General features: G+C 43.0%; 2 protein-coding genes across 3 annotated transcripts; both read right to left on the bottom strand.

Annotated features, from left to right (window-relative positions):
• Positions 1–12288: 12288 nt before the first annotated feature.
• Positions 12289–36086, bottom strand: LOC121299279 (choline transporter-like protein 4). Of its 2 annotated transcripts, none has more exons than XM_041226952.1 (22): positions 35862–36086; positions 28875–28923; positions 28276–28349; positions 27976–28054; positions 26993–27092; positions 26569–26700; positions 25097–25157; positions 24576–24690; positions 22908–22991; positions 22555–22667; positions 20223–20345; positions 19865–19964; positions 19594–19686; positions 18973–19075; positions 18593–18849; positions 18006–18100; positions 17404–17507; positions 16508–16581; positions 15925–15995; positions 15421–15557; positions 13927–14011; positions 12289–13437 (listed from the first exon to the last, which is right to left on the bottom strand). In XM_041226952.1, exons 1-22 carry the CDS (start codon positions 35899–35901, stop codon positions 13316–13318), a joined length of 2211 nt encoding a protein of 736 aa, XP_041082886.1. In that variant the 5' UTR covers positions 35902–36086; the 3' UTR covers positions 12289–13315. The 2 variants fall into 2 exon arrangements, with proteins under 2 accessions (XP_041082886.1, XP_041082887.1); XM_041226953.1 differs by having other exon boundaries at positions 15463–15557; positions 35862–36084.
• A 1004-nt stretch (positions 36087–37090) lies between these two features.
• LOC121299246 (histone-lysine N-methyltransferase EHMT2-like) lies at positions 37091–70657 on the bottom strand. The gene is given in 29 exon segments (XM_041226909.1): positions 37091–37602; positions 38734–38753; positions 38756–38866; positions 39865–39943; positions 40406–40492; positions 40750–40865; positions 41278–41355; positions 46786–46930; positions 47457–47624; positions 47771–47925; positions 48170–48274; positions 49598–49699; positions 49794–49916; positions 51226–51332; positions 51739–51821; positions 52728–52913; positions 53049–53269; positions 53728–53871; positions 53981–54126; positions 54383–54481; positions 55170–55278; positions 57758–57826; positions 58257–58499; positions 62093–62238; positions 63628–63712; positions 64103–64356; positions 65103–65348; positions 69806–69889; positions 70580–70657. Coding segments are annotated over 27 exon segments (3561 nt in total). The 5' UTR covers positions 65302–65348; positions 69806–69889; positions 70580–70657; the 3' UTR covers positions 37091–37421.
• Between the last annotated feature and the right edge of the window lie 1432 nt (positions 70658–72089).

Raw genomic sequence — 72089 nt, 5'->3', positions numbered from 1 at the left:
ATGACATTTTTTCAGATTGCACTGTCCGCATTCTCCCTGTCTCTGTCTTTATTACAGATTACACAGATGAGGGTCCATGGTGTGGATTGGGCTCATTTAACGTTCCAGCGGAACAAGCAAATGTAACCAGGCGACCTCCATGCAAATTAATCTGTAACGACAGTGTATCGCACAACGCTGTCCGTCACACAGAGAAACAGCTGCCTGGGTTTGGGATGATTGCTGCTTTTCTGAAAGTCTGTGGAGGACTGCAATCCACACAAATCCAAGTAGATGTTTCTTCACTTGTTTTACTTTGAAATGAAATCAGCCCAATTGACACCACTGACCCCCGCCCAATTGTCAGCACCTGATTTTTGTGGAGAGCTGTGAATAATGAGATGATTGGTTTGTGCAGAGCTAATGCTGAGAATCAGAAGGCAACTTCTTATTATAATCAGCTCTGGGACAAATATCTGGATATTAGTACAGATCCTAAAAATTAATTCAGTGGCAAAATTACCACGTGTGTATTTATAAGAGACTATATGAAAAAGATGCCAAACCAACATAACGATGAGGTCTGGAAGATGTAACACCCATTCCACATTATAGCAGAGTGTTTAACTCTCTTTCATAGGTGATCAGGGAGAGATGGCTTTTTATGCAATGTGGTACGAATTATACTGTTTGTTTTCCCAGCTAATTTAAAGTGAAGGAATATCTGAAAAACACATTTTCGTCCCAGCCACCAAATCACAAACTATTGCACTGAACTTCCAAGAGGGGATGGGAATGTAACCAAATTGGACAGTGCACTTTGAAGGCATGTTTAATATTTTTAGTATAATGCTGTTTACTATCATGTTTTGGGATTTCAACAGGGGCAGTCTTATCAGTGACAAAGCCCCCCTGTTATTGTTTGGGAAGGGTCATTTCATGTAAGGTGCTTTGCCAAAATTCAGTCCATCTGTATTACTCACAAACTCAGTCTTTTTCTGCATATAAGCTGAATGAATGGATTGGTAATCTTTTGTCTATAGGTGTTAAAATAATTAATAGAAAATACAGTGAAACCTTTTATTAGCACATGCGATCACAAAAACAGCGGCTATATCAGGAGTGCACCAATAACCTGACAAAGCAAGCCTTTAATAACTAGCATTGATACAGGAAATGTTCCTGTTTTGTTGTGGGACTTAAGTACAGTACAAAGGAACTGCATGGAGTACAACAGTATTTTTTATAAGATTTTCATTCAGTTCCTTTTGCTGTACTGTATGACTTCTAATTTGAAAACCATGTGAAAGCTGTAAACTTTTCATTGTGTTATGTATTCTAGATTTATTGTATATAACATTTCAATACCTTGCACCGCAACTTACTGAGAGCTACGCTTTTGAATGCATTTATTTCCCAAAGTGATTGTAAGTGGGGTGGAAATCAGTTGTGAATGACTGATATATAAATGTGATTGCTTTTATAACTGGAGTGTGACTGTAATAATGTTATTATAGCAGGAGCTTGTCCCCATTATACTGTGGAGTGCGGAACATTTCAATGTGGTAATAGTTGGGAAAGGGAGGGTGACAATAACAGCAGTGCTTTTGAATCACTTCCATCCGCTTTTATTAGCACAGCAACATTATCACTGGCTCTCCTGTAAATAAAGCTCTAGCCAAGGCTTTACAATCCACTCTCTTCCCTCATATTAGCACAGCACCACTATCACTAGTGCTTATCCAATTACTAAAGAATTAAAACGCGGTACAGAAAGCAAAAATCTTGAATTGAAGCTGAACTTTTATTCAAAACCAATCTGTATCAAATCTTAATCCAACATTCAAGAATCCCAAACTGAGTTTTTCTTCCAAATCAACCCAACATCAAATCAGATCCTCAATTAAATTTTTTAAATCAATTTTTGCTATGCCGCATGGTTGCTGTACAAGCTAAAAAAAACTGCTTTTTGACACCCTATATTCCAATACGGGTTCCAGCTGCTTTGCAACATAAAATTATTTTATTTTCAGAGTTAGTTACACAGTGTGTATTATTTATTAAGACAAAAGAGTTGACTGGACTGTGGAGGTGGCATCCTGTGCTTACAGACTGGGCTGCTGACAGTGTGTATGGTTATATTATTATTATTTTAATTTTTTTATTTGGGGTCCAGGGGCCATACTGACCACAGGTGTCATGGTTATTAGTATTATTTAATTTTTATTTGGGGTCCAGGGGCCCAAACAAGGGTGTTATAAGCGAGGGTGGACTTATTATGGAAATGAAAACATAGTGACCAAATCCACAGGTTCTCTTCCTGAACTGGGAAAAAAAAAAAAAAAAAAAAAAAAGTAACTTGGGAGATTATTGCCAAAAAAAATATTACTGCAAAAAAACATTTGAAAGGAGAAAAAAAAACATGTCAATTTACAAAATGAGAAGACAACACGTTGAGAGTGTTGCAGAGAACTCTGATCACATCAGTCAGCTGTGGTACTAATTCAGTTGAGTGCCGTGGAATTAAACTGGGCATCGGAGCACTAGCTGAACTTGAAGTACTGGGGCTTCATTATAAAAATCCAACAGTAGGAGCTGAAGATAGGGTGGGGGAGAGAGAGACAGACTGAGGAGAAAGTCCCAATTAATGAGTTGACATGACTTGCAGCAAGGTGCTAGTTATTATCATTGTAACAGGACTAATGTTAGTAAAACAACAACTTGGTAGGGTTCTGAAATATCACAACTACTTTTCTGCTTCACGCATCACATTCAGGTGACCAGTTTCTTTTAAAGCAAATCCTGTGACCTCTAGAGCTCTCAGAATCATATCTAACCATTGGAGTCTAACCATTAACCTGCCCCACACTGCAACACTCAGACAATGTTGATATAAAACAAATACACACACTTAACCCTTTGCGGTCCTGTGTCGGACCAGTAAAAAAATGGCAAGCACAGGTCTCTAGTCGTTATTTCTTTGGAAAAAGCTGGGAAAACCTTTCAATGGCCGAGTGAGACTGACAGGAACTGAATGAAACCTGAAAACAGCATGTGAAAATAATTTGGACCTGACGCACCTGACGAGTGATGAATAAATGGACCGCAAAGGGTTAATTGGACACAACTTTATGTATGGATCATTTATTTCTTGAATTTGATAACAAAACAACATTTTTATTTTCATAAATTCAGTTTTACAATACATTGGGATTATGTTGTTTGTTAGGACAAGCAGTGCTGCATGTGTTGTACTGCTATGTGAAACAGCTGTGTGATGGTAACACAATATTGGTGTATTTAATTGTAGTTTTAAAATGTAATAAATACAAAATAATATTCCGTTAGTACATACTTTCCCAAAACCATTTAAAATAAATAAATACATTTCAACTGTGTGTTCTGTATGTGTGTGTATCCATTTGTGCTACTCCATCCATCTGTCTGTCCATCTGTTTTGTTCTTTCTGTCCACATATCCATCCATCTCAATCTTTCTACCAAAAAATTTCCAAAAAATCCAGTCTATCGCGTACCCCCATCTGAGATAGGGTCATAATATACCTATGAATACAAAACAAAAATTGTATTTCTAATTCCTAGGCTAAAATACTTAGTGACCTTTTATTCCATGCATCCATATATCAATTTCTATCTATTCCTCCATGTCTCCTTCCTAAGAAGTGCTATACAGTGTTGATCAAACAGGCTCCCCCTGGTCTGTTACTCGATCACAGTGGACCTGGAAATGCACAAAGAAAAGCCTTGTGCACTCTATATTGCAAGATCCATTCTCACTGCTGGGCCTGAACTGATTCCAGAAGGATCGTTGCACTCCACTCCCTCTCTCCCTATTCCCTCCTCTCCCTTTCACCTCCCTCCTCTATTCCCTCCTGCCTTTCCCTCCTCTCCCTTTCACCTTCCTCCTTATTCCCTCCTCTGCCTTTCACCTACCTCATCCTCCCTATTCCCTCCTCTCCCTCCCAAGCTGACACCCTGGGATCTTCAAGAAGCTGCTTGATGAGATTTTGTGATCAATAAGATAGCAACAACCAAACGAACAAGATGGGCTGAATGGCCTCCTCTTGTTTGTAAACTTTGTTATGTTTTTATGTTCTTATAAGAAGGAGAGGGAGAGATATTGAGGAGAGAGTTGTGGTGGGAGATAAACTGTAGTTTTGTAGTACTAACTTCTAGAATGGCAGTATTGTCTATGAAGACAATAGTGTGACAGAGCTGAAGTTCTCTACAGTAAGTTAGTGTTCCTTACTGAATGCTGTGGGCTGTGTGCTGGCGTTGTATTCCACCCCATGGAGCTGTGCAGTGCAGTAATAGAGACCTCCGTCACACCAGTGCACAGGAGACAAAACCAATGCTACAGCATTCAACTGGTTAACTCTGCCAGCGTAGTTCTCATTCAAGTCCTCTCCCATGTCTGTGGTCAAAGGCTGGAGGCCATGAATACCCAATGTGACAAAACTGATATATCAAAACAGAGAGAATTTGAGGTTTATTTCTTTCACTACTAATGATGGTTTGAATTAACAATGTATGATTACTAAAAAAATATAGTTAAGCTTAACAGTTAATATGAGTATGAATGTTACATTAAGAAAATACTGTAGCAAAACAAGGGTGTAGCAACTTGTGCATTTTTATTGCTGCTGCTGCTTTTTCTGTAAATCCATGCTGCCTGTAAGCAGAAGTTGCCTGGGGTTGATAAACAGCTCAAAACAGATGTCTCAAGAGAGAACAGGCTGCAAGAAGGGAGGGTGGAGGCTAATAGATAACGGGACGGTACTGAGACGAACAGTTTGTGAAGGTTGACGTGACAAAAGGATACTGACGTTGTTTTGCATGCATGTATATAAAGGTTGCGTGAACTCTGCTGCTTCTCTCCAGCGCTGTCACCGCTCTCTTGTGTGATTACAATAAAGCAACCTCTGGTTTTGAAACTGGAACTTGGTGTGTGACATATCTATTTTCTTACAATGGGTTCATGTTAATGGTGTAGACTAGCCTATCACTGTTCTCTGGGGGTTTCGGTTTCAATCTGGGGGGCTAGGTGGCGCTGGTGAGTTCATGTTAATCATGCTTGTATCATTCTGTGTGTATTTTATAAATCTATGTTGAGGTGGTTTGACTGAGTTCAGGAGCTGCTCTTCAGTTCTAAGTCTCTGCCGTAGATGTCTGTAATGTAGGCTAGATCAACCAAAGAGTCTTTACAGAAGTAACAGCCAGCGCCATCTAGTGACCTGCCACTTTTGCTGGTAAAAAGTCTACATTAAACATGTCTATGAGCTGGAACTGAAGAACAGCTCCTGAACTCACAATCAAAGCAGCACAGATGAAATTGCAACTTGTCATTGGAAGCCGCAGTGTATAGCACTGGGCTGGCCTTTCACCTTCTCTCTCGTGGCGTCTGTCTGTCTGAATACGCACACACACACACACACACACACACACTGAGACACACATTAACACTCACATGGACGCATTGAGACACACACACACGTTTGCATTCCTATATTTGTGGGGACTTCTCATTGACTCTCACTATATTTTTACAGTTAGACAAAACTCCACACAGGGTGAAAGTCGACAACAAACTAAATATTTTAGCCCCCCCCTTTTTTTTTTTTAAAGGCTTATTTAGTTCTTAAAAAGGTACTTTACAAACGTCGTTTTTTCAGGAGTTATTTTCTTTGCGGGGACATTTTCTCAAATTTTGTCCACACATTGATAGTAATACCTGCCCACACTGACACACACACACACACTCACACACACACACACACACACACACACACACACTTTTGAAAACTTTTACATTCCTCAAAGGAACTGGAATTATGTTTGTTTTTTTGTTTTTAAAGTGAGGTTGGTAATTAACAGCGTATTGGTCTCATTGAGAGGTCATTGAAGAGGAATTGCAGGCGTTGGCTTCAATACCAAATACAGGGGTTGCCTTTTCATTGCCGTCAATAGGAGCCTGTGACGGGGTACGTCAGCCCCACGTATTCTAACCATGTTTTATGATTATATGATTAATACTAATAAGATTATTATTAATAATAATAATAATAATAATAATAATATAATAATAATAATAATAAGTTTACAATAAATATTGATTTGCCTAATGATTGGTTTGTTTATTAAAAGAACAATGTTTTTAGAATTGCTTTTTTGCAGCGTGGATAGGGTTAAATTCCCATTCCTCTAAACTCGTGTGTAATGTGATCATCTCCAAACTGATTAAGTGAGTACCAATTTGAAGATGGTCACATATATAATAGCATTGCAGACTCTCATAGGGAGGGAGATAAGAGGACCGAGAGGGAGTGGAAGAGAAATCAATGTCCAAGTGAAACGCTGCTACCTGGCTGGCTGACTGATATTTTGTTTAAATGTTTGTGTTGGGTGTGTGAACTATGCATCAGCTGCACAGTCACTTACAACATTGCCTGAAAGACCGAGCACAAGGAGGTTAAGTGACTTGCTCAGTCACACAGCGAGTCAATGAGTGAGCCGGGATTTGAAACAGGGACCTCCTGGTTACAAGCCCTTTTCTTAGTAGCTTTTAAAATGATCACTGCCCCCCCATTAAAGGAATGTTAACCAAGGTTTTAGAATGTATTTCACTGGTAGCTTGGAGGTGAAGGAATAGATTTTAAAGGGAAACGTGATTCTTGCATTGCTAAAACATGAGAGGAGATTGGAGGGCTTTGGGGAACACTCTTTTAAGGGGGTCAGTGATAAGCTTGTTTGCAATAAGAGGGAACATCAGTTAAACAGAGTCACAGAAGAATGTAACGAGTCTTGATTAGCTGCCGATGGTATCTGGTTATGCTTGTTTATCTTGAAGTAAAATCACTGATAATGTAACACAGAAAAGCTTCTGGAACACCTGTGTGCTAAATAATTCCTTTTGATAAAACAAGGTTCTCTTCAAAGAAAATTGACACTACAGAAAATAAACATTTCAAACAAAACTGTGGAAGCATTCTTCTTGATAACACAAAGGGATATTCTTCAGAGAGGGAGAGAGAGAGATATTGATTGTATTGTAATGAAGTTGGGGGTCCCTTTATGAACTCTAATTATAACTAATGGGATCAAAGCCCAGCAGAACATTTCCATTTAGAATTCTGAAAAAACCTCCTACAGGTTCACAGGAGAGCAGCCAGCAGCACCTGTAGGGCTCAACTGGGCCAGGTCCCCTTACTCCACTCCATACAGAAATGAGCGCTGAATTACTGGTCCATCTACAACAGCAGGCTGACCCACAGTCCCACCGCCATACAGCACCGAGGAGCTCCACACTGTCCCACCACCACACAGCACCGAGGAGCTCCATACTGTCCCACCACCACACAGCACCGAGGAGCTCCACACTGTCCCACCACCACACAGCACCGAAGAGATCCACACTGTCCAACCTCCACACAGCACCGAGGAGCTCCACACTGTCCCACCACACAGCACAGCACACTGTCCCACCAGGAGCTCCACACTGTCCAACCTCCACACAGCACTGCAGAGCTCCACACTGTCCAACCACCACACAGCACAGAGGAGCTCCACACTGTCCCACCTCCACACAGCACTGAGGAGCTCCACACATTCCCACCTCCACACAGCACCGAGGAGCTCAACACTGTCCCACCACCACACAGCACTGCAGAGCTCCACACTGTCCCACCTCCACACAGCACCGAGGAGCTCCACACTGTCCCACCACCACACAGCACCGAGGAGCTCCATTCTGTCCCACCACCACACAGCACTGAGGAGCTCCACACTGTCCCACCACCACACAGCACCGAGGAGCTCCACACAGCACTGCAGAGCTCCACACTGTCCCACCACCACACAGCACTACAGAGCTCCACACTGTCCCACCACCACACAGCACTGAGGAGCTCCACACTGTCCCACCACCACACAGCACCGAGGAGCTCCACACAGCACTGCAGAGCTCCACACTGTCCCACCACCACACAGCACTGCAGAGCTCCACACTGTCCCACCTCCACACAGCACCGAGGAGCTCCACACAGCCCACCACCATACAGCCTGAGGAGCTCCACACTGTCCCACCACCACACAGCACTGAGGAGCTCCACACTGTCCCACCTCCATACAGCACCGAGGAGCTCCACACTGTCCCACCTCCACACAGCACCGAGGAGCTCCACACTGTCCCACCACCACACAGCACCGAGGAGCTCCACACTGTCCCACCACCACACAGCACCAAGGAGCTCCACACTGTCCCACCACCACACAGCACCAAGGAGCTCCACACTGTCCCACCTCCACACAGCACCGAGGAGCTCCACACTGTCCCACCTCCACACAGCACCGAGGAGCTCCACACTGTCCCACCACCACACAGCACCAAGGAGCTCCACACTGTCCCACCACCACACAGCACCAAGGAGCTCCACACTGTCCCACCTCCACACAGCACCGAGGAGCTCCACACTGTCCCACCACCACACAGCACCAAGGAGCTCCACACTGTCCCACCTCCACACAGCACCGAGGAGCTCCACACTGTCCCACCACCACACAGCACTGAGGAGCTCCACACTGTCCCACCACCACACAGCACTGAGGAGCTCCACACTGTCCCACCACCACACAGCACCAAGGAGCTCCACACTGTCCCACCACCACACAGCACCAAGGAGCTCCACACTGTCCCACCACCACACAGCACCAAGGAGCTCCACACTGTCCCACCACCACACAGCACCGAGGAGCTCCACACTGTCCCACCACCACACAGCACAGAGGAGCTCCACACTGTCCCACCTCCACACAGCACCGAGGAGCTCCACACTGTCCCACCACCACACAGCACTGAGGAGCTCCACACTGTCCCACCACCACACAGCACCGAGGAGCTCCACACTGTCCCACCACCACACAGCACCGAGGAGCTCCACACTGTCCCACCACCACACAGCACTGAGGAGCTCCACACTGTCCCACCACCACACAGCACTGAGGAGCTCCACACTGTCCCACCACCACACAGCACCGAGGAGCTCCACACAGCACTGAGGAGCTCCACACTGTCCCACCACCACACAGCACTGAGGAGCTCCACACTGTCCCACCACCACACAGCACTGAGGAGCTCCACACTGTCCCACCACCACACAGCACCGAGGAGCTCCACACTGTCCCACCACCACACAGCACCAAGGAGCTCCACACTGTCCCACCACCACACAGCACCACACAGCACCGAGGAGCTCCACACTGTCCCACCTCCACACAGCACCGAGGAGCTCCACACTGTCCCACCACCACACAGCACTGCACAGCTCCACACTGTCCCACCACCACACAGCACTGAAGAGCTCCACACTGTCCCACCACCACACAGCACCGAGGAGCTCCACACTGTCCCACCTCCACACAGCACCGAGGAGCTCCACACTGTCCCACCTCCACACAGCACCGAGGAGCTCCACACTGTCCCACCTCCACACAGCACCGAAGAGCTCCACACTGTCCCACCTCCACACAGCACCGAGGAGCTCCACACTGTCCCCATAAGAGAATCCCCTCAGCCAACTGGTACTGAAGCCAGTTGAGCTACATTAACACCGGAGAGCTTCAGAACAACTACAAAAGAAAACTCCCAGCCTCAAAAATGAGAAAAATCTATTTAAACTTGTTAAACAAATATAAACTCCATTGAAAAAAAATGAAATCACATGAGACTAGAATGCTATTTGGCCCTAAATAAAAAGTTTACCCTGACAGAATATCTTGCCAGGGTCAAAAATACAAAACAAAATCAGATCTTGACCAAGTACAGACTCAGCGACCACAGCCTGGCCATTTAAACTGTCCAGCACAAAACAATTCTGGATAACAATAGAAAGAGGCTGTGCTGTCACTGTGATCTGGGAGAGGTCGAGACAAAGAGGCACTTCCTGTTACGCTGCCCCCAATACAAACAAACCAGGGACGCGTTCTTCCCCTAATTGGCCAATGAGGCTACAGAATACCCTTTACTCTCTGACACAGAGAAAATAGTGAGTCCTGTTGGGAGAAGAGCAGCAGACAGCAGAGCTCGCTACCTAGTGTGTAGCCTCTTGCCAGTCATTAAGAGCTTGCTGTCCAGTGTGGAGCCTCTCGCCAGTCATTAAGAGCTTGCTGTCCAGTGTGGAGCTTCTCGCCAGTCATTAAGAGCTCGCTGCCCAGTGTGGAGCCTCTTGCCAGTCATTAAGAGCTTGCTGCCCAGTGTGGAGCCTCTTGCCAGTCATTAAGAGCTTGCTGTCCAGTGTGGAGCCTCTTGTCAGTCATTAAGAGCTCGCTGTCCAGTGTGGAGCCTCTTGTCAGTCATTAAGAGCTCGCTGCCCAGTGTGGAGTCTCTCACCAGTCATTAAGAGCTTGCTGTCCAGTGTGGAGCCTCTTGCCAGTCATTAAGAGCTTGCTGCCCAGTGTGGAGCCTCTTGCCAGTCATTAAGAGCTTGCTGTCCAGTGTGGCGCCTCTTGCCAGTCATTAAGAGCTCGCTGTCCAGTGTGGAGTCTCTCACCAGTCATTAAGAGCTTGCTGTCCAGTGTGGAGCCTCTTGCCAGTCATTAAGAGTTCGCTGTCCAGTGTGGAGCCTCTTGTCAGTCATTAAGAGCTTGCTGTCCAGTGTGGAGCCTCTTACCAGTCAATAAGAGCTTGCTGTCCAGTGTGGAGTCTCTCGCCAGTCATTAAGAGCTTGCTGTCCAGTGTGGAGCCTCTTGTCAGTCATTAAGAGCTCGCTGTCCAGTGTGGAGCCTCTTGTCAGTCATTAAGAGCTTGCTGTCCAGTGTGGAGCCTCTTACCAGTCATTAAGAGCTTGCTGTCCAGTGTGGAGCCTCTCGCCAGTCATTAAGAGCTTGCTGTCCAGTGTGGAGCCTCTTGTCAGTCATTAAGAGCTTGCTGTCCAGTGTGGAGCCTCTTGTCAGTCAATAAGAGCTTGCTGTCCAGTGTGGAGCCTCTTACCAGTCATTAAGAGCTTGCTGTCCAGTGTGGAGCCTCTCGCCAGTCATTAAGAGCTTGCTGTCCAGTGTGGAGCCTCTCGCCAGTCATTAAGAGCTCGCTGCCCAGTGTGGAGCCTCTTGCCAGTCATTAAGAGCTCGCTGTCCAGTGTGGAGCCTCTTGTCAGTCATTAAGAGCTTGCTGTCCAGTGTGGAGCCTCTTACCAGTCATTATTGCTCAGGGTTAAAACTTAATTTTACTTTGTCATGCCAATAAAGCCTTTTGTGAATTTGAATTTGAGATGCAGACAGTTAGAAAGAACTCCCCATTACAGGAAAACTTTACTTTGTGCACTTAATTCTGAGTCCATAAAACAACATATTAGGAAGAACATAATGCACACAAAACACTGTTTGGTTTAAATTAAATATTTTAATCTTAGACTTTCTTACATTAATTGTGTTTACATTTTTTACAGCAAGCTTCCACTTTTATGATGTATTAGTCACAACAAACATTCTAAAAAGGTGCTTTTGGTATAAAATTAAAATTATTGTGAGAGTGGGCTATCAATTCAATCTCAGCAAGCATGCTTCTCTATTGGGATTTGTGTTGAATCTGGTAATGTTGCATGGTCTGATAAGTTTTTAAAATCAGTTTTCTTAAGCACTAATATTATCCCTTCCCGCCCTAAAAGAGTACGATCCACACTTGAAAAGAAATCTCTTCTCTCTGATTATTAGCATTGGCACCATTACCACCCTTCACATCACTGCTAACTCAGGGGTTGGTGTTTCAGGGGGCAGTGATAATGTTGCTCTTACTAATCAGAGATGAGAGAATGGATCTGAAGAAGCCTGGGCTAGCACTTCTTTGAAAGGGGGGCAGCGATAATGTTGCTATTACTATCATCAGGTGTTTAGTTTTGTAACAGTTTAAGGATTTTGTTTGAATTAAAAAAAAATGGTGCAAATAATTGTTATTTTTATGTGTTCTGCCATTAAAAAAGGTACAGATATAACAAACTTCATGGAAAAAATAAGTATTACAAATCAGGCACTTTTTTGTCATTACTTATTAAAAATAGAAAGACAAAATATACACATATTTCATTTCTCAAACCTTTTTTTTAAAAAAACAATTCTAACATTATGACAAAGCATTGGGCTTGTGCATTCGTGATCTCCCAAGGTACAGAAACTGCCTCCCGTGTTCAGCATGGATCTCGATTCCTACATCGTCAACACTGACAGCAGAGTCTGTCCAGCTTTGTTTTTCTCTAGCCATAAAGTGCGTTACTTCTTCATTAATCCCCTTTTGTATTTAAAAAAATAAAAAATTCTTAAATGTATTTCTAAAACGTAGCCCCCGTCACTATCCTTACTTCCCTGCATGCTCTGTTTTGTAATTTGTAAAAATTGTAGTTAAACACTAAGAAGAAATGTGGTCAAAACTTTTTGTCTATTAACTGTGTTTTTGCAACAAACTATAATTCCCTGAATCTTACTGGCAGGGTTTACAGCAAGCATGGAATTCATTTAAAAACATCTGGTGCACAGCAGTGTTAGAGGAATATGTTTGCATGAGCCCAGCTACTTTCAGTGTCTCGGAATTCCTTGGCCACTTGGAGAGTGAATTGGCTCCACCCCCTTTGCAACGCCAAAGACACTTTTAAGTTGACCCAGGAAATAAACCAGTAACAGCCTACCTGAAACTAAGGCATGCAAATCGAGAACTTGGCGTAGCACTGCCTGTTTTAAAATGACGTTCCGTGTTTGCTATAGCTTCATTTTTGTATATTAGGACTGTGTCGTACAAGTTTTGTTAAAATAAAAAATTTAAATAAATACTGGATATTTCAGCCACAGTTTTTTAGCAATAAAAATCTGACAAAAAGAGAGATTGAGGAAATGCTTGAAATTTTCTGAAAGAAATTAGACCATTGTTTCTATAAAAAGACTCTTTGGCTGATCTAGCCTACATTACAGATTTCCATAACTGAACAGCAGCGCCTACACTCAGTCAGAGCAACACAGACTTAGACAAAAAATAAAGATGGTCTCTGATTACTATAAGAAACACGCGGAAAGATAAAAACTAAGAAAATGAAATGTGAAGCTACATACTCTTTTGATCAGGATAAAGAAATCCCTGTAGTTAGCCAACTAAAGCTTGGCAATAACTATAAAACTACTCCGTACCAAAGGAGAAATTCCTATCTCTTAAAATGTGCCTAATTTTTCTGAAAGCGATTTCCCCCTCTGAAGATTGGTCTGTGTGTTTAAAAGGCTTTTGGTGTGTTTGCTGGTGTTTAGGGCTAAGCGAGGACTCGGGAGGCGAGTGTGTGAGTGTGTCCTCACTCCTTGTTTTTTTGGGGCTTTTTGGGTTGCTTGTTCTTCTTGTTGAGGATCTTCATGAGAGATTTGGGCATGTAGTAGGGCTTCTCCTGAGAACCATCGTTACGCTCCAAATCCTCCACTGCACAGCAAGAGAGAGAAGGGAGGGAGGAATTAGAATATGGTTTGGTTGCAGCTGCAATAACTTTATGCTAAAGCTTGTTGAGATTTGCTCTATGAAGCAGCAATGCCAGCATAAAACATTAAATTAAAACTTGACCCAGCTGCACGCTGGGCAGCTGCTGTAGTTCTACAAGGATAATTGCCACCAACTATCCTTGTCTCTATAAAGTTGTAATCTAGTGTGCCAGCACTGCCTGATGTGTGCTGGTCAGAGCCTCGCTGTGCTGTATTGTACACAGAGCAATGCTGGCAGGACCACACTATATAACACTATAAAACCCTGTACAGAACTACAGCAGCTACCCAGCATGGCGTCTATAGAAAGTTGTAATCTAGTGTGCTGGCATTGCCTGCTATGTGCTGGGCAGATCCTTGCTGTGCAATGCTGGCAGGACCACACTATGTAACTCTATTAAACTGTTGTGTTGTATTGCAGTGTGATACTCACAGAAGCACAGGAACAGGGTGTCCACACACATGCTGTACACGCTGAAGAAACCCTTAGCAATCATGTAGGATCCCACAACCACTGTCTACAATGGAACAAAACACACAGCTTCAATGCATTACACTGTGTAACAATTTTTTTTTTTTTTTTTGTTCCTGGGTAGTAAGTGTTATTTCCTAATTGCTTATGCCTCAAAAGTATAGAACATGGCTATTATTCCACACAAACTTTGCTTTTGTGACCAGGACAGTGATATTTCAAAATATCACTATTTCCAATAGGAAAATGGGCAAATGTGTGTCTTTTCGTTCACATAAAGTCAGAAAAAAACAACATATGAATCCAAATTAACATGTATTTATACTAAAGTAATACTAAAGTAATACAAAAATGACTACAAAAGATTTAGAAGTGAGTAGTTTTTCAAGATTTACAATTATACTGTAAATTTACAGTATAATTGTAAATCTCGAAAAACTACTCACTTCTAAATCTTTTGTAGTCATCTTTGTATTACTTTAGTATAAATACATGTTAATTTGGATTCATATGTTGTTTTTTTCTGACTTTATGTGAACGAAAAGACACACATTTGCCCGTTTTCCCATTGGAAATAGTGATATTTTGAAATATCACTGTCCTGGTCACAAAAGCAAAGTTTGTGGGGAATAATAGCCATGTTCTATACTTTTGAGGCATAAGCAATTAGGAAATAACACTTACTACCCAGGAACAAAAATTGTGTTACATAGTGTTATCATCCAAAGATACACACTTTATCTGTAGGTACTTGAATGTACACACTGCTGTATGCATCTGTTTGCAGTCTAGTAATCTTAAACTGCAGTCACAGTGTAATTCTAGTCCAGATCTTAAACTGCAGTTACAGTGTAATTCTAGTCCAGATCTTAAACTGCAGTTACAGTGTAATTCTAGTCCAGATCTTAAACTGCAGTTACAGTGTAATTCTAGTCCAGATCTTAAACTGCAGTTACAGTGTAATTCTAGTCCAGTCTAGTGATCTTAAACTGCAGTTACAGTGTAATTCTAGTCCAGTCTAGTGATCTTAAACTGCAGTTACAGTGTAATTCTAGTCCAGTCTAGTGATCTTAAACTGCAGTTACAGTGTAATTCTAGTCCAGTCTGGTGATCTTGAACTATAGTTCCAATGTTATTCTAGTCCAGTCTGGTCTGGTGATCTCAAACTGCAGTTCCAATCATAACTAGAGCTGATATTCTACCGAAGTCAGTCTTAGGTTTCAAGCTATAACTGGCAGTATTTATATGACTGTTTGATATTTACTATTCAACATCCATATCTATGTTAAACGCAAAACCAACAGTGCTTGTACTTTACCAGAATTTGTACAAAAAACAACAACCAAGGACATGACCTGTGTGTCCTCATAGCTAGTTGAGGGCGTGATTCCAATGTAATTCTAGTCCAGTTTAGTCTAGTGATCTTGAACTACAGTTCAAATGTAATTCCAGTACCGCGGTCTGAGTAGGAGCCTGGGTTTGATTGGCAGAACTCACTATAATAGGCACCCAATAGTAGTTCAGCGAGCTGGCACTGAATGTTTCTCCCGGCATCACAATTCTACCAGAGAAGAAAAAGAACGCCAGGACTCCTGAAAATAAATAAACAATATAGACATATTTCTAAAGTGCTCAATTTCATGGAGTTTCATTAACACACAAGCTGTCACTTTAGGCTGGCGTGTCAGTCAGTATTATGCAAGTCCCCTCTGCTCTCTCTACAGTCCTCTTCCTCTCCCTCCTCTTTTCTAGCCCTAACCTTTAAACACGTATCCTCCATAACTCTTCATTCTCCTCCCCCCCGCCTTACCTTCTAGCTCATTAACCCCACTCCCCTATTACCCTACCCTCTCCTCTCAACACCCCCTCTTAGCTTCCCGTTTCTACTGCTATGTCTGTTTCGACTTCCCCCTCTCATCTCTTCCCTCTTCTCTCTCTCCTCTCGCCCCTTTCTCTTACCCACTCCCCCGACCACCATTAATTTTCCAAACAGCAGCAACAGGTCCGTCACTTTATCCAGCACCACCACCCTGCAAGACAAATAAAGTGCATCAGGGAAACAACTCCCCAACTTCTACTCAACTGATGTTCCTTTCAAGACTGCCATCTCACTAATATCTGTCCAACAGATACAATAGAATACAAACTAAATGAGGAACCTCGAGCTGCAGTTCCAATGTAATTCTTGTACAGTTTAGACTAGTGATCTCAAACTGCATCTAAACTTAAATTCTCTTACAAATTACAAACAAATTCAAACGCATAATAATTCTCAGATGAGCCATTGCAGTTAACTTGCACATCTGTGGCTACAACATCGTGCAAGATTTTAAATTAGCAACGAGATCGAAACTGGCCCCCAGGTGGTCAGATCGAGGTAGTGTGTGTTTCTAAAGAGATCACATGCATCGTTGTGCAGGTTTTACACATCTACTGCCTGCTCAGCAACACACTGACCCCGAAGCCCCTCACTCAGGAGAGCCAGTGAAGGCGCTGGGAGGGGAGAATGTGCTCCGTGTTTAAATCGAGGCCCCTTCCTCACCTGACAATGTTCCTCATTAACAGGCAGAAAGCGTTTTTAGCAGAGGTGCAGAAATTCTTCCCGTAAATGGCAATCTAAGAAAGACAAATTGAGAGAAAACCTGAAAATCTGCTCGGAACTTTGGGGAATAAAAAACAAAAAGAAAAAAGAAAAAAGCATTAACCTGAATTTTTTTTTTTTTTTTTTTTTTAAAAGAGAAATTAGCATCTAATTTCTTCTGGCCCTTACCTGTTTACAATCATTCTGACAGGTCCTCATTGCATCACTGAAATACTGTGGGTTTCTTTTAAAAACCTTTCAGTAAGTCTGTGTTGCTCTGACTGAGTTCAGTTCTAGTTGTCTGACTTAGATGTCTGCAATATAGGCTAAATCAGTCAAACTGTCTTTATATTAGTAAGCACCAGAGCCGTCAAGTGCACAGCTAGTGCATTACCTGTAAAATGAAAGGAAACTTGACCAAAAATGGCAGACCACTAGATAGCGCTTCTGTAGAGACACTTTGGCTGAGCTAGCCTGCATTACATAAGTCTATGACAGGCAACTAGAACTGAACAGCAGCTCCTGAACACCATCAAACCGACTCGTCAAAAAATAACACAATGAGTTGAGTCACGTCAATAAGAACCGTTCGGAACGCTGGCAACGTGATTGAGTCACGTCAATAAGAACCGTTCGGAACGCTGGCAACGTGATTGAGTCACGTCAATAAGAACCGTTCGGAACGCTGGTGACGTGATTGAGTCACGTCAATAAGAACCGTTCGGAACGTTTGCAATATAAGGGAATGGTGTGTTTGATGGATTAAAATGACCCTAATGTGAAGCCTGTTTAAACAGTTTTGCCCTCCCCTCCCTTGTCTTTTGAAGGATGTTTGCAATGGCTGCGCACTCTCTCACCATGATGTAGGCGTTTCTGTTGAGGAACTTGATGAATTTCTCCAGACACCAGAAGCAGCACTTCAGACAGCACATGATGAAGCGAGTGCAGGGGTTCTGGGCAGCTGTGAGCCGGGACGAGGAGAGGAGAGGAGCGAAGAAAGAGAAGAGAATGACAAATTGAGAACAAAATAAAAGAATCGGAAAAAATGAAAAGACAAAGCACAAAAAGAAAGAAACAAAAGAGCAACGACAAAGAAATGTTAACCATGGGTTTAAAATCCGCCATGTTATCTCTTATCAGCTTCATTACTATTATCAGTGCTCCTTAAATGGGTCCTTAACAAGGCTTTAAAAATCTGTTAATACACCGTCAATACCCATAAAACACTCAACATGATATCATTGTACTGCTAATAGTGGTTCTTATCTCTTAATAGCTTTAATACCATAATAGCTTTAATTCCCATTCAAAGGAGTGTGAAAATCAATTTCCTTACCTCGTATGAGCACTAGAAACATTATCACAGTCTCTCTTTAAAGGAGTGTTAACCAGAGTTTTAAAACCCCTTCAATTTCCTCTTACTAGCTTTATTAACATCGTCACTGGCCCCTAGCCTTACCTTTGAACTTGTGGTCGAGATATTCCAGAATGATGCGGATGAACTGGACAATGGTCAAAATGAGTGAGCCAAATGCCAGAGAACCAACGTGATACCTGGAGAGAGCGACAGAGCGAGAGTGAGTGAGAGAGAGAGAGAGAGAGAGAGAGTCAGTACAGTGGTTTGCTTATGTTTATTAAATTAACTTCAATGGTGCATCTTGAAAGCACAGGAGTGAGAAAACCCCACACCACCCATAACTCAGCTGCATCCAGGTTCGGTTTTTAGCACAGAGACTGAGATAAGGGGGGCAGGTAGCATGCAATGCTAAGGGGAGCAGTGGAAATCGTAAATTTTGGAGTCGTAAATGAGTCAGCAACAATTGTTGGAAATTTCCAGCAAACAATCATCAGGATAACCATGAAAATCTGCTGTTGAATGCTTTAATTAAAAGTGATTTTAAAACACATTTTGCTAGCTCATTAGCGTAGCCAGAGTTTTAGCATGTGACTATCTGACTAACAGACTAGCTGACTAGCCTATTAGCAGAGTACTGGACTAGCTGACTACATGCACTAGCAGATTAGCTGGCCAGTGGATTAGCTCACCGCAAAGTGCGGATGAAGCTGCTGGCCACGGGGAAGTAGGGCATATCCCCGGGCTTGTTGAAGGCCCAGTAGTAGGAGGCAAATGCCCCAGCCATGGTGCACTGGCCCAGGGCGAGGACGAAGTTCATGCACCACAGGAAGCCCAGCACGTTGTAGATCTGCAGGTTGAAGAGGTTCTGCTGGAACAGGCCCTCCTCGTTGTACTTGAAGAACATGCAGCGCGCCGACTCGCAGGGGAACGAGGATGCATTGAAGTTCTGACAACACAAGACACGGGGGTCAGCCAACAACTCCACATAGACAAGAGAGAAATGTGTGGGGGAACACAATGACTCCACTTATTGTCACACACACACACACACACACACAGACAGTATTACCAATGGATCACAGGACTCAGTTCCGTTGACGCTTGCACAGTTTGGTAGAGACTGATTAAGTGCCATCACCCGGTACAGAGGCATCCCTGACGTTGCCAGGTATCTGCAGTGGGTCTGTCAAGGACTGAACCTGACCGACAGAGAGACTAACACATGAAACCTTCCCTGGTGTGAACATCCAGCCATTCTCAATGATGCAACTTTGATAGGAACAAAGTCACAGCAAAACATGGATTTAAAAACCAACAAGCGGCACTGCACAAGGCATCTAGCACCCGATGTACAGTGGTGTAGCGGTAAACCAACCATGGTGATGTTCATGGTCAGCACTAAGGGTGTGCAGAGATGCCCTTGCATTACATGCATGTGAGTTGTGGAGGCCATGCAGAACTGTGGGTTAAATGTTAATCTGAACTAGTAGTACGAGTGAGTGAACTTTATTATTTAAATAAGAAGTGTGAAAACTGGGTTTACCTGCTTCTACCCTCAACTACACTACTGCAGAGGGAGCTTAGACACGATTCTAAAGCACTAAGGGGATGGCTGAAACAGACACTGAAATACAAAGAGATGGTAAAAGGCCAGTTTGGATCCCAGTTGCTGTGGTTAGTGAAAGGATACAGCGCAGTGATGCCCCAGTAAGCCACACAGATAACCAGCAGGACGAAGGTGACCAGGGGATACAGCAGCGCGCTCATAATGTGACCAATTGCTCTGAAAAACAAAACATTAAATAGCATGTAGTATCAAATCACATTTTCAGTGTTTATTTTTTACTTTACGTTTACCTTTTAATAGTGTTTGCAATCATTCCGAGTGCTTCTTATTGCAATCACTCAGACAGACAGATACACACACAAAGACAGACAGACAGACACACACAGAAACTAACTTGCTGGCTTCCTTGATTAGTGCGATAGCGATGAGAATCCGTTTCCTCAGAAAGATCAGACTCAGGAGCAGAATCACTTCCAACACAACCAGGATGATCACTGTGAGAGAGAGAGAGAGAGAGAGAGAGAGAGAGAGAGAGAGAGAGAGAGAGAGAGAGAGAGAGAGAGAGAGAGAGAGAGAGAGAGAGAGAGACAGCGAGCGAGTGAGAGAGAGAGAGAACCAAGTCATGTTGTGTCATCCTCCTGAAATAAAATATGCTTGCAATGAATACACTGTCATTAAATACACTGATGAGACAAGCCGAAATGCCTGTGTGCTTCATTGCTTCCAGCCTCTCCTGAGCTTCTCATACTTACAGAAAGCCAGCCAGGTCTCTTGAACCCGCAGTAAGACAGAGAGGTCCGAGGTGAAGCCGACGGACGATATGGAGGCATTACTCGCTTTGTAATTGGAATACTCCCAGTAACAGTGCCAGATACCTGAAACGAACACACAGGTCACTAACAAAATAATTCCCTGCTTTGCACTTTCATTAGCTGCATACAAGGACGGAAGTAAGACTCGTATTGCATAGCAGTTCATCCATTCCGGGTTTTACTAGGAGGTTGATTAGCTACAGTGTTCAGCTAACAAGCTGTGATGGGGTGTTCTAATCCCTATAAAATGTATTGAAAAGTGCGCTGTGTTATTGTTGTTTTTTTGTATGCATGATCTGTTTGTGTTTATTATAAAGAATATCTGTATTATTATTATTATTATTATTATTATTATTATTATTATTATTATGTCCGTGGCCATCGAAAAGCGGCAATAAACCGTTCCCCCCACAATCTGGTGTTAATTCCCTATCCTTAAATAATCATGTGAGAATGTGGCTTGTTTGATCAATGGGTAGTTAAGATTCCATCCACAGGATACATTAAGGGGGATGAGCGCTAAGAGGAGGATTGTGGAAAGATACTGTAAGAGAAAGTCAAGCGATTGCTACTAACTGTAGGACCTTGTAGGTACTCATTCTGGTTTTGAAGCTCAATTGTATACTTTGGCCTGTGCGCTGGTTTATTTTCTGTTTCTGAAAGTATTCGGTTTGTGTGGCTTGAATTTATTAATAGATATACCGAGCTGCCACGCAGTTTCAGCCCTGCAGCTCTGTCTGCCGTGTGCTGCTTCCTGCTCTGTGACGTCACCACACCTGCTGCGCAAGCTTGCCCTGTCAAACAAGCTCAGGTGTGTTATTACTCGGAGTACAACCAGAAAGGGATCAAACTGCTATGCAATGGGAGTTTGAAAGAAATACACAATATAGAACACATTTGTATTTTAAAAACACCCGCTACTACATTAGGCTCAATTAGATTTCTATGCCGTTTTCTAGATATCTGTTACTTATGCCCTTCCTAGGTCACTTCAGGACATGTCATTACATATGGCAAGCAGCAGCTGGCTAGTTAAATACAAGGAAAGACAAGGGTGGTGAACTAACCAAGGATGTGCACGGTAAGCAAGCAAGCAAACAAACAAACAAACAAACATGTTTGTTTTTTCAATGGCTGAACTTGAATGTATTTACTGCATTTATACAGCGCTTTTTAAACAAAAGTATCGTAAAGCACTGCACAATACATAGCAGAAAAAAAGAACAAACCACAATACATTTGTATAGCATGTCACACATACAACTGCCACAGTCAGACCATTTAAAAAACACTAAACACATAATAATAGAAAAAGCAGCAATTTTAAAGTTACATTAAAACCCACTAAGATAAGAAAACCATTTTATAAAAGCAAGTTTTTAATCTTGACTTGAAAACTGTAAAGGTTCCAGCTTCCTCGACTAACGAAGTCAGAATTTAGAAGCTCTATAAGAAAAAGCCCTCCCTCCTCCCGTGTTGCTTTTGTTGACCCGAGGAATAACCAGCAGCCCCATATCCTGTGATCTCAGAGTACAGTTTGGAAGATACGGGGTCAGTAACTCCTGCAAATAACTGGGTGCTAATCCATTCAGGGCCTTGTAAGTTAACAGCAAACTCTTAAAATCAATTCTATACTGCACAGGGAGCCAGTGTAAAGAGGCCAAAACAGGGGTAATATGTTCACTTTTCCTGGTTTTAGTCAGAATTCTAGTGCCGGTATTCTGAACAAGCTGCAAGCGACATACCACACGTTTTGGGACACCAGAAAAAATTGCATTACAATAATTAATTCTAGATGAAACAAAGGAATGCATTAGTCTCTCGGCATCAGACACGGAAATAACTGGTCTAAGTTTGGCTATATTTCTCAAATGGTAAGAAGATACTTTAGTAAATTCCCTAATGAGAGTCTCAAATGATAGATCAGGAGCCAAGCTGACCCCCAAACTCAGTAGAAGGTAATTCCAGAGGGGGGTTCAGTGATTAAACAGCAACAAGGTGCTAAGGCTTTACCACAACTCCTCAATATTAAAGCCTTCCTTTGGTTTTTCTTCATATGCCGGGTTTACTTTTGCTCTTCCATTGTTTTCAGTGGAGGTTTGCCCTTTTGTCATTACACCCTGGGATCCTTCCAGAAGCTGTTTGATAAGATTCTGGACCAATTAGCTACTAACACCCAAAAGAATGGCCTCCTCTCGTTTGTAAACTTGATGTCCTTAATAACAGAATGCCAAATAAAGCACTAATTAATGTCACTTCTTCCGTTACCTACCATAGCCGATGACTCCAATCACCCCAACAATGAGAACCCAGACCATGACTCCAGCAACAAAGCGCAGCAGCAAGAGGAACAGCAGACTGGCCAGCATAGCAATCAGCAGACCACTGAGAGAGAGGAGAGAGGCACAGCATTACAATCATCATTCAGACAGAGAGAGAGGGAGAGGATTACAAAATACAGAGGCACCAAACAATTATACAGCAATAGAGAGAGAAGGAGGAGCAGGAGGAGAGGATAAAGGGGAATAAGGACCTCCTGACACCCCCACACTGCAGATTCTCTCCTAGAAGGTGGCGCTATCAAAATTGTTAATTTGATTTCGTTTCTTCTGTGTGAACACTTACATTAGAATCCAATACCAGGATTTGGCGAAGTCTTGGAAAATCTTCACCCCCAAGGCTTTAGCATTGAACCCCATAAAGAGATCACTAGAAATAACCAACACAAACAAAGATAGATTGGAGACTTTATAATATTACACTTTCATTTCCTGAAGTGCTATTAGAAGGGGTGAAAATCAGCTGTATGATTACTATATAAATACAGTGTATATTTGTAAGTGTTTGGTGGATAATCTACTTGAGAGGAAGTACAGTCAGCGTGATTAGAGGGATCCACCAAACATTTAAAAACATTCCATTCATAAATCTAAATAAACAGGATTTGTCATTGACATCAAGTGTGATGTATACACTCAGCAACGTTATAAGTAGACTTGTTACTATTTGATTCACATTTTACTGCCAAATTGAGGTCTACTGAGAGGATTTAATGGGTTTTTTTTTTAATCTTTGTTTTTCAATTCAAGCAGAGAATGGGTGAAATCGATATTACTGGCTTTACAAAAACGCAAACAAAAACAGACTGTGCGTCTTCCTCTTGCGTCCCATTTTGAAATCAAAGTAACATTCAGCAAACACGTTAACCTGCTAATTTCACAGGAGCTTTGCATGACAGGCGCTGTAGCTGGCCAATGAAAGTGCAGTCGGTGCAGGTCATGATAATTGACAGTCATTTCAACGAATGAGAGAGTTCTAGCATTGGTTCAAACAATGAGATCTGTGGGACCAGGGTGAAGGAGTGACAGTGAAACTACAGACTAAGGGACCACTAGCCATTCACAGCACAGAGGAACAGTGTCAAAACTATACAAACTAGAGATCATTTCAGAATAATTTTTTTTTGTAAGAAACAAAAAAAATAATAAATAGAGAGTTGTTTTACTGATGTTTATCCAAGACGGTTGAATTCAAATCTAGACAAGTTATATTAATTATATAATACGACCACACCTAGAATATTGTGTCCAGTTCCGGTCCCCATATCATGAGAAAGACATTGAGGTATTTGAGAGAGTACGGAGGAGAGCAACACAATTAATTCCAAGATTGAAGAGCAAATGAAGATAGACTGAAAGAGCTGAATCTAGAAAGAAGGAGAGCCAGAGGCAACTTAATAGAGGTATTTCAAATTGTCAAGAGGTTTAAGAAAGTAACTGCTGAGAATTATTTAGCACAGGTCACAGAGAACAGAACCAGGGACCCGGGTGGAAGCTGAAGAAGGGCATATTCAGAACCGAGAGGAGAAGGAGCTTTTTCACAGAAAGGGTGGTGAACCATTCGAACAGGCTGCCGGACAGAGTTGTTAAAGCAGAGATTACTGGATCCTTCAAGAATAGACTGGATGCTGTCATGAACAATACTGTATAACCCTCTCTGTGGATGTAAGACCTTTAGCTAGCAGCCCTGAGGAAGGACGGTCCGTTTAGCTACAGATTCCCAGAGGTTTCATTTCCCCAACTAACCTGGTTTGGGTTTTTTTGTTTTTCCTCTCCCGAGTGTTAACGGGGGACGTGACCTATTCCTGATATTAAAGTATGACAAGAATTGGACACCAAATAACATGAAGGATAGGAGTGGATGAGAAAATGATCCATGTTCTTCAATCTCTGTCAATTTGAAGTGATAGAGCAGCACTGATCTCTCACACAGCTCTGTGCAGCACAGACTCACCCGGTGGCATTTACAATGGAGCTGGCAGTGTCGTTGGCAGTCGCAGACCCAGGTAAGGTGAAATTAGAAGGGATGCTCGGCAAGTCAGCGATTTTGGGGACGCACCGATTAAAAACTGAGAAACAATACAGGGACAAAAAAGAGCAAGTTAACATTTAAATAACTGTTTTCTTACTGCCCGCTTACCCTTTCACGATGTTTGCAATCATTCTGAGGTTTTCTTATTGCAATCACTCAGATATCGGTACTGTGGGGTTTTTCTAAGTCTGTGTTGCTTTGACTGCCAGGTCAAGAGCTGCTCTTCAGTTCTAGTGGCCTGCCAGACCAGCCAATATGTCTGTGTATTAGTAAGCGCCAGCCCCATCTAGTGCACAGCTAATGTATTGCCAGCAAAATAAAAATAAAAGCTTGATTGTACTGCTCTTGCTTCTAAAAAGACATCTATGGCAGGTAAAGTAATCAAAAAGGGCCAGCAACTAGGATTCTACAGGATCTGTTAATGCCTTGGGTGAACGTCTTACCTGAAGTGGATGGGATATAAAATCCAGCACACAGTTCTTTGCTTAGAATTTGATTCACAGACTAAAAGGGAAAGATAAAAGGGAAATACAGCAACACATATATACATATTCAAGCAAGTGTTCAGAGATCAGACATCAACTAACTTATTCATATTAAAATATATATATATGCCATTTAGAATCTATTTTTATATTTGGAATCTATTTTGCAGCAGAGTGAGCTGGCGAATATTTTTAAGTGGAACTATCTTTATTAAGGAATCCTAACAAAGAAAGAGCAATACAAATCTTTCTACTACTGCAGGATCTGAAAACACCCTATGAATACACAGGGCTAAGTGCTGTAAAACCAGTTTGTATAACCTGTGGGAGGGAAGGTGGTGGAGGTGAAAGTGGTGGAGGTGAAATAATGCGTTTCTACATAAATATGGGACACGCCAAGCTGCAGGGAGAGAGTCTAACCTTCAGTGCTGATGGGCAGAACCTGCAGACTCCACGACAACATGGCTCCCAATGGAGAGGGGAACATACTGGTCTGACCATCGTTTACAAGCTACTGTCACTACTTCGATTTGTCTACAATTCAAGTCTCAAAGTGTATGTTCACCTGTATTTGAAACCAATGAACTATCTGAACCCTGGTGAATATTCTGTCTAAATTCTTTGTAATAAAGTGTCTGTCAATCACTATTCTTACAAAGATTAAGCAGATGATAAAACCTACCACGTGTGATTCTAAGTGTGTGGGGTCTCCCTCTAATGAAGTTGAAAGTGGATTTCGTTCTCTTGCACTCTTTGCTATGTTAGGGAATTTGTGTGCCCAAGAAACACACTCAGCTTGATTAGAGATGGCCACCGAACACTTAGAAACACATTAGAAGTAATTAAAGTGATATTTAACTTCATCTGTTTTTACAAACCCTGAGTGTGAGATCTAAATGTTTCGAATGCTTTGTCATTGACACGCTGAGTGCGAGATCCACACTCTCAATGTAGCTGCTGCTTATGGTTCCAGTGGGGACATAGACATGCATGGCAATATTATAATAGAAGAAGAAGTAATGCAATTGCATCTCAGACTCCCATAGCAGTTTAATTAAGAACTGTGCCAACGCGTCACCTGTTTATAAACTTTCCCAAATCGTGTTTTGGAGTTCTCCACATCTTTTAAACTGCTGACTGCTGTCAGGCAGTGACAAGGTCAGCCCATTTTGAAATTCCTGCACTAGGTGCCAGAGAATCGTTCATCTGAGCTCAAGGAAAAAAAAACACAATGAAGGAAACCGCTTCGATATAACCCTTGAAAGTGCTGGGATCCATATATTATAAAAAAATATATACAAATGGGGCTGAAGTGAATTACTTTAGGTTATAATTGCATTTCAGAGTTTGAGAACCCCTCGAAGCAATCATAGCCTTGTACTTCACTGGAGCCCCTCCCTCTACTGTTGTGTGTGTCTCGGGTGACTGACCAGTGTGGTGTTCTGCAGGTCGATGGCTGGGTTGCAGTACTTCTCATTGAACACGTCTTTGGGCTTCGCATCCTTAAAATATCCACTCAGAGGAACCATCCAGTAGCTGTTGGGGCAACTGTTCACACACACCTGGGAAGGGAAGGAGCACACAGTCAACCCTTTCTCTTTGACTTGCTGTTTTTTTGCTGTGCTTACTAACAATTCCAGCTAACTGCTTCTGAAAAGACTTGCGAAAGCTGGTTGTGAGGAAGCATATCAGTGTTGCATTAGCGCTACGCTGATAATTTTCCCTCACTAATAGAAGTGTCCAGTTGACCCCTTTTCCCTGTCTCTCCTGGTACTGATATAACATTCAACTTGAACCAAAAACAACTGCTTCTGAAAAGCCTGCCCAGGTCCGGCTCGGAGGTGAGGCACTGACCTGGGTAGTTGGGCACTGCAGTCCGTTCAGAGCAGCTGCCATGATGTTGGTACCAGTGGCACATTTCAGGATATCAAAGTAAAACACGTAGGGCTTCCCTCTGAAAATAAAACAAAACACAGCGCAAGTCACAGGCGGGTCTCAGTTTGTGTTGTAAAAAAAACACATTTAAGGGATTGAAATAAGACTCCAATGCATAGCAGTTTGATCCATTCCTGGTTTTATTACGAGTTTAATAAGACACATTGAGATTGTTATCATACACTGTGGCTAACCAAGCTTGAATTAAAACCTGGAATGGACTGCTATGCAATGCGAGTCTAATTTCCATCCCTGAAATTAACTCAGAAAAAGAAAAAATATGGTCACTAATTTAGCCATACGAGCGGTAATCACATAATTGATTTTGTATTATTATTAGAGTTTTGTTTAAAACAGCACTTTAAAAAAAAAAACTTTCTGCTGAACTGCAGACTGCTGAAGTTTTCTAAGTGGGCTGTGAGTGTGCAGCTCTGTGGACAGGGCCGTCTCATACAGGGTTTGATGAGCTGTGAGTGTGCAGCTCTGTGGACAGGGCTGTCTCACACAGGGTTTGATGAGCTGTGAGTGTGCAGCTCTGTGGACAGGGCCGTCTCATACAGGGTTTGATGAGCTGTGAGTGTGCAGCTCTGTGGACAGGGCTGTCTCACACAGGGTTTGATGAGCTGTGAGTGTGCAGCTCTGTGGACAGGGCCGTCTCATACAGGGTTTGATGAGCTGTGAGTGTGCAGCTCTGTGGACAGGGCCGTCTCATACAGGGTTTGATGAGCTGTGAGTGTGCAGCTCTGTGGACAGGGCCGTCTCACACAGGGTTTGATGAGCTGTGAGTGTGCAGCTCTGTGGACAGGGCTGTCTCATACAGGGTTTGACAGGCTGTGAGTGTGCAGCTCTGTGGACAGGGCTGTCTCTTATACAGGGTTTGAGGAGACAGATGCAGATCTTACTCATTGGGTCCGAATCCACAGAAAACTCCGGTCGAGTTTCGAGGGTAAATCACCTGCCTGGGGTCCCCGTACAGCCAGGCTGTGGGGAGGGAGGGAGGGGGAGAGAGAGAGAGAGAGAGAGAGAGAGAGAGAGAGAGAGAGAGAGAAAAAATACAGTGGCATGAAAATGATATTCAGACAGTTTTACCAAGTTTCAATATTTAGGTTTCAATATTATACAGCACCAAATATGATTCAGACAGGTCTCCCCCCCACCCCACCAAGATTCAGGAGCTAGTTTAATATATCACAGTTTCTTACCCAAAATTCCCACCACCAGGTATCCAGCAATGAAAACCATGAAAAAGATGCAGCAAATAACATCAGTGCAACCCCTGAAAGACACACAAACAATGCAGTCAGCATGACGAAGCCCCGCACTACTGAAAACCCACATATGAAAGCACTTCAAACATTTCGAAGTTAATCCGTAGTGTGCAGGGCGTCTCTTATATTAAATAATCCTAAATAATGCTAATAAGCTTAAAAAACATGAAGAGCTGCTTCTCTGTGCCCTGTGTTGTAAGCACTGGATGACATCATATGGAATTTTGACAGTGGATTTCTAAAATACGATCACTAATTAATGGCATAAAACTACTATGAAAGTAAGGAACTCATTTCTAGTAATGTAACAGACCGGTAATCATGGACAGACAGACAGACATACACAGAGAGGCTGGAGGACAGAGACAGAAAGACAGTCAGTGGGAAGACAGATACACAAACAGACACATTTCATAGTCAGACAGACAGAAATGGGCAGGAATAGACAGAAAGACATTACAGTCAGACAGACATATGAGGACAGACACACATACAGTGACAGAGTCTCACAAGATAGAGATAGGCAGACAGACCTGTTGTGGATCGGCCCATTGAAAGTTGGGTCATACTTAGCAGGTTCTCCTGAAAATGAAAAATAAATAACAGAATATTAGTTTGATTAGACACACGTTTAATTGTATCCAATATGTACAGTATAGTTTTGCATTTTCATTTTTTTAATGTTTATACAGTAGCGGCAATATGACTCACATTGCACAGCAGTTTGATCCATTCCTGATTTTAATAAGACACAGCTGAGCTTTGTACTTCTATACACTGTGGCTAATCAAGCTCATATTAAAATCTGGAATGGGTGAAACTGCTATGCAATAGGAGTCTTATTACCAGCCCCGGTATACGGTATATATATAACTATGGATATCTTTCAGTAATCTTCTCCTTTGTACAGAGACTCACTGCTGCACTGTCAAATTAGTGAATTTCATTTATGATTCTAGATAAAGAATATATACAGCCGCAGATAAAGGTACTGGCAGCCTACACCAACACCATACTTCAAGGTAACAGCATTCAGTAAACCTGAACCACTTTTTAATAAAACTAAAAGCAAAATACACAGTTATTTAACAAATAATCTTTACCAAAAAACAAATACACTTATTTCATTTAAACTATTTGTTCATGACAAAAGTATTGGAACCTGTTTTACTATTTCGCGTGTCCTCCTTTTGCTTTCATTACGGCTTTCAGACGTTTATGATCATTCTTAAACCAGGATGTTGCACCATGTTGGTGAAATCTGGGCCCATTTTGTCTTGCAGATTTCCTTCAGCTCAAACAGATTGGATACGCAGTGCATGGCTGCAGCTTTTTTCAGATCAATTCAAAGCGTTTCTATTGGATCGAGATCTGGTAAATGTGAAGGACATTACAGAACCTTTATCTTCGATTCCAGAGTTGACTTAGCTGTATGCTTTGTGTCGTTGTCATGTTAGAAGTTGTCAAGCAGCATTGTAGCAGATGGTATCATTATACTTTGCATGATTTTTTGATACATGGCTGCATTCATTTGATCTTTAATGACATCAATGCTTCCAGTCCCTGACCTGCTAAAACACCCCCATATCAGGATTGAACCACCTCCGTGTATAACTGGAGGTTCAAGGTTTCCTTCATCAAAGGTTTTCCCTTTTTTCCTCCAAACATACTGTGGTCCGTTTATGGGGAAAAGTTAAATTTATGTCTCATCAGACCAGAGAATGTTGTTGAGAATGCTTCAGATTCCTGTTCCTATTTAAGACGGTTTGTTTACGAATTTGCTTAAAAAGATGCTTCGAAATCTTTCTTTAAGTCCTTGGCTGTTAATCTTGGATTTTTTTATTTTTAATTTGTTTTAAAGATCCTCCAAAATGCTGTACCAGTAATTTTATTTGAACACCCACTTCTTTCAAGTGTTTCAGTTGAATCTGTTTCGTGATTCTTCTTGATATTGCCCTGATTGTGGATTTTGGTATTTCAGATTTCGTTGATATTGCTCTGAAGCCATTTCCTTTTCGCAGTTTGCCACGACTGCTTTTCTCAATATGAATTCAACTGCTCTGTCTTGACCATCACCTGCTGTGTTGCCAAAACTTTCAACAGATGTTGGAATTAATTACCACTTTTCTGGCTATTGACTTTATAAAGCAGCTTAATTACCGTCTAATGGTTTTATAATCAACAAATGCATATTTGAATTATTTCTACTACATATTTACAGACCTTTAATGTAAAGGTGCCAATAGTGAACAAACATATGAAATTGCTTGAGTGCTTTTGTTTTTAGTAATGGTGTATTTGGTCTTCGTCAAGTGAATGAGTGGCAAATATTCACTAAATGTATTGAACGTGTTTTCTTGAAATATCTTATATTAAGTGTACGCTGCCTATACTTTTATCTGCGACTGTGTTTCCATAAATCTGTCTTCCGTTCTCTATTCAGCGCTCAGATGTTTCGGCTAGCGCTTTCATCATTTCCTTTTAGTCTGTCCCTGCGCAGTTTCTGATAGAGTGTTTGATCTAGTTGTGCATCAGAGACTAAGTGCAAGTTATTTATGGATAACCTATTAGCTTAGCAAGCATGTGAGTTACTACTGAGACAACACAATCCAGGTAACACCCAATCTGCACACAGAGGGAACCAGGAACAAGGAAGTACTCTGAACATGAAACACTAAACTGAACCAGTCAGCAGTGCACCAAATATGTACACAGCGTTATCTGGAAATGAATTAACATGTTGAAATTGAAAGATAAGAAAAAGAGAAGGTCAACTGTTCCTCAGAAATACCTTCTCCCTCCCAGCTCCCCCTAACCAACAAACTACCCTTTATTCTAGTGCCGCTGCAAATCAATTCCTACTTCATTTATGAATTTATTTACTTTCTTTTTTTAAACTTAAATGTTCAAGGCCTGCATTTGGTTTTGAGCTCATGTTGCTGAACTGCGTTACAGGAAACTCAAGCTACAACATTACAGTATAAAACTAATTACATTCTGGGACTTCCTGCTTTGCGGCCTGGCTTTAGAACTCAGCAGCAGTGTAAGCAGACTGCTGTATCTGTGTGCCTCTATATTCACTCTGTTCTTGGCAATGCTTACCTACTCTACCATGCGTTCACTGTGCTGTATCACACTTCGCTGTGCCAGATTCAGAATTTCCAGCCCCGGTGCTGGGGGGTGAATTCCTGTCACCGATTTGCTTGGCAGTGTTCACTGAGTTACGCGCTCTGTAACTAATTAACCTCAATTTACGAAAAAAAACAAAAAGTAAACTCATAAAGTTAAACTAGTTAGCCCATTGGCTCAGAGTTCACTATGTTGAATAAAACCTAAACACACAACTCAAGCTAATTGCTTCTGTCTAAAGTTCAGTGACTGAAAGAATGGTGACCAACAATTTCAAATCAACTGTCCAGTACACGTATATTATCAAACTGACCAAATTCTGGGGATGGGCTTCACTCAATACCCCCCCCCTAGTGGTCATTTCTTGAATTCCTTCAGAAATTCAGTATTTTAGAAGTAGCCAAATGCTCTCAGAATCTTATCTAAAATTACATGGATGGAAAAAAAGACCCTTATTGCACAGCAGTTTCACCTGTTCCAGGTTTTATACAAGCTTGATTAGCCACAGTGTATACGAATATGTAACATACTCAATTGTGTGTCTTCCTAAAGTCATGGTAAACCAGGCATGGATCACACTGCTATGCAATGGGTGTCTTACTCCCTGAAATAACATCAGGTACACCAAAGTGCAATCAGCATTAACCTGCCCCCCTCCCCCTCTCCCCCTGTTTGTTAGTAACCCACAACTGCTTGGTAATACATTGCTTTGGAAACGGCATATCAGGCAATCACAGTCAAATTTCTTCACACAGTGAAATGGTTTACGAGACCACGCACAGACAGGGCTATTACAAGCTTATCTCTTTATAGCTTTTACCTTGATGCTGAGCAAACAGCATTCACGGAAATAACACCAGCGACCTTCGAAATCAATTCGCCTGAATGACTGAGCATGGGGCAATTACCTGGACGTCATTTCACAGCAACCCACAGAAGAGATTATAAAGACGCATTGCTAAGTCATAACATCAACGATGGGAAAAACCAAACACAACGGGGGTCACAGAGCTTCATTGCAACAGAGCTGCTGCCAAAACAAAGCCATGGGAGGGTTATATTCCAATGCAATCCATTGGGATATTTTGCTAGCATTCCAGATGTGGAAATAAGTCTCCAGTTGCATAGCAGTGCGATCCATTCCTGGTTTCACTTTAAAACGACACACCTGAGCTTGTTACCTCTATACTGGAGCTAATCAAGCTGGTATTAAAAGCTGGAATGGGTGAAACTGCTACGCAATGGGAGTTTTATTGCTCGCTTGCTCATTAAAATATTTGACATTTAGTTAAAAGGAGGGATGTTGTTTATTCCAGGGATGGAAATAACGATTCCTATTGCACAGCAGTTTCACCTGTTCCAGGTTTTAAAAAGAGCTTCATTAGCCCCTGTGTACAGGTACTAAGCTCAGGTGTGTTTTATTTAAAACTCATAGTAAAACCAGGAAAAGATGAAACTGCTGTGCAATGGGAATCTTATTTCATTGCAGGGATATTTAGTGAGAAACACCCAATGCATTCATCTGTAACAATGCCATCCTATACATTCGAATCACACTTATCATGGTATAGCCTACAGCTTTAACCTAGGTTATTTCCATAATGGCACATTGTAGAAACTTGCAGGCACATTATTTGCATACTGTGCACCAGGTACTGGGAAAACACATCAACATGCAAATATAGCGATACTAGAAATACATCCCTTAGATAGAAAGAAAAAAGAATAATTAGGCCTATATCTCAAGGCTGCGCCCCACAATCCTGTTCAGTTTGGCAACAGAATTCCTTCTTGGTGACTGAAAGTTTCCTACATTCTTTCAGAGTTTCCTTAAATCTTCAGACAGTGCCCTACAATTCTGTTCAGTTTGACACTGCAATACAGTTACAAGTAAACAATGTGCAAATTTATGAGGAACAAACTTAAGAGACAGCCTCTCAGTCTCTGTGTGCCCTCCAGCCTTGTTCTATAAAAGAACAGACACACAAAGGCATCCTGCAAAACCAACAGTGCAGGCACAGTGCATACAACCCACTAGCTCTCTGTCGCTACACAATTACACAGAACACACCACAGGCCTCCAGAGAGAGGTGGAAGGTGAGTCTAGTGCATTTAATACATCTTTACAATGTGACAGCTGGTTCTGCTGTATTGCCTGACGACGCAACTGTAGGGAAGGACAGATCAGGTTCCTAACTGTGTGTATAAGGCAGTGCCCTAGAAGTCTAAAAAAGGGACAATGGAAATATGCACACGCACACACACAGGCCATCCATTCAAGCCACATATTAATACTAACCACACCCCTGTTTGGTAATTCAAAATCAGAGCCATCAGTGACAACAGAGGTACACAGCAGTTTGGTAGATTCCTGGTTTTAATACAAGGCTAATAAGATACACCTGAGCTTCTATAGCTGTTGTAGGCGTTCCAGTCAGACAGCCTCCACACTCCCCCAGATTACTCAATAACTCGAGCTGAAGAAAGTTCTAAGCAAAGTTTCCTCGATCTCTGTGTTGGTCTTTCCTATTGTGATGACAAAGACCTCCAATTGTTGAAATATAAGCATGGTTTCTCTCTCTCTCTCACACACACACAGAGCCGCGATCTGCTATCTTTCTGAGGACACTGGTTTCACTCCCACTTGTGTGATTATTTATTTATTTTTTAATAACAGCACTGCTTTTTTCTATTGTTTTTTAAAAACACTTAGGGCTAGATCACCATGTGTGATTACGTCACCTACCAGACCTGCTGCTGCTTCCCCTGTGCACGCTATCATATATATATATATATATATATATATATATATATATATATATATATATATAAACACACACACATACACACACACACACGCACACGCACACGCACACGCACACACACACATAGTACATACATGTCAGTCTCTTCAAATGGCCACAATGTTAGCGAAATAAAGATTTAGAAATCTTGTAACTCCATAGAAACTTTTTTTTTTTTTTTTTTTTAAACTTTATCCACATCTATCTCCACAACGTGTCACAGGTAAGGGAAGAAGATCGAGAGATTTCAAAGTTCAGAAGTAAAATTTTAGTATCTATATATATTATTATTATATTATTATTATTATAATGTTGTGTAATAGTTACAACATGTTTGTAATTTAAGTTAGATTTTAACAGCCTATTAAACTATATATTATGTGTAGCTATAAACAAGAACACGATGGAGATGAAATTTCTGTGGTACCTTACGTTGTCGTGTATTTATTGTATGTTTAGGTGTTCACTAACATACAAATCAATAAGTTTGCACAAATGTTATAGAATTGTATTACAAATCTATAATAAAACAAAATACTGGATTTTGTTTAACTTAAATATTAAAATTTACTTTAAAAATGAAATAGCTTATATAACACCCATTATATTATTATTATTATTATTATATTTATTATTATTATATTCAACATATAATAATAATAAAAGGTGTGTAGCCAATTAAAACAGAGGTTTTAACAAAATAATACATGTGTATTAAAACTGTATGTACCCGACTGGTTTAAAAGTTAAAAAAAAATAGTCACACAGCATTTGCAGCATGACAGATAGATAGATAGATAGATAGATAGATAGATAGATAGATAGATAGATAGATACAAAACTGAAATGGCAGTACGGTCCGGACAAGTAACAAGAAGAACAGACCATTGCTGGACCAAGGAGATACTGGACTGGATCCCAAGAGATATAAAGCAACCAAGAAGAAGACCTCCAGAAAGATGGAAAGATGATAGCAGGAAACACAGCAGATAGACTTTTGTGGCCAGGCCTTCATCCAGCAGTGGATTGAAAAAGACTGAAGGCTATGATGATAGTTAGCCTTTTAAGTTAGTCCCTATTGTGATCTGATTAACGCAACCATTTTACAACTAATTTTTTTATATATATATATCGTTTTCTAAAGGACGATCACAGAATGCTATTCAGATGTTCACATCATAATAATGTAGCTCTTGCAATAAGATTGTTCCCTGCTGTCAAATCTGACCATAAATGACAGAGTTAAAAAACAAGAGTACAACTCTTTTAAAATCAGAAACGCCTCTCCCCAACACCTTTTGCTTTTGTTTGATCAATTTTTTACTTGATTGTCAACAACAAAATAGCCGTAATTTGCGCCAGCTCCACAAGACGGGGGGAGTAGTTTAAACATCTTAATTTAATTCAGGAACGTGTGTTTTTAAAAGAAATACGCACACTATCCTGACGTCAAAAGATAACGATGGTCACTAGCCGCACTGCAAATATCAAAGGCTTACCACGCCAAACACAAGCCGTGTCTAATTGAATAGCACACAGGTGTATTTTGGTTAAAATCTTTGCAGTAAAAACCTCGAGTTTTCTTACCGTAAGGGTCGGAACTGTCGTTTTCTTTCTTTTTCCCCATTTTAGATAGAGTTAGGGGGTCTTCAGTCTGCTAAGTCAATCACAAGTCGGGGTTTTACACGTAATTTTCTGCTTGTGTTGATAAATCTCTCTCCCTCTATATCGTTTACCTGTCAGTTTGATCTGCCTACTGACGTTACCTTGCACCAGCCGTGGAACTCTCACCTGAGCCACGCCTACAACAGTCCACACCTTGAATTGACTGCAATGGTGTTTCCAGTACGCGGCAGTCAGCTGTACTGTGCTCAACACGTGATGATCGCTGGACAGTATGCTACACCTAGCGTCCTGTATGTTTAGGATTAAAACATGGATTGTCTCGGGTTTGCACGGAAACGTCCTATTGCCAATTTAAAAAAATAAAATAATAAAAATAAAGTATCTTCTACGTAGTCCTACCTAGGAGATTTACTCTCTTTCTTTCTTTATTTTAATTGGCACTGGGACGCTTCAGTAGGCTTGCTATTCTGTAGTCACATATACAAAATGATAGCAGTGTGGCAGGTTTATAGCACAGTCATTTATGAAATAGAAATGCATAGCTTACTTGCTTAATAATTCTGATTGTGTTGGATAACACTATGTAACACAATTTTTGTTCCTGGGTAGTAAGTGTTATTTCCTAATTGCTTATGCCTCAAAAGTATATACAGTATAATCGTAAATCTCGAAAAACTACTCACTTCTAAATCTTTTGTAGTCATTTTTGTATTACTTTAGTATAAATACATGTTAATTTGGATTCATATGTTGTTTTTTTCTGACTTTATGTAAACGAAAAGACACACATTTGCCCGTTTTCCCATTGGAAATAGTGATATTTTGAAATATCACTGTCCTGGTCACAAAAGCAAAGTTTGTGGGGAATAATAGTCATTTTCTATACTTTTGAGGCATAAGCAATTAGGAAATAACTACCCAGGAACAAAAAATTGTTACACGGTGTAATTCATATTCTGTTTAACTTCGTGGACTATTGATGGTTTTCTTTTGTTTTCTTGGCAGTACCTCTAGCCAAGTCAGTCCATATTGTGGTTTGATTAACACAGCCATTTTTATTATTTATATATTATTTGTTTTTCTATATTTATTTTTAACTGCTGCAGAGTTGCTGCAGCTTCATGGTACAGGTCACTGTATTCTGTATCCTCTCCAACTTTTCAGCACAATAAAGACTAAAGAAATTCAAATTGATCTGAACTTTTTATTTTATTTTTTTTATTACCACACAATTCATAATAAAAGTAATTTTGGCCGTGATTCCATTTTTAACTGTGGTTTCATTTAGTTTTTAAGGTCAAAAAAACCCAACACGTTAAAACAGTCATAGTGAAATTTAAAAGCGTTTTATAAAAAAAAAAAAATTAATGCAAAATTAATGCATTAATTAATGCAAAGTCAAACAATGGAAAGGCGTAGTGAAGTGGACAGCGCACACATAGAAGAAAATACAAAAAAAAACAAACAAAAAAAAAAAAACAGGTCGCACAAGGCCTAGCTGTTAGGCCGAAATCTGAAGCTTCAAGGGTTTCCTAAGAGAGGCATCCCAGAATCAGGCACTGGGTCCTGCAGGATCTCTAGGCGAGCCAGTCTGCTCTGCTCCAGGGCGATGGCCTCAGCGGAGTGCTTGCACTTCTCAGATCCACACTGGCAGGTGAAGTATTTGCTCTTAATGTCCCAGAATCGATCTCCGTAATCGAACCTTCAGACAAAAACAAGAGCGACGTAAGCATTAAAGATTTTTTTTTTCTGGATGTCATTTTGGAATTTCCATCTCCCCAGTGTGTGTGTCCCCTCTCCTCACCCCAGCTCCTGCCCTGTGTGTGTGTGCCCCCTCTCCTCACCCCAGCTCCTGCCCTGTGTGTGTGTGTGCCCCCTCTCCTCACCCCAGCTCCTGCCCTGTGTGTGTGTGTAACCCCTCTCCTCACCCCAGCTCCTGCCCTGTGTGTGTGTGTGCCCCCTCTCCTCACCCCAGCTCCTGCCCTGTGTGTGTGTGTGCCCCCTCTCCTCACCCCAGCTCCTGCCCTGTGTGTGTGTGTAACCCCTCTCCTCACCCCAGCTCCTGCCCTGTGTGTGTGTGCCCCCTCTCCTCACCCCAGCTCCTGCCCTGTGTGTGTGTGTGCCCCCTCTCCTCACCCCAGCTCCTGCCCTGTGTGTGTGTGCCCCCTCTCCTCACCCCAGCTCCTGCCCTGTGTGTGTGTGCCCCCTCTCCTCACCCCAGCTCCTGCCCTGTGTGTGTGTGTGTGTGCCCCCTCTCCTCACCCCAGCTCCTGCCCTGTGTGTGTGTGCCCCCTCTCCTCACCCCAGCTCCTGCCCTGTGTGTGTGTGTGTGTGCCCCCTCTCCTCACCCCAGCTCCTGCCCTGTGTGTGTGTGCCCCCTCTCCTCACCCCAGCTCCTGCCCTGTGTGTGTGTGTGTGACCCTCTCCTCACCCCAGCTCCTGCCCTGTGTGTGTGCGCCCCCTCTCCTCACCCCAGCTCCTGCCCTGTGTGTGTGTGTCCCCTCTCCTCAACCCAGCTCCTGCTCTGTGTGTGTGTGTCCCCTCTCCTCACCCCAGCTCCTGCCGTGTGTGTGTGTATGTCCTCTCCTCAACTCCTGACCCGTGTGTGTGCGTGCTCACCCCAGCTCCCGCCCTGTGTGTGTCCTCACCCCAGCTCCTGCCCTGTGTGTGTGTGTGTTCTCACCCCAGCTCCTGCCCTGTGTGTGTGTGTGTTCTCACCCCAGCTCCTGCCCTGTGTATGTGTCCTCACCCCTACTCCCCCTGTGTACGTGTGTGTGTGTGTCCCCTCACCCCAGCTCCTGCCCCGTGCGTGTGTGTGTGTGTGTCCCCTCACCCCAGCTCCTGCCCCGTGTATGTGTGTGCAGCATGAACACTCGCACTGGGATGATGTTCGGGTCACACAGGTGGTTGATGAAGCGACTGATGTTTCCATAGTAACGGGCGTCAATACAGTACACCTCCCCATCCTCGAGTCAGACAAACAAACATTACATTACAACTTCCTTCAGATATCATGCGAGTCCCGCCAGCATTGCCCTGGTGCAGCATGAACACTCGCACTGGGATGATGTTCGGGTCACACAGGTGGTTGATGAAGCGACTGATGTTTCCATAGTAACGGGCGTCAATACAGTACACCTCCCCATCCTCGAGTCAGACAAACAAACATTACATTACAACTTCCTTCAGATATCACAGCACAGCGAGGCACTGCCCAGGACACAGCACAGCGAGGCACTGCCCAGCACACAGCACAGCGAGGCACTGCCCAGCACACAGCACAGCGAGGCACTGCCCAGGACACAGCACAGCGAGGCACTGCCCAGCACACAGCACAGCGAGGCACTGCCCAGCACACAGCACAGCGAGGCACTGCCCAGCACACAGCACAGCGAGGCACTGCCCAGCACACAGCACAGCGAGGCACTGCCCAGCACACAGCACAGCGAGGCACTGCCCAGCACACAGCACAGCGAGGCACTGCCCAGCACACAGCACAGCGAGGCACTGCCCAGCACACAGCACAGCGAGGCACTGCCCAGCACACAGCACAGCGAGGCACTGCCCAGCACACAGCACAGCGAGGCACTGCCCAGCACACAGCACAGCGAGGCACTGCCCAGCACACAGCACAGCGAGGCACTGCCCAACACACAGCACAGCGAGGCACTGCCCAGCACACAGCACAGAGAGGCACTGCCCAACACACAGCACAGCGAGGCACTGCCCAGCACACAGCACAGCGAGGCACTGCCCAGCACACAGCACAGCGAGGCACTGCCCAGCACACAGCACAGCGAGGCACTGCCCAGCACACAGCAGGCAATGCCAGTGCGCTATACTTTACACAGACACCTTGTTGGGTAGCAGCTGTAGTTGAATATAGGATTTTATTCTACAGCAGTGTCCTAAACCAAGCTGACAGCAGTGGAAATGGAAGTGGAAATGTTTTAGCTTTTGCTACCTTGTTGTCGAGGTCAAACAGGTAGGAATCGTCTTCTCTTACATCGGCCTCTGCGTCTGAAATCAGCTCCCCGACGTACCTGTCAGACAGATCAGAGTGGAGCACTGAGAGGAGCAGTCACACAACCCTCCCGTCATACAGCAGAGCACACATCATTCAGATCATACAGCCCTCCCCTCAGAGCAGAGCACACATCATTCAGATCACAAAGCCCCGCTGTCACAGAGCAGAGCACACATCATTCAGATTACACAGCCCTCCCTTCAGAGCAGAGCACACATCATTCAGATCACACAGCCCTCCTGTCATAGAGCAGAGCACACATCATTCAGATCACACAGCCCTCCCTTCAGAGCAGAGCACACATCATTCAGATCACACAGTCCTCCTGTCATAGAGCAGAGCACACATCATTCAGATCACACAGCCCTCCTGTCATAGAGCACAGCACACATCATTCAGATCACACAGCCCTCCCCTCAGAGCCCAATGCATTACTTGGGTTTTTTAAAATAAGACCAACGCTCTGGGTGTGACTCACTCGCAGATGAAGGTGCCTTGTGGGATATCCTGGAGAGCCCTCACTCCCCAGCCCATCTTCGCAGTGCGGTACAGCTGCAATCGAACCCTGGACAGACAGACAGACAGAGAGCAGTATAATCATCACTACAACTACATAGTTATATAGTTACAGCAAAGTTTGGAAAAAACTAATGATTTACAGTAAGATTATAATGCCGATTTTTCCTCGCTCAGACCCCTTACTTACTAAACACCTTGGTATCTCTGAATAGATAATTATCACCTATTTAGAGTCATTGACACACACACACACACAGAGATACATCGCCACCCACCCAGACAGAGACCCAGGCAGAGACTCACTTGATGCCCCCCTGCACCACTCTGTTCTTGCAGGACCTCCAGCATGAGCAGGCCTGATTGCACTCAAAAATCAGCGGGGGCTCGATCTTATTGAACTCCTGCAGCAAACGCCGGTCCTGGAGAGACAGACAGAGAGAGAAGAGGAAACAATTAGAAAAATACAGTGGCACCAAACATGACATTTCCTCAAAGTTTCAATAGCCATAGTTTTATATAGTATACAGTAAAACCAAACACGATTCAGACAGCTCCCCTGTTTCAATAGCCATAGAGATAATTATCCTAGTCCCTATTTCACCACATGCAGTAAACCCACATCCCTATTAAACCAGGATTAAAACCTGGCTACCCTTTCCCAACTGCACTTCACTAGTTTGACACACTGAGCTTGTTACCTATGTTCGTAATCAAGCTCATAGTAAAATCTGGAAGAGGTGAAACTGCTATGTAATCTTATTTCCATCCCTGTGGTTGTCTTGTGATCCCCAGTTTGATCCCCGGTTCAGACAGACACTCCAAGCTCCTCACCTTGTCGTACCAGCAGCGAATACTCAGCTGTCCACATAGGCAGTTACTAGAGGAGCAATCATCAGTGCAGCCACAGTGCTGAGAGAGAGAAAGAGAGAGAGAATCAGGGTGGTACAGGGTGGGCATGTGAGTTTCCGCTTAGACTGATCTGCAGAAAAACACCTTTAAACTGTTTAACATGTCTCTAACCAACGAGAAGCGCCATCCTGAGAACCCCTCAGTCGCGCTGTGCGAGTAACTGCAGCGTGTTCAGTATCTGTGTGAGTGACTGCAGCGTGGACCTGCGTGACTGTAGCGTGGATCTGCGCGAGTGACCGCAGCGTGGACCAGAGTGAGTGACTGCAGCGTGGATCTGTGCGAGTGACTGCAGCGTGGACCAGAGTGAGTGACTGCAGCGTGGATCTGCGCGAGTGACTGCAGCGTGGATCTGCGTGAGTGACCGTAGTGTGGATCTGCGCGAGTGACTGCAGCGTGGATCTGCGCGAGTGACTGCAGCGTGGATCTGCGCGAGTGACTGCAGCGTGGACCTGCGTGAGCGACTGCAGCGTGGATCTGTGTGGAAGACTGCATGTGCACACCACTCAATCAATATGCATGTGAAAGTGGTCAATGATCACTTTGTCTGAAACTCCTGGGGAACAACCAATCTTTTGGCCCGGTGCTCGCCAAAGCTCTGGGTTTGTACATGCTCTCAGATGCATTGAGCCATTTCAGACCACTTTCAGAAGCAATTTTTGAACTTGACTTCATAAATTACTTCACTACAACTTGTCATTTTATCAGACGGGCCAACCTGATAAATCACACAAGGCTAGTTAACAAACTCAGTTTTTTAAATGCTACTCAAACTTTTTACATGTATGCTCATTTCACATGTTCATTTTATAAAACATCAACTGTGCTTAACTCAATCAGATGTTGTAAATACAGGGTTCATACAGTTTTTCTCATACAATTTTTAAAGGATACAATTTAAGGAGTCTGACAATTTTCAATGTTGATAACTAATAACCAACAGTAAAAATATAGTTACGGTTTTAGTAATTGCAAGCCGACAAAACTGGGCAGGTGTTTCAGCATAAAATGTTCAATATGTACTTACTGAGCACGCATTAATTACAAATACCAATGGCACCTCTGCACAGTGCCGCACCTAAAACTCCCACGTGTAGTTTATTAAAGGAACATGTTCTTTTGAAGGGAAGTATTCCCTAAGCAAGTCAGTTACAAATACTTGCCATGTCAGAAGCATTTACTATATAAAAAAAAAGACTTAATTCTGAAGCAAATGCAAATAATGTTTTGGCTGAATAAAACAATTTCAACAGTATATATTTAACAATATATAGTTATTTATTTTATATCATTAAAATGGTTTTATTCCTGTAAAGCCTCTTTCACACCAGCATGCTCGGAACCTACCCGGGTCTGGACCCGGTGTCATACAGGTCGGCTACCCGATTTTCACACTGCTTTTGATAAGCAGGGTCGACCTGGGTGACAGAAGTAAATACACAACGCGCGCATCAATGCCCCGGAAGCAGCTTCTTACAGACGCTTCCATTCAAGCTTCCCTGGATTGCAAAATTGGCACAAATATTGATTAGAGCAAATGTTCTTCATCCCTGCCTCAATCTGGCTGACAGTGTCTGAATCTACAAAAATATGGCTAAACAGAATAAACAGAAACGTTCCACGCGGCAGTGAAACCTGCACGCAGGCCTGGCTGTTTGTTACTGCGTCGATTTCCGAACGGCCGGCGTGCGTTTTGTCTCGCTCAACCCGGGTCAAAGCGTGCTGACACACGTCCTGGGGTGGGTTGCTGCGACCTGGGTCACCCCGAGTACAAGCCAGGTCATTTACTTTTTTATTTGAATTATTATCACTGCTTAAAGTATCAATAGATGCACATTAATAAAGGGATCTGCCAGTTTAATAAGTACATTTACTTATCGCCATTTTCGGTTGAAATTGGGTTTAACCTGAATTAAAAAAAAAATACATTTGGGGAGAGTGTACAATAAGATCAGAATCCCTACTTCTATTTCTCAGCTAGCAGATTCTTCACTGAAACTATAAGGTTCAGTCCTGAATTTCTCAGCGCAAGAGCACCACCAACTTGACTTGCATTATGCTTCCTTAACAACATTCTCTGTCTCCACGGCAACACATAACCAACCCCCAGCAGCTCTTTCTCACTGTCACATTACGGTTCATCATCACATCCGTTTTTTATCTGCTACTCTTATATTGTTTGCTCAGTTTGTTTGATATCCTGCGCTCTCAGATTCTTATTAATACTGTGTGCTTTTGAGAGTGCTGCCAGAATACTGAAAATAAAATTGTATTTGACTGCAAGAGGAGAATGATTATTTAAACAGAAAAGAACCCAAGAACACCTAATCTACAATGGTGGGTTGAAAGCCACACAGACAAATACTATTCCCCATCTATTATGAATAATATAATCAGTGAAAACAAGTAAAATAACTAGTTTAAATTATTATAAGCAATGACGAGTTGCCAATACATTTGGCACCTCAACTATAGAAAATGTAATGCTGCAAAAAAAGGCTGGTTACCTCTTAGCTATGCTCATACAAACTGTAGCCTGCAGTGTGTGTATTAATATACAATATTTGCATTCTCATGATATTCAGCAGCTAAGTTCAATGTCCACACACACTTTAATAGAATGGTTTATTTTTAACCTATCAAGGCGGACAATGTTATGCATACAGAATCATTATTACTGTATCATGGGTGAAAGTGGCCAGTGATCATTTTGACAAACTCGTGGGTCAAAGCCAATCTTCTGGCTGGGGTCTGGGGTTGCACATGCACCTGAGCCATTTTGGAGCACTTTCAGAAGCAAATCTGAACTAGAAAAAGAAATTCAGAAATTACTTCTTACAACTTGTCATTTTGCCAGAAGTATCAAATCACAGGAGGCTAGTTAGTAAACATCGTTTTTGAAATGTTACTCACCTGTCCTTTTACATGTATGCCCGTTTCACATATTAGTTTTATAAAAACTCATCTGCAAATATAATATACAATCTCTGCTTAAAATGAAAAAAAAATTGCATTACAGTTTATTTAACTGTATTGTTGGAAAACATGGATTGAGAATTGATTAGGGGTTTGCTACGCATGTGGACTAGCAGAGCTATACTGGTGTTCTTTTCTGAAAAAAGACTAATATTGCAGATAGCAGACTGTTTGGTTCAAATTGCATGTACTGCTAACCACTGACAGAGACGATGCGTCTACAAACTGCCCAACAATGACTGAAAGCTAATGAGATAACAATGCTGTGGACTAGAAGGGAACAGGCTCTAGACTTCAGAGAGATCAAAAGAGATAATGCCACTAGGATCAAAGGGGGTCGCAAGGAGATAACAAAAGGCAGATGTATGGACCTTTTGTCTCCAGGAGTGTGAAGAATGCACTGAGTTCAGAGGTTGTCACATTAGACTACACACACACACACACATACAAACAGACACACACACACACAATAAATTAACAGAATAAAGTGTTGTACCTTGACCATTGGTTAATGTCAGAGAAAGGGGAGGTGGACCATCTATACAGAAGGGTATTTAATGTCACGCAAACATTGTAATTTTGAGTGTTGCTTGTCCTGTACCTGGGACCAGACTCCCTGCATATTTCAATAAACCTGGCAACTGATTGAAGAAAAGGACTCTGTGCATTTTCTTGAATCTACTTACTCACCATCTATTTTTTGTAAGTTACTTCATGTATAATATCACAAATCTAAATTATACTCGCTTTGAGTACAGATAAGCTCTGGACCAGTCTTATTCAGTCACTTTTTTGTCAGTTTTTGGTAATTTGGTGCAATGTCAGATGCAATAGTCCAAGAACTGTGTGTCTCAGTCATAGGTTCCTAACTTTGTTAAAAAGTGGGGGACAAACGAAAGGACTAACTGCCGAGTGTAGAGAGGCACATTAATTATTATCATTATTATTTTACAATTGAGAAGCTCTAAGAAACCAGCAAATCTTGCTGCTGACAAAATTTGGCAGATGTATTAGCATAAAATGTTCACTATGTACTTACTGAGCACGCATTAATTACAAATACATGCCAGCTGCACCGCATGGCACAACCAGTACCAATGGCATCTCTGCACAGTGCTGCACCTAGAATTCCCACATGTACTGTAGTTTATCAAAGGAATTCCCACGGTAGTTTATTAAAGGAAGGTGTTAAACAAACAAAGAAAAGCAGGTGCAGCACTGCTGTTTTGTAGGTAAGCATTCCCCAATTAAGGCAGCTAAAAATACTTGTCATGTCAGAAGCGCTGATTTACTCTATAAAAAAAAAAAACTGACTTGATTAAATAAAACAATTTCAACAGTATAAACTTCAGGAAGGACCAGTCAAGAGTTGTTTCTTGTTTTATACCACTTAAATGGGTCTTATTGCTCTGAGAAGTTGTGTTTCCATTTGTGCTTGCTTCTAAATATGGTCCATTGAGTTACAGGGCAAGGTTTGCCCATAATAAACTTAAAACAACAATGGTAATCATTTTTTGCTAGTTTTAAAATATTTATTTTTTACTTAAGTTTTGCATTTGCTTCGGATCAGGTAGATTATTTTATATCTCTAACAAGAGACAGGGAGAGTATAGTATAAGCAACAATACTTTAATTACTTTACGATTTCAGGTGCGAGCTTTTACAGAAAGATGATGCTGGTTGAAAAAGGAGGACTAGTGTCGTTTGATACACAGACAAGCTTACTTGACTTGAAAAACATTTTGAACGATGCAAGCAAATTCCTACTATGTTTGATCGAAGCTGGAAATTTATTTCATTAAAGAACATGTTTTTAATTTAAAAAAATAAACATTCTTCACTAAAGTAAAAAACACGCTTTTGTTATTTTGAAATCGCACTGCTTCAGATTATCAGTGACCATAAAACAACATTGTATTTAGCGATGGTGTTAAACTTAAACCTATTCATGACCTCCCCGCAGCAACACAGTCCTGCTGACTTCCATATGTAAAAAGAAATAAATGCATAATCATAATAATAATAATAATAATAATAAAAAACCTTCTGGTTCTCTCCCCCCCAGAAAATAAAAACAAAACTAGACTAACAACTACCTAGCCTATAGTTAATAAATTATTTTTTGTAGTCTCCAAACTGGCCCGATGTTGTAAATAGTGCAGTGGCATAGTGTACAGCGAAAAAATGTACACTGTACACTTACTACTGTGTAAAGCTGAGGCTGACACCTAGAATTGACCTGCATATTTTAGAATGTTTCAGTTAAACAGTTAGGAAAAAATCTAATATCTTAAAACTTAGCTTATGTTTAGTCTGCAGTTTGAAGGTCTCGTTTACCTGTAGGAGAGGGGTCTCGTTTACCTGTAGGAGAGGGGTCTCGTTTACCTGTAGGACGGGGGTCTCGTTTACCTGTAGGACGGGGGTCTCGTTTACCTGTAGGACGGGGGTCTCGTTTACCTGTAGGTGTGTGATGTTCCTGTCTATGTTCATGGTGGAGGTCTCACAGTTCTCAGAGATGTACTTATAGTCTGCAGGGCAGGGCTCCTCGTCCACTCCATTCACACAGGGGATCGGCACGTTCTCATAGCCCTGAGCGACATCCCTGAGAGAGAGAGTGAGAGGGAGGCACAGAGTTAAGGGCTGGCTCACTCCACTCTACAATGGGAGTCTTGTTAACAGTCCAAACGCAATCTATACTGAGCGGGAGGAAGGGCTTTTAATCAGAATAAAAGAATGAATTAAAGAAAGAAGAGTCCAAGTTTAATTGGATAAAATAGAAGGACTATAAATTCAAATAAAGGTTCAGAGATCAAGAATCATTGGACAGATGGGATGGGCGGGATACAATCCAGGTTTAAAAGGGCATTTGGTCTGCTGGGTAGAGACTGTAATCCAGGTTTAATAAGGATCAAAGAGGAATCTAGTTCTTAAGTTCACTATGTGTGTGTGTGTGTGTGCACTGTTCTGCACCTCATGACAAGCTCTCAGAATGTTGGTGTGTGTGCAAGCCTGTACTCTGTGTAAAGGGGGGGTGTGAGTGACTGTAGTGTGGGGATAAGCTCTCACACTGAATGACAGTGTGTGTGCAAGCCTGTACTGCATGCAGGGAAGGAGGGTGTCTCTCTTACCTGCTGATGATTTTCTCTGTCCTGGTCACCCTGTTCTGCACCCCCTGCCTCAGCTTCTTGTTGAGCTGCAGGGTGAACCACACCGGGGAGTGTGGCACGGTCAGGTCCAGGGGCGTGTCCCCCTCTTTATTGCGCATCTCGATATCCGCCCCACGGGACAGGAACAGGCTGAGAAAGAAGAATTATTTTGGTCAGTCATTTATTATGTGCTTGTACCAGTGTTTGTCTGTGTGTGTGTGATAGCAAGCGAGTGTGTGTGTGTGTGTGTGTAGTGAGTATGTGATTGTGTGTGTGTGTAGTGCGTGTGTACTCACATGACGCAGTCGTGGTAGCTCTCCCGTGCTGCTATGTGCAGAGGCGTGTCTCCATGCATGTTCACAGCGTGCAGATCACACTGAGCGTTCAGCAGGACCTCTGCGATGTCAGCACAGCCAGCGAAGGAGGCCCAGTGCAGGACCACATTCATCTCCTAGAAAGAACCAAGAAAACATAAAACACAGAGAGATAGAGACACATGCAGAGAGGCACACATAGAAGTACGCGCAATGCATGCACACATTCTGGAGAAACACACTACGAGATAAGAGACACACAGACAGACCGAGACGCTCCGAGATATACGCCCAGAGACACAGACACTGAGATACACAGCCAGCGAAGGAGACCCCATCACCTTCTCCTAGAGGAGAGACCCAGGAAGACATGCAACTGACCTTATCCTGCACAGAGACATTGGCCCCTCTGGCCAACAGAGCTCTGATGATGTCAATGTGCTTGTGCTCTGCAGCCCAGATTATAGGAGTCCATCCACCACTGTCCTGGAAACAGAGAGACACAGAGATATTAATACAGGGCATTACAGACAGACAGACAGAGAAAAAGGCTTAGTGACCACCACCGGGCAATCAAAACTGGACGACAAAGACAGTCCTAGCTACCCAGTGACAGGAGGCTATGTGGTCACTTTGAACTGGAAGAGGCCGAGACAGATGCACTTTCTATTACACTGCACTAAATACACAGAAATAAGAGTCTGTGGCAAGATGCCCCACCCCTGTGCGTATTTTGTTTTATGTTGCATATGGGATGTTTATATGTGTGTTGTGCTGTGTTGTGGTGCACGGAGTATGGGTTATGTAACATGGGTGATGTAAAATGTGTATTTGTATTTAGGCACAGGGATTGCACAATCACTTCATGTGCAGATTAAAGTGGGCGTTTGTATGGGGGCGTGGGAGTGCACAAAGTAGTTCACATGCAGACTGTGCGGAGACCCAATTGAATGATTGATTAGCAATCGAGTCTCACTACAGCTGCATAAAAGAGGCAGTGTTTCACGCACACAGGGTTGGATGTTCAGGGTGAAAGAACGGGAGCGAAAAGGAGAGTAAAACGAAAAAGCAATTGCTACTCGTGCGGACACAGATCAGCACGACACTTTGTGTGTTTAGTGTTCACTGTGTTTTGGCCAGCATGCCATTTTGTTTTGTGTGCAGTGTTTTGTTTTGTTCAACTGTTTTATTTGTTTATTTATTAAAAGGCGCAAGAAGCGCATTCACTTTGTTTTTTCCGGGTCCGACGTCACCGTTCGAGCCAGCTTGCCACAGGGACACATTCTTTAAAAACAACAGCAATTTCTCTCCCGCAATTCCCACACATGAGAAGTCCAGAGAGAGTGGCAGTCAGTGCTGATGAGGGAGGGACACAGTACACAGTATGTGTGTGCCGGTCACCACCACAGTGACACACACACACACACACAAACAGAGAGAGCGAGAGCGAGAGATATTAATACAGGTCATAACAGACACAGAGATCGAGAGAGACACACACACACACACACAGAGTGAGAGACACACACAGAGAGTGAGAGAGAGACACACAAACAGAGAGCGAGAGATATTAATACAGGTCATTACAGACACAGAGAGCGAGAGACAGACACATACACACACTCAGAGCGAGAGAGAGAGAGACACACACACAGAGCGAGAGATATTAATACAGGTTATTACAGACACAGAGAGTGAGAGAGAAAGAGAGAGTGACAGAGAGAGAGAGAGAGAGGTATTTAGAGACAGAGAGAGGATTTTCTGCACACACAGACAGAGAGTCAGGCATAGCCCGCTGAGCAGACAGACCTGTGCGTTGACCTCCACTTTTCCTGTAGCCAGCAGCAACTTCACCAACTCCAGGGTCCCGATCTTAGCAGCGTGATGCAGACCAGTGGAGCCGTCCTCCTCCTGACAGCAGAGAACAAGAACAGGAAACAAGAGCATTACAGACACACCCAGTTGTGTGTGTGTTTATGCGTGTGTGTGTCTCTCTCTCTCTCACCGCATGATGCACGCTGGCTCCATGCTTCACCAGGTATTGCACCACCTCCAGGTGATTGTTGGCGATGGCCTCCAGCAGTGGAGTCTTCAGGCTCTTGTCCTGGGCGTCTATGTTTGCGCCTGCCTGGAAACAGAGCGCGAGAGACGCCTCAATTACAACACTTCTCCCAGAACCCAATGCGTTCACCCAATTTCCCTGTTTAACCTGCACTACAACCCTTCACCCAACTGTACCCCACGTGGTAGAGCCATTTCCCCATCAATGCTGGATTATAACCCCTTTCCTCCCCATTGGACCCTGTGAGATAAAAATACAAAAAGAAACTTAACCCTTTAAGGACTGTCCGTTATAACTGTGATTAAATTTGACTGATGATGTAATTGCATGAAAGCCTTTGTCATCAGACGCACTTAGTCGGGTCAAGAGCGATACTTCATTTAATATTTTTGCAAAGTTCTAGTTTTTTTGTTTCCTGTCAAGAGACTTGACGATCAAGTACAAAACTGTTCATAAACCCCAAAAGAAATGAACAAAATATGAACTGTAATGAAATACTCATAGTGAAATGTCAAGGATGACACACCGATCAAAACACATTTTACTAAAGTTCCAAACCAACAGAGATGCTATTTATTATGCAATGCAGCTTCCAGTATCTATAGTTTTGATTACTGTATACCGCGGCTCCAAAGCGCAGGCATTTTTTTTTATTTTTATTTTTTACAGAAGATGTTGCTGAGTTAATAGATCTCTCGGATTACGAACTTCTTCACACTGATTTGTGTAAAGAATCTGAAGTAGATGAGCCTGCGCACCTGTCAAACTATGTGGTCTAAAATCAAACCCACACACACTATTTATAAAATGATTTCTAATCCTAGTTCCTGAGGGCTGTGGCTATCACTTGCAATTTTACAGTTTTTTGGTAGGCAATCACTAAATGATACTTAAAAAAACATTTATTTGACTGAAGTTTTATTTGTATGTTCAAACTAGGTAATCGTAGGGTATTTTTCAACAGAGTGAAAACTTCATTTTCTTAATAATCTTCAGCCCCTCAGTCTGAACTCAAAAGGGTACAATTTTTACAGGATTAATAAATTCAAGGACAAGAAACATTAACAAGAGTCTATCAACGTCTTTAAATTAAGGTGGGGTAGGGTGCAGGCTGCAGGGTGTAGTAAGCAGGTGTATGGTGCAGTGTGCAGGGTGCTGTGTGTATGGTGCTGTGTGTATGGTGCAGGGTGTAGGCTGCAGGGTGTAGGCTGCAGGGTATAGGGTGCTGTGAGTAGGGTGCAGCGTGTAGGGTGTATGGTACAGGGTGTAGGGTGCAGTTTGCAGATGTATGGTGCAGTGTGTAGGGTGCAGGGTGCAGTGTGTAGGGTGCAGTTTGCTGGTGTATGGTGCAGTGTGTAGGGCGCAGTGTGCTCACCTGCAAAAGGATGTGACAGATAGCCAGGCACCCTCTCTGTGCTGCCCCATGCAGGGATGTTTTCTTGCTCTGAATGTCTGTCTGGTAGCTGGGATCGATCCCATCCACTGAAGAGAGACACAGATAAACAAACAAACACAGAGTACCGACACACAGATTAAATATCAAACACAGGGTACTGACACACAGGTTAAATATCAAACACAGAGTACTGACACACAGATTAAATACCAAACACAGAGTACCGACACACAGGTTAAATATCAAACACAGAGTACTGACACACAGATTAAATACCAAACACAGAGTACCGACACACAGGTTAAATATCAAACACAGAGTACTGACACACAGATTAAATACCAAACACAGGGTACCGACACACAGGTTAAATATCAAACACAGGGTACTGTTCGACACACACACAGGTTAAATATCAAACACAGGGTGTTATTGCAGTATCATAGAAATGGGTACAGACAGACACACATACACACACACAGAGTCACTCACTCAACATGAGCAGCACTTTGTGTAGCTCCCCCTGTTTAGCAGCAGGATAGAGCTGGCGAGGGTGGAAACGCAGCTTCTTTCTCCTGGGCGGGGGGCGTGGGGAAGAGAGAAAAGGGGAGTATGTGAGACAGCCATCACATCTGAATGTGCTCACTCTTCCAATCTGCTTCGTTACTACCAGCGATTAGTAAACACAAGATATAGATTGAAGCTGTTGGTGCAAAACTTAAAAAAAATAAAAAGTTTCTCAATTCAAATGTATTTTAAAGCCTCCACTTTCTTCATCCGTGCAGACTAGGATCGATTAGAGCTTGAAATAGTGAAAACATGGATTAGACAAGAGTTTACTGTTTGGGAAATCCCTGTGCTATTAATTGAAAACTTGAAAAATACAACAATACAAATAAAATATAACGTCCCAACAACGGCCATAATATATACTGTACATAATCAGTGTTGTTCAGCGGCAGACAGAGCTGATTTAAAAAAGTCTCCGAGTCTTTTCATAACTGCTCTTCATGTTCAGGCTGCTAAGAGAGTCTTAAATCTGCTTTCTGCTCGCTTGTCACTGGTAACTACAGTAACTACCATACAGTACTGTCCATTGGCTTGCACTAGACTGTACTCAGTTGATGAAATTAAATGATGACTGTCCACTTATGCACAGATATGCTAATTTCCGCACTAATAAAGCGTGCAAATACCCGCTTTCACATAGATCAGACGATTTCTGCACTAATACATTTTGATAATGTGCTGTATTAAACCGCATGGATTTTCGAAACACGGATTAACGCGAGCCTGTGTGTGTGTGTGTGTGTGTGTGTGTGTATATATATATATGTATGTATATATACATATATATATATACACACACACACACACACACACACACACACACATCAATCTTTATATATATATATATCTAGATGTGTCTCTATCAAACTCCATATCTCAGTCTCTGTGTTGAAGCCCCCCAACCCCCTCACCTCTCTGCCTCATGGCTGATGAGAGCCCTCTCCAGCGCCACCCTGCTGTCCCCCTGTGGAAGCGCACTGGCAGAGATTATGGCCCCCGAGGGCAGGGTGACCGAGGGTCCCGAGCTGTCGATGCAGTCAGCAGGGGCCAGCTCCAAGGGGCTCTTCCTTAGTTCCCCACTGCTCCTCATACGAGCACTGAGAGATAGAGACAGAGATCACTTATACTGTATTCTAGTACTGACACTAGAGGAAACTGAGTCAAGCAGACAAGCGTTACAGCTAGTGCCTTCATCAGTGTTATTGAGTCGAAACCAGAAGCTCCTCTCTGACCTGGCCTGGGTAGAGTCTGGTCGTCCCTCTCCGGTGCAGGGGGGTGGGGCTGCGGTTGCCGTGGCGCTGGATGTGTCAGCGGTTGCCACAGTGATCTCCTGGGCTTCCGAAGCGTCCTCGCCACAGTGAGGGCAGAAGAGCAGGCCTCCGAGCCGGGACACGCAGGAGCTGTGGAAGCGGTGAGTGATCCTGAAGTCAGGGTGACACTCCAGGAACGTGCCCTGCAGGGAGTGAGGAAGGAAGGAGAGAGGTGTGAAACAAGAGCAGGACCCCGACAAACAGATAGACAAAGGGACAGAGACAGAGACAGGGGTACATACAAGGGTAGAGAGACAGGGGTAGAGAGGTGCAAAAGTGTCCACAGCCAGGTCAGCGTCAGTGTTTGACCATCCTGGGGAGAAAGGCAGTCAGGCTCACAGGAGGTGCAAACAGACCAACTCATGGATGTGCAGACAAACAGACAGACTCACACAAGAGCTGGAAATAAGACTCCTACTGCATTGCAGTTTCAGCCATTTCAGGCTTTACTAAAAGCTTGATTAGCTACAGTGTAACAAGCTCAGGTTGTTGCTATCCAATGTAAGTCTTATTGCCATCCTTAAACACACAGACACACACACACACACCACACACACACACACACACACAAAGGTATAGACTGTCACACAGTCAGACTCACGGAGGTGCAGAAGTATCCACAGCCGGGGCAGCAGTGGTGTTTGACCATCCTGGCGCGGTGCTGCTCACACAGGACCATCAGAGACACCTTGCTGGAGGGGCGCATCGTCTCTCGCTTCACTATCGTGTTACTGCAGCCGCTGAGCTGGGGAGGAGACGCGCAGTACACAGTGAAACCAAACAGCACCATCACCCACTGTCCCTCTCCCCTCGCGCCTTACATCTCCATCAATGCCCCTCTCACCACCTCTCACCTCTCCATCGATGCTCTCCGTTGCCATGCACATGTTCTTGGCTCTCTCGCTGATTCTCTCTATTTTCGGCGCCTCCATCCTGCAGCTGCACAGGGGCAGCTCCTCCAGACGCTCTGTCTCCACGGAGTTCCCATCGGTCGACAGGCCTGCGCAAAACGGGACCAGCAGGGGACACACAGCTCAGACAGAGAGTGACTTACAGAGACAGATACACACACTCACACAGGCTGCCAGACATTCACACATTAACAGAAAGCCTCCCTCCTTCCCACTCCCTTCTCAGCTCTAAACACTAGAGCCAACTTCCCTCCCAGCTCTAACCACTAGAGTTAGCCTCACTCCTTCCCAGCCCCTCTCAGCTCTAACCATGACAGCCAACTTCCTTCTTAGTCTTCCCCGTACCTGGGTGTTGTGGAGACAGGTTCTTCCCAGTATGCAGTGCTAGAGAGTCAAGGGGTACCTCTGTGTATTCACTAGTTGCTGGACTGGGACCGCTGGTTCCTGAGACACAAATGAAGACTGGTTTGAACTGGTATTGAGACACACTGACTTTTCTTTTTCCATTCACTCTTTTTTAAATATAAATACTTAAATAAAACTACTGATACATTATAAACACAGGAACTGTGCCACCTGGTAGACAGCTGAAATAAAATTATTTAAATTCATGTATTGTTCTTGTTTAAATTCACTTTGTGTCCTTTTCTGTTTCAGTCGTCACATCCTGGGGGATTTCTATAGAGCTCTCAGAGCCATGTCCAAACCACGTCAGGTACACCACAGTCTAACCATTATTAACTTGTGCTGCATGGCAGATGTTCCACCTCATGCCTAACCCGAGCCTCCCTCATTCCCTTTTCCCCTTATTTGCGTCACACACTCCCCTTACCCCCTGCCCCACTCCCCTTACCCCCTCCCCCACTACCCTGACCACTCTCCCTGCACCACCCACTCCCTTACCCTTTTCCCGGGACTCCTCCTCTTACCTGCGTCATCCCCTTACTCACCCCCGCCGCCCACTCCTTTAATGGCGCATCCACCCCTTCCCACCTTACCCCCCCCCTTATCCCTAGGGACGCCCCACCCACGGTGAACCTTTAACTCTTCCCCTGCATCACCCCCTTCCCAACTCCTTAAACACACCCCACGCCTCCCCTTCCCCCATTCCCACACCGCCCACTCCCCTTACCCGCACCCCCCTTGCCTCCTTTCTTCTTGCGTTTTCGGGACGGCTTCACCCACGGGCTCTCACTCCTCCATTTCTTCTTTCCCTTCTTCCTGGCGCCCGAGCTGGAGCTCTGTGAACAGACAGACAGACAGACATTTGAATACTGACGGCCGGTTTCACAGACCCCGATTAGCACTCATCATACGAGTGTAAGAGAAAGCACCCTCTCAGCCTGAAGCAGCCAACAAAAACTTAGAAACACATTAGAAGTAGGGCTGTGCTCAAAGGTTCGAAGGTTCATTCGCTAGCCAGGAATTCAAATTGGTTCTTAAACTTTGAAGGTTCGTCAGGTGGCATTCATGCACTGTATTTATATATATTTTTTTCCGTTAACAGAAACTGTTTGACAATGTCTGAATGTTATAAATCACACATTAAATGTCACTCGCATGCAAAATTCGGACTTTTGATTTGTATAATGCATATTACTTAAAAGTTGTTGTATTAAAATCCACTACCAAATCGTTATACGTAGCAACTCTATAAGGTGCCCCTGCCGTGTACAGAGTACCGGGATTGTTGGGGGGGTTACCTATAGTGGTTGTAGAGCCTCAGTAAAATATGTACTGAATACCTACTGTACAAGACAGTGTAAGAGAAGTGCTATGGTAGCATACAGCGTAAGCTGTATTTAAAAAAATGTCTTGAAACCCCTCTGCTGTTTGGGATTTTTTGTTAAATGCCCAGACGACGAAAAAAATAAGCTGAATGCAAAATGTGCAAGCGACTGTTGATATATCATCGAGGCAGATCCCATCTCCGGGGTCACCTGACCAGCAGAAGTTCCTATTATTAGAATTATTAATACTCAAATTTTTAGTAGTAGTAAATTGTGACTAATAACCTGCTTGGAAGGGTGACTGTTAAATAAAGCTTTGTTTTGCTGAAGCCCACTGCAGTTGGTGCTGCCGCAGTGCAAGCTTACTGTGTATATCGCAAGCAGCCTCAATTACGTGTAAATATGTTTATTTAAATTATAAAAACATGATTACTGTTCTATATAATGTATTTTTAAACTGAATGTGAAAGTTTTATGCCATTTATATGGATTACCTGTAAAATAGGATTTTCAATCAAATATAAACAAGTAGCTATGGTGACATCACCAGTAAATTATTAAAATTAGTACCATGGAACATTCAACCCTTCCTTCAGTAATGTGGGCCGAACCTTCAAATGTACCCTTATTTGCAGCCCTAATTAGAAGTCATTAAATCTAATCATAAAACGGATTGTTAGAATGCTGCATGCTGATTGGTCCATCAGAGTTCCGAGTCGTTACAATATCCAGCACAATGTCATGACTAGGAACTACCTGGGAACAAAAGCAAATCACTGCACCTGTACGGACCACGTATCACTGCACCACCAAAATCAAACAAAACACCCGTCAAAAAACCTTCTTTCACGGAAGATACTGAAGAGTCAAGGTGTGTCTTGTCATATCTTCCAGTTTATATTAATTTGCACTATGAACCAGTTTGCTATTTCAAACAATGGAAGTGGATTACCTAGAATATGCAGGAAGGCAGGCACCTCGTAGACAGACAGCTAAGCAAGGGTTTCATAGTTATTTAAAAGTCTTTACTTAAAAAAAAAAAAAAATAATTTAATGAAAAAGTATATATAAATTTTTTCATCAGGACTATTTTCTGTTGTGGAAGGTTATACCTCAAAATGTAAATAAATCTTTAGAAACTGTACAGATTTCTCCTTTCTTTTTTATAAAATGTCAATGAATCTGTTTTATAAAGCAATAAGGCACTTGAGGGCATGGGCTGTACTGGGTATTGTCACTTCTTGGTTGGCTGCAGCAACGCACAATACACCAAGAAGTGACAATATCCAGAAAAACCCATGCCTTCTCGTGACTTATTGCTTCACCCTTTGCGGTCTGAAATTACAATTTTCCCTTTCTTGTCCGACATCATCAAAAAGACATAAAGCACGGGTCTCTAGTCGTTTTTTCTCCGGAAAAAGCCGAGAAAACCTTTCAATGGCCGAGTGAGACCGATAGGAGCTGAATGAAGCCGAAAAAATGCACCACAGAAATATCACGGACATTTGCAGAGATGTTACAGTAATAAAATAATGACTTGGATCTCAATATTGAGGAGTTTGGTGATAAAATGAGTGATCAGGAGAGGATTTATCAGTATACACGTCTATAAAGAGGTATGTGGAAAATACAGCGAACAAGGGGTGGGGCTTGGCTGGAGATACAGTACTGACGTCCTTTTGCTATCTAGGGCCTTTTAAACCTGTTTTACTCTGAAAAAATTTTTTTTTAACAGTCCGTGTAAAATAAACAGCGCGTGTGAAAATAAATTGAACCCGACTTGCCTGACAAGCGTTGAATAAATGGACTGCAAAGCATTAAATAAAAAGCAGACGAAACTTGACACTAACGCACTTAATCTGTTTTTACAAAACCTGTTGTGGTTTAAATGTTCCAAAGCTTTGTCACAGACACAGATCTACACTCTCAACGACAGAAGTTGGTTCAAATGGGGGCGTGACTTCTAATGAAGGACTGAAGGAATACTCACTCTGTCAGACTGGTTCCCAGACTCCTCTCCTTCGCTCTGCTGGCCCTCTAACCCCCCTTCACCAGTCGACTGTAGCAGACCGACAGAGAGCGAGACAGACAAACAAGCCTGTCAGTAACATGCATGTCCCACAGCCACAGCTGCGAATTCCAAACCAGAGCTAGTGTAATGAAAAACTTGATGCCTAAGACGTATAGAAATGTTATGTACAGAACAGAAATAGCAATTCAATGTTTCATCACAATTTGATAAACGCTTCTCTGGATATATGCCAGCATCACACAGATGGGAAGGTGTACTCTCAATAGTTCAATAATATTAACACCTAGTTTCATGACAATTGTATAAGACAATTAGGAAAATGTGAAACGCTAACAGAAGTACGACACAGAGAAAGACTAGTCGAAGTGTTAGTCAGTACTTCTAAAGTACTTTATGAACGTTCCTGGTGTATCCTTCATAACCCCTCCTTCCATTCCCTCTTCCCCGTCTCTCTCACCTTGCTGTCTGAGTCCGCTTGCTCGTCCATGGAGTAGCTGTCATAGAACAGTCTGAACTCCTCCCCCACCTCTGTCTCCCAGTCCTCCAGGGAATCAGCTCGCTCCTCCTCGTGTTCAGGATCCACGGGCTCCGCCCCTAGGGTTTCTGGCCGCACCTCCCCCTGCTCAGGCCCCTCTCTCTCTGCTTTGGGGGCGGGGTCATCAAGAGAGGCTGCCTCCTTCTCTACAGTGGACACTCCCTCCTTGTTCACAAACATAAATACAAATATATTTACACTGGTCACTGTATCCCTGGAGTTCTAACCAAGGCTTCTTTAAAACCCCTTCTTACCTCTTACTAGCTTTATTTTTTTTTTTTTAATAAAAAAAAATGTAGTCATCGCCAATGTTTTTTTTTCCCCCTGGTTTTCTCCCCAATTTGGAATGCCCAATTATTATTTTTATCCTGGTTCACCGCTGCAACCCCCCCGTGACTCGGGAAATGGAGGCCGAAACAAGCGTCCTCCGAATCGTGTTCCTGCCAAGCCGTCATTTTTCACACTGCGGATCCACAGCGAGACTACCAGACCTACAGAGCCTGAGGACAACGCGGATCTGAATGGCTCCATAGCAGACCCCACTGTCGCCCTATCAGCCAAAGGGCCCCTGTCGACCTAAGCCCTCCCTACCCGGGCAGCACTCAGCGGCAATGGCATAGCCTAGATTCGAACCTGCGATCTCCAGCCTATAGGGCGCATCAAAGCTTGGAAATATTTCTGGACAAGAGGGTAAAATTTCACATGTCTGTTGTTAATTTCACATTTCTGACTAATATTTCAAGATATTGGAGGGTGGGAGCTTATTAACCAGTAAAACAGTACGCAAATATGAATAAGGGCAGACAGTGGAGAAAGGCACTACATCGAGCATATACAGTGTATATTGTGTGTGTGTATATATTATATTTACACACACACACACACACACACACACACACACACAGCCCCTTTCAAAATGTTCACCTTTTGTTGCCTTATAGCCTGGAATTAAAATGCATTAAAATAGTTTTTTTTTTCATTTATCTACTATCATATCACAACTTCCAAGTGAAAAAAATATTCTAGAAATGTGTAGCAAATTAATTCAAAATAAAAACTGAAATAGCTTGGGTCCACCCCCTTTGTAATAGCAATCCTAAATTAGCGCAGGTGTAACCAATCACCTTCAAAATCACACACCAAGTTAAGCGGCCTCCACCTGTGTTAAATTGTAGTGATTCACATGATTGCAGGATAAATTCAGCAATCCCTGTAGGTTCCCTCTGCTGGGTAGTGCATTTCAAACCATGAGCACCAAGGTGCTTTCAAAAGAACTCCGGGACAAAGTTGTTGAAAGGCACAGATCAGGGGATGGGTATAAAAAATATCAAAAGCCTTGAATATCCCTTGGAGCACGGTTCAAGATGATTATTAAGAAGTGGAAGGTGTATGGCACCACCAAGACCCTGCCTAGATCAGGCCGACCCTCCAAACTGGATGACTGAGCAAGAAGGAGACTGATCAGAGAGGCTACTAAGAGGCCAATGGCAACTTTGCAAGACCTACATGTGTTTATGGCCAAGACTGGTCAAAGTGTGCATGTGACAGGAATATCCCAAGCACTCCACAAATCGGGCCTGTATGATAGGGTGGCAAGAAGAAAGTCATTACTCAAGAAAGCCCACCTTGAATCCCATTTGAAGTATGCAGAAAAACACTCAGGAGATTCTGTAGCATTGTGGCAAAAAGTTTTGTGGTCTGACGAAACTAAAATGGAACTTTTTGGCCTAAATGCAAAGCGTTATGTTTGGCGCAAACCCAACACAGTGCATCACCCAAAGAACACCATCCCTACTATGAAGCATGGTGGTGAAAGCATCTTGTTATGGAAATGTTTCTTATCGGTAGGGACCGGGGCACTTGTCAGGATAAAAGGGAAAATGAATGGAGCAAAGTACAGAGAAGTCCTTGAGGAAAATCTACTGCCCTATGCAAGAGAGCTGAAACTGGGACGGAAGTTCACCTTTCAGCATGACAACGACCCAAAGCACACAGCCAAAGCTACACTGGAGTGGCTAAGGAACAAAAAGGTAAATGTCTTTCAGTGGCCCAGTCAGAACCCTGACCTAAATCCAAGTGAAATGTGTGGCATGACTTGAAGATTGCTGTCCATCAACGTTCCCAAGGATCTTGACAGAGCTTGAACAGTTTTGTAAAGAAGAATGGTCAAATATTGCCAAATCTAGGTGTGCAAAGTTGGTAGAGACCTATCCCAACAGACTCACAGCTGCAATTGCTGCCAAAGGTGCTTCCACCAAGTATTAACTCAGGGGGGTGGAGACTTATCCAATTATGATCTTTCAGTTTTGTATTTTTAATATATAATTTTGTTCTCAATAAAAACTTTTTTCTTTGTTACTTTGTTAGATGTTCTCTGAGTTAACTAGCATGTTACCTAATTAACCTTTTGTCACCAACTATTGTTAACAGGTGAGGGTCCATGATTACTATAAATATAGGTAGCATAGGCACAAGTTTGTCATTCCTGAATGTAAGGGAGCAGAAAATGGAAAAATACGCTCAGTTAACCAAAGAAAAAAGTCTGTAATTACTTTAAGAAATGAAGGTCAATCTTTAAGACAAATCGCAAGAACTTTGCAAGTGTCTGTAACTGCTGTGGCCAAGACCATCAAACGATTTGGAGAAACTGGCACTCATGAGGACTGAACAAGGTCAGACAGGCCAAGGGTGAACTCAGAATCAGAGAACAAGTTCATTCGAGTCACAAGTCTGCGAAAGCGGAGATTAACTGCCCCTGAAATACAAGCTCAGCTAAATGCTACTACAAGTACAGATGTTTCAACATCAATTGATCAGAGGAGATTGCATGAAGCTGGCCTAACTGGAAGAATGGCTGCAAAGGAACCATTCTTAAGAGTGCAGAATAAGAGGAAGAGACTGGGCCAAAAAACACAGAAACTGGATGTTTGAGGAGTGGAAGTCGGCCTTATGGACCGATGAGTCAAAATTTGAAATATTTGGGTCCAACCGCCGAGTATTTGTAAGACGCAGAGAGGGTGAGCGCATGAGTTCTGTATGTGTGGTTCCCACTGTCAAGCATGGAGGAGGCAGTGTCATGGTCTGGGGTTGCTTTGCTGGTGACAGAGTTGGCGATCTTTACCAAGTCCATGGCAAGCTCAACCAGCATGACTATCATAGCATACTTCAGAGGCATGCCATTCCATCAGGATTATGGCTACTTGGGCAGTCCTTCATTCTTCAGCAAGATAATGACCCGAAACACACCTCAACGTTTTGCAAGAACTATCTGGTGAAGAAGGAAAGTGAAGGACAACTCAATCTAATGACCTGGCCAGCCCAGTCTCCAGACTTCAATCCCACAGAACTTGTATGGGACGAACTGGACAGAAGAATCAAAGCAAAGCTACCCACAAGTGCCCTACATCTCTGGGAATTGCTGCAGAAGAGCTGTGAAGACACGTTGGGTGATTTCCTGCTGAAACTTGTTAACCGAATGCCTCGTGTTTGTGAGGCTGTTATTAAGGCAAAGGGTGGCAATTTTGAGGAATCCAAGATTTAGAGACAATTTTCAATTTTCTTGAACACTGCGTTGATACTCCTTATGTTTTGTTTTGTATAGTGTAACATGTGTTTTCATTTTAAATTATTTATGGAAACGTATATGATGTAAAACATTGTCAATTATGAAAAAAACCTAGTTTCCAGCAAGTGCACTCATACTTTTGACTGGTACTACATATACATACATATACACATACACACACACTTACACGCACCTGTGCAATAGTTGTGGTGCTGCTGTTCTGTGTTATTTGTCCAGTAGGGGGCACCGCAGCTGCCAATGCAGATTGCTTTGCAGCCTCCTGCTCTGACTCTAGATCCATCTGTGTTGGGGAATCCAACCTCCGCCTCTTAACAAGAGCTGAGAGGGGCACAGGAGGGAGAGGGGAGAGAGGAGACACAAGGGAGAATGGGTTTTAATCTTTCAAATTTTAAACCAATATTCAAATATTCCTTAATTCTGAAATAGCAGGGAAACAAAAAGCACACTTTGTATTATGTTACAATAAATAAAGCTGTGAGGAGTAAATAAGCCTGGTTGGTAAAGCAGCGTGAACATACTGGGATTAAGCTCTCTGCAGGGAAGGGTCATCGGTGATGATCGGGCTGATCTACCATTCCAAAAGAAACGAGTGAAGAAACAGCATGGGTTTGCATGGGTTGCTGTTCTCCACATACTGTGCAAAATGTCACTCCTCAAACCGGTCTGGCAAGGTGGAGGGTGCATTATAGCAGGGCTTCCCAATCCTGGTCCTGCGGGATCCCTGTGTCTGCTGGTTTTCATTCCAACTTAATTGAACCCTTAACTGAACTAATAATGTGATTAATTAGACCTTTTTAATTGTTTTCAGCTTTTAAACAGTTGGAGATTTCAAGTTAACTATACCATTTTATAAGTAGCTTTTTTTAGGCGCTGAGAACAATTAAAAAAGGTCTAATTAAGCACATAATTATTTCAATTAAGGGTTCAATTAAATTGGAATGAAAACCAGCAGACACAGGGATCCCCTAGGACCAGGACTGGGAAACCCTGCATTTATAGCCCTGAACTTGGCCAGCAGGGGTCACCATTGCTGGGTGGTCTCAGGGACGCTTAAGTAAACTCTCTGTTCAGCCTTCCAAAGTAACGGAGGTACCCAGAATATACCAGGAGAACATGCCCCACACCAGGGCGATGCCAAACCCAATCAAGGAGACAGACAGGTCTCTGTCTCCAATGTGCGTTATATATTCTAAGCCTCATTCATCCATTCTTTTTCCTTGGCATTTTTAACCTATGGCTAAATTCTGTTACACGTGAATGAATACAAGCGTTTTCGGCACTGAACAGTTTGAACACTCCAGTGACTGTCCTGGCGCTTGCAGTTACTATCTGTGGCCTGTGCTTTCAGTACCTTTAAGGTTTTATTACTGAGCTACAAGGCCCTACATGGTCTTGATCCTGCTCATATTGCAGAGCTGCTCTTTCAGTATGTCCCTAGTCCTGTCCTCAACAACCCAATTACTGATGGAGTGCAGAATTACACTCTACTCTTCTCAAACTGTGCACTGAAACTCCCGAACCCAATCCCAAAAGGATCTCGGATTCTGTTCAAACCTACAAAACTAACTTGAAGATTTATTTCCACTGTTTGGCCTTTGCAGCTGCCTAGGCCTGTCTGTCAATGTTCTTTGTGTAGTTTTGTACTCAATACGCAGAGTGCTTCAAAGAGGCATGGATCACAGAAGTGGAAGTTTATTGTTGCTGTACCTGGTCTGTCCTCCTCCTGTGATGAAGCAGCAGAGCCTGGCTGCAGCGTTTCTTTCAGGACCACTGGGGACTCGACCCTCAACACCTGCCAGCAGACACACACACTTTAGCTACACGATGATCAGGGTGGGACAGAATTTCACCAGTGTTCTAATTTTTAGAATCATTTATGTAAAAAAACTAAAATTATGGAAGTCAAGCAGACAAACATGTTGGTGCCTTCATCAGTGTTACTGAAACTAGAAGAAACCGAGTCCAGCGCACAAGTGTTTCTGCTAGTGCCTTCATCAGAGTTATTGAAACTAGAAGAAACGGAGTCAAGCATTTCAACTTGTGCCTTCATCAGCATGCTCGAGTGGGAAAACAATTATAAACTAAGTCATGCAGACAAACACTGTTGACCAAGATGCAGTTGCAGTCACACACACACACACGGACACAGACCAGGACACACTGCATCCTCTGCAGCACTCACCTGAGCAGCCGAGGGTCTGTTCATGGTCTTGCGAGCGCGATGCACTTTGGGAGGGGGCGGGGGGGTGTCTGCGTCCCCCTCTCCTGCCCCCCCTGTACCTGGCAAGCTCAGCAGCCTCATCGCCAGGCCCTGAGCGGAGGCGGGGGGCTTTCCTGTACCTGTCAAGGACATCTTGGCTCTGCTGGTCAGCACAGCCCCGACACTGCCAGGTTTGGAGAGGGGGGAGCAGGGGGGGAGGGTCTTCGCAGCATGGCCTGCGTGGCGGGGGGGGTTACAGATTAGGCTTGCATGGCAGTTTGTTATTCAGTGATTTAACGCATCTTTATTAAAGTAATCTAGCAGTTTCAAGGTACCAGAAACTGTACAACAAAAGCAAACCCTGTACCACTGAAATGTTAATCACGCTTTTCTAAGAATGGATTCACCTCTTCAGGGATCATTTCAAAATGTAATAAAATCAGACAATTGTTATTGGTATTTTACATTTCCCTCTTCACTCGGTTAAGGTGTTTGCAATCGTTCGGTGTGGTTCTTGTTCTTCTCTAAATCTGCTTTTCTGTGGCTTTGGGCTTGTCTGGAGAACCCTAACTGCCGCGCACTGAATTGCTTTTCTTATTCACTTCAAATTGTGATGCGATATGTGACCTTCTTGTTTAGAATCACAGTGTATCATTTTCTGTTTTATTCGTCATATCTTTGTGATTTAATAACGTTTCAAAAAGGGAGGTGGGGGCAGGTTAAGGGTGATGCTCTGGTGCTCTAAGACAAGATTCTGGGAGCTCTACCGAGGCCACAATGGGTGCTTTACTGTGACGACTGAACTGAAAATGATTTGCAAAGGTTATATATATATAAAATACTTTGCTAGCGCTGCACAAATCGATTTTTCGGATCAAGCTCTCCAGAGGAATCAGTTGTGGAGAGCGGAGAGCTCAGTCTGAACAATGGGTTCGTGCAGCTCTAGCTAGCGTGCAGCCTTACTACAGAGCATGCTGCGTACCTGCCATTCCCTTGGTTGCAGTGCCGGCCGTGCCAGCACTAGGGGGTGCTGTGATGGCAGTTTTATCTGGTTTCTCAGTTCTCTCCTCCTCTCTGCCGTCGTTTCCTCCTCCTCCGGTGGCACTGTCACACTCCCTTTCTCCTCCTTCTTTGTCTTTTTCTTTCTCTTGCTCCGCTGGCTGTGAAATCAGCGCACCCATCCGCTCCGTCTCCTTGGTAACCGTTGTCAAGCTGGCGCTTGCTTCACCTGGCGAGGTGAGGAGAGGGGTATGGTAAATCCAGTTTCTAGTCAGAGTGTCTCCATCATGCAAAAGGGTGTTACAGTTTTGCCAGTTGTGTCATCTGATAAATGATTTTTCCAGATATAGGCAAGAAATGTATGATGGACGGATGGAGTCTCAACAGCTTATGCCAAACAACATTAACACCAGGTTTAATATCTTCCTGATGGCTTAGAATTAGGGCCCTACCCATTTCACAGCCGTGAAAAATGTGACACAGACCATGAAATTCATTCTGCACTATGAAATCTGGTCTGTTTTGTGTACTTTTACCCTGCACTAAAATCCAATTAAGTTATATGTACCGTTACAAACTCCTGATGCGATTATTAGCTTGTTTCAATTGAAATAAGAAAGATTTAAATTGCTAAAACTGTGAACTTTTAAAAAAAACGTTATGACCTTTATGAAAACGGGCGGTAAATTTGGTAGGACCATATTTATAATGTATAAAGACAAACTATTTTATTACTGGGGAAAAGGAAAATGTTTATTTAAAAAATGCATAACAAAAAAATGTTTACTTAAGAAATAAAAAAACCAGAACAAAAGCACATTTGGAAACCCAAATTGCTGTCCAAATTCAGCTTCTGCCATAAAGCTCATCTTCATCACTTTCTGATGCAACTGCTGACATAGCATTACAGATCTCCCTTTCATAACTGCTAGCAGTACCGCCTTACTATTCTGAGGGGGACAGGGGACAGGCACTGTTTGTGGGATTGGGGATGGTGATGGAACAGACACAGACAGTGATTGTGGGATTGGGGATGGGGATGTAACAGGCACAGACAGTGATTGTGGGATTGGGGATGGGGGTGGAAGAGACACAGGCAGTGATTGTGGGATTGGGGATGGGGGTGGAAGAGACACAGGCACTGTTTGTGGGATTGGGGATGGTGATGGAACAGACACAGACAGTGATTGTGGGATTGGGGATGGAACAGACACAGACAGTGATTGTGGGATTGGGGATGGGGACAGTGATTGTGGGAACAGGCACAGACAGTGATTGTGGGATTGGGGATGGGGGTGGAAGAGACACAGGCAGTGATTGTGGGATTGGGGATGTAACAGGCACAGACAGTGATTGTGGGATTGGGGATGGGGGTGGAAGAGACACAGGCAGTGATTGTGGGATTGGGGATGGGGGTGGAAGAGACACAGGCAGTGATTGTGGGATTGGGGATGGGGATTGGGGATGTAACAGGCACAGACAGTGATTGTGGGATTGGGGATGGGGGTGGAAGAGACACAGGCAGTGATTGTGGGATTGGGGATGGGGGTGGCACAGACAGTGATTGTGGGATTGGGGATGGGGGTGGAAGAGGGAGTGATTGTGGGATGGGGATGTAACAGGCACAGACAGTGATTGTGGGATTGGGGATGGGGGTGGAAGAGACACAGGCAGTGATTGTGGGATTGGGGATGGGGGTGGCACAGACAGTGATTGTGGGATTGGGGATTGGGGATGGAACAGACACAGACAGTGATTGTGGGATTGGGGATGGGGGTGGAACAGACACAGACAGTGATTGTGGGATTGGGGATGGAACAGACACAGACAGTGATTGTGGGATTGGGGATGGAACAGACACAGACAATGATTGTGGGATTGGGGATGGGGGTGGAACAGACACAGACAGTGATTGTGGGATTGGGGATGGAACAGACACAGACAGTGATTGTGGGATTGGGGATGGGGGTGGAACAGACACAGACAGTGATTGTGGGATTGGGGATGGAACAGACACAGACAGTGATTGTGGGATTGGGGATGGAACAGACACAGACAGTAATTGTGGGATTGGGGATGGGGGTGGAACAGACACAGACAGTGATTGTGGGATTGGGGATGGAACAGGCACAGCCAGTGATTGTGAGATTGGGGAAGGCGATGAGGGTGGAACAGTGGAGGGCAGACTTGAAGAGGTGGACAGATGTCTTGGGAGGGGGGTGCTGTCATTAGGGGCCTCGTCTTCAGAGTCAGTAATGTCTTCACACATTCTGTTTAGTATGGTGATGGGGTCATTTGCTTCAGGGCACTCTGGGGCAAAGTTGGGGATATTTCCAAAGGTTCTGTCATAAAATTAGCCAGAGGCAAGTGAATAATTCAGTCAGAAGCTTATAAATCACTCTTCTACAGTATTTGCAAATGCCTTAACAGTTCTGATTTATTTAATTTTCTTTTTTGAAACTGGTCTTTATCATCTCCCCTTCACATGCCATAAAGCCAAGGATATCCATGTATTTGCTCAATTAAAATTTCATCAAACATTTCTTGCTGCATCTCTATAATTATAAGCTATTTCAATAAAATTAGCAGAATATATTTTAAAGGGTACAGCGTGTATGTTTGGTTGAACGCCGGTGACATCACCAGCTTGGTGCTCAGAAGTTGAGATCTGGCAACGGGTCGGTTGCGTCTATAATTTGAACGCTAGGTGGTGTATTTGCTAGTTTGTTAATTGGTTGCCTAGTGTGAACCAGCTTATGGATAAATGTGAAGTGCAAGATCTGTATGTATGACTGCCTTCACTGTACACTGATGGAAATAAGACTCCTACTGCATAGCAGTTTCACCCATCCCACGTTTAAATACGAGCTTCATCAGTGTAGCGGTAACAATCTCAGGTGTGTCTTATGAAACCAGGAATGGATCAAACTGCTATGCAATGGGAGTCTTAATTCCATCCCTCCTGCACACCATTCGTAACAGATTTCATCACCAGGGGTGGATAACTGAATTACAACATTCAGAAAGACTTCTAGTGAAAACATCTGTCACTACTTATATGGCTGGATTCAGCCCATGATTAGCACCTATATTAGGACGAATCAGAGTGTGTGAAAGCAGCTTTCTTGCTTGCTCTCTCTCTCTCTCTCTCTCTCTCTCTCTCTCTCAAATGCAATAATTTCCCATTGTTTACATGTTTTGAATTGAAAATACAGTTAACTTGACTTAAATGTTAACGGAAAGTAACAAGGAATAATTGAACATAAATGTAATATCAATGGCATATCTATTAAATATTAATTTAACATTAATTTAATATGCAATTGCATAGCTATTTAATATTAATTTATTAGTTGTAGTGCTTATGAGAGTAAAATTATTAGAAATGGAACCAGCACAAAATATTTGTGAGCTACCTTTTCCGTTTAAGTCTGTGTTTCAAATAAGTTTATTTGTTGCTTTTACTGTTGTGGACTATTTCGCTGTCACTAGCTGCTGTTCTGTCTCGATGGCAGCGCGCTGTGTTTATTCATTTTTAAAAATGGAAACTCAGAAAAGAACAGAATGCAGCATTTTGAATGAAACACTTTACAGCATGGTGATGCAGTGTCCTTATCGGCATGAGACGAGATGGTGTGGTTCAGTTGTGTGTACCGTGTGAATGGGGGGGGGGGGGGGGGGGGGGGGGGGGGGGGGGGGGGGGGGGGGGGGGGGGGGGGCTGGATATGTATATATATTTTTGTATTGTTTTAACTGGTGAGTGAGCGAGTGGATGGCATTGCAAAATAAAGCGGCAGGTGCAGTGCTATGATGCGCTATAAACAGATATGCTATGGTTTGACTGTGGCGCTAAACTGTAAGATTGCACTGTGTCTACGAATTCAGGACAAATGCCATCCCGGAGGCATTAAGCCCAGGACCGGGACTTGATCTTCAGATTTCAGGACTGTCCAGCCCAATTAGGGACGGGTGGTCACCCTAGCCACGCAGTGTAAAGCGTTAGCAGAATTCCCTGATTGTCAGCCGTGCTTTTAGACTGCATTGCACTGCCTGGGGCATTTCCTCTGGAAGGCGACATTCTCCCCACTGCTTCACTGGCCTCCTCCACCAATTAGTTGCTTCCACTATCGACTGACATGTTTTCAACCAGTAGCATGCTGGGGTGAAATGACCAGGGAAGTAAAGCAAGGCAACTGAACTTTCTTTAACCTTGTATAGTACCTATAATTTAAAATGGAAACACGTACTTGCTAGAACTGGTCTCTTTCAAAACTGCCCATTTCAGACCCATGTAGCCAGTGGAAGTGCAAAATAGGTAGGATTTATTTGTGTTAGCTCCAAACACCTTAAAAATCACTTGATGACTTAACATCCAAAACATAAGCGCACCGCGTATCGTATCGCAATGCAGATCGTTTCGGAACCTGCATATTGAAAGCTGGATCGGATTTTGCTGTGAGTGCATCGTTAAACCCCTAGAGGGCACTGTGCGTGTGCGTGTGTATATATATATATATATATATATATATATATATATATATATATATATATATATATATACACACATATATATATATATATATATATATATATATACATACATACACACACACATATATATATATACATATATATATATATATATATATATATATATATATATATATATACAGTTACCGTTGTCACCGTCTCTGATTGGTCCGCTGTGTTTCTCTCAGACCCAAAGGACACACCCTCTTCCTCAGCCTGTGCGTCTGGTTTAGTTTCCCCCTGTTCAGAAAACAAGTACACATTTTTTTGTTTGTTTGTTTGTTTGTTTTTGCCTGGGAGTTTAAGTTTGTAACATTGTGGAAATGCATGTTCTTATACAGCTTGCCATACTGCCATAAATTTAAAATACACGTCCAGTTGGAGACATAGAACCTGACTTGCACCTTCCTACTAACTCTATACGCGTGACCAGTAACTTAAACAATACAGTATAATCCAAAGTGTTTTTGTACTATATGCAGATGCACACGAATGCTACTACAATATTCTGCATCGATTTACACAAAACTATTCATTGTTAAAACGCACGCCTATGCCAAGCCGACACACGTGTAGCTGCTTCAATACAAATACGAACAATACGCACTACTGTCAAAATGTAAACACAGGTACTTCTCGTCCTACCGGTTCAACGTGCACGGCTAAGTATACAATTGCTTTAATCGAATTTAAAAGAAAATTAGGGAAGCCGAAAAATTTTACCGGCTTTACATGTCGTTCATAATTAATAATATAACCGAACACAGTGCAAAACATTACGGTATAACGTGGTAAAATGGATTTGCTTTCTTACGTATAACCAAACATTTTATTTAGATACTCAGGTGTATTAATCAATAAGATAATTCATTTAAAAAAAAAAAAAAAATGCATTTTTAAATATAACGTGTTTTTTTTTTTTTTTTTTACCTTTTGCAGATTCTGCTGTAGAGAAGCCATGTCGCGTCTACGAGGCTGCTAACGCTGAGAGCGTCACTCCAGCCTGACCACGCCCTCTGTGGTGCGTGCCCCGCCCCCTCTCTCATTCAACCCAACGGAATCATTTTTGAAGTCCCGCCCGTCACGTTGTGCGTCGCCGCCCTTTCCTATTTTCCCCTTTCCCGGGTTGTCTCACAGACCACCCCTTTCCCACAACGTGTCCGCCTCTTCTCTCCTCCGACCCCGCCTTCGCGACGCAGCTCTGCAAAGTACTGGCAGTCAGGGACGTGTATCGAGGTAGTTCATACATTTCGATAAGGTGAAGCCATCCTCGGTGCCATAATGGGTGCTGGCAAGTAGGTTGCGTCCTCTCCTGATGGTTTAAGCTGCAGGCAGACAGACTGGGTGCGTTCACGGAGATCATTCTTAGATGATCTTTGTCAAAATTGTTCAGATTCTGCTTAGGATCTGTGCAGAATGATCTCCGTGAACGCACCCATATATAAACGAATCAATCAAACGCTTCCAGTTTTTTTGTCTTTCTTTTTTTAAGCAAAGTCGTATTCTGATGCGTTTTTATAGCGCAATCATATGTGTGTGGCACTATGAAATACAAAATATTTATTAAAAAAGCATAGCGAAGAAAAATGTGTATTTGTGACTGGCGCTTTTCAGAATGATAATCATCCGATTGTGAAGCTGAAACTGTTATATTTACCCTAAACTGTAGGTTCATATATATATATATATATATATATATATATATATATATATATATATATATATATATATATATATATATATATATAAATTCTGGAAGAAAGTACAATTCAACGACAAAGTTTTAGTCTTTTCAAAACTCTTTTTCAAAGTCTCTAGCATCGAATTTTAGGTAAATATATATATATATATATATATATATAGTATATCATATATATATATAATATTATTGGGGACTAAACCAAAATTCGATGCTAGAGACTTTGAAAAAGACTACTCAAAACTTTGTCGTTGAATTTCTAATTTGGGAGAGAATGATTTGAATGTGCTATGGCCCCCTAAAAGTTATGAAATAATTTCGTTTGACGGCTTTAATATCCATGTTCCCGGGTTCTCCAGTGATGGGCGGCTGTATACAGCTTCCCGGGTTCGTAGTCTTTTCACTCAGACAGGGTTTCCCGAGAAGGTGCTGATACGTAAATACGTCATCAACGTTAGTCTCCATGACAGCACGTAACCCCTAATCGTGTTATCCGTCACGAATTAAAGGGGAATGTTGTTCTAAGTTGCGGCAGGGTTTCCTGTGTTAGACCTGGAACGGAGGGTTCTGTGTAATTGAGTTATTGAGTAATTAGACTCACACATAAGTGAACTGGTTTGTAACGTGGGCTGTGCACGGTGTGAAGGACGGATGACACAAATCGGTGTATAAAGTTCTATTGTTGGCTTAATGTAATTCAGGCTTTTTTAAACTGCTGTTCTAACTGCATTTCACAAACTG

Source organism: Polyodon spathula, chromosome 24 (genome assembly GCF_017654505.1).
Source record: "Polyodon spathula isolate WHYD16114869_AA chromosome 24, ASM1765450v1, whole genome shotgun sequence".
Taxonomy (NCBI): Eukaryota; Metazoa; Chordata; class Actinopteri; order Acipenseriformes; family Polyodontidae; genus Polyodon; species Polyodon spathula.
Note: the sequence above shows the minus strand (reverse complement) of the source record. Positions and strands in the feature narration are given on the sequence as shown.

Excerpts from the sequence above, each read along its gene's own strand:
- LOC121299279 (XM_041226952.1), bottom strand. The coding sequence starts at position 35,901 with ATGGGGAAAAAGAAAGAAAACGACAGTTCCGACCCTTACG. Across the intron at positions 22,992-24,575 it reads TCCATTGTAAATGCCACCGG|TGATCTCTTTATGGGGTTCA; the intron begins GTGAGTCTGTGC and ends GGTTATTTCTAG. Across the intron at positions 13,438-13,926 it reads CACCCTGTTCCTGTGCTTCT|TGGAGGATTTGGAGCGTAAC; the intron begins GTGAGTATCACA and ends CTTGCTGTGCAG.